Here is a 72,089-nt window from a genome sequence, read left to right as displayed (position 1 = left end):
ATCATCAATAAATGAAACATAATATGTACATTTTGTAATGGAAGGAACTGTTGGTCCTCACAATTAGAATAGTAATTGTGTTCAAAAACCTCAACTTAGGGATTGGACATCCTTACTGATTAACTACCTTCCTTATGGCAAAGATTCATTTAATTTTTTGACCAAGGTCATGAACTTGAAATGGGTCAGCACTATATGTGCACTAAGCTCGAGTTGAAGCCATTCTATCTTATTATGGGAAAAGGAAAGTTTTTGAAAGAAATATGCATAATCATGATGACTTAACAATTTATCAAAACTCACAATTGAAAGAAAATAAAGCAATTGTTATTGATAACAATATTTTGGTTAGTGGACAAGAACTACTTTGTCTTCTTTGGCCGTAGGAACAGACACAGGAACTATTTCTAATGGCTGCAAGAATAGTTGAACACCAAAACAACAACTATAATAAAATGGAAACTAACTAAAAAATGCACATGGATTAATCACCAAGTGGCCCCCCTTGAGTGAGTATATCCAAAACTCATATAATAACTGATAAAGTCAGAATACCATCACCATCATCTTATTCATTTCAAATTAATTTCAATACACATAAGTTTGAGAACCAAAATACTACTAACTCTATGGTTGCACTATCTACCCCCATGAGGAAGTAGAGACCTTTATTTATAATAAAAACTTATAACAAACTTTCAACTAATCAACCCATGTTCCAAAGGAATAGGTGAGCAAGATTTATTACATTAAAATAAGAAGTCAGCGCATAAATGTAGAACAAACAACTGTCCTCCTGCTAAGAAAATATAGTGCAACCTCCTTTCCTAGATTTATGATTCATCGGGAACAATCATGAAAGATCCACTAATTTCTCTACTGAGGAAGCAGTCAATTGGTTATGGACTCCCTCAATGCTGCTCCACTTTGACTGAGTTTTCATCCATCGACATGATGATGTGTCTCCTTAACCGCCAGCTTAGTCATTTTCTCATCTTGGTTGTTCCTGCATCATGGCGTTAATGTGCACAAAAGCATGCGTATCCATTGATGCTAACATAACATAAATTAAACCATATTTTAAGATTAATTTAGATAATTTGAATAGTTTGGTTGTATAAAGATCATTAGTTAACAACCTTAGGTCTAGGATAAATCAAATCTAATAATACCAAAAAGACATCAACTAGGAAAGTTATATGACCCAAACATTGTCCAAACATATGACCAAAGCAAGTGTTTTTATGACAAAATATAACAAAATGGAGCTATTATTTTGGCTCATCAGGAACATTAAAAGATCAAACACATCAAATAAGATCCAACACACCACAAGATTTATTAGAACTTGATAAAATTGAATGCGGTTTTATTTTTCATAAATACAATGATCACAAAAATTAAAATGAATATTACAATCATTTAAACCCTCAGTAAGGTTTTTTATTTTTCAACATCCTTAGACTCTTTTCTCCAATGTGGCCAAGTCTCTAGTGTCATAACACAGTCATGTTTATAGGTAACTTTGATTTAGAAGAAAAATCACCCTTAGGTACCCAAAAGCCTTGACCATCCGTTGAAGGTGAGACCTTCACCTCTTCTAATGAATTTTTCATGGATCTACTTTTCATAGAAGTACTATTACACTCAACAATGTATGGATCTAGCTTTTATAGTGTTCCAAATCTAACACCTCTAGCAATCACCATGGCACCTCTAATCACTTTTTCTCCTACATTAAAACAGACTACTTGCACATTTGCATCTATTAGTTTTCTTAGAAAAAAATAAAATCCATGCTAGTCCAAGGATGCAACACACCATTTATCCTTTATACTCTACCATTAGGAAACATAATTTTAACCTTACCATGACTAATAATATCTAAATGAGAATCATCACCCAAGTGCACCTTACCTCCACTAAATTATGCATATTCAGATTAACCAGTCTCTATTGGAAGTCATATGAAAAGATGCACCCGACTCAATTAGCCATGATCATTACCTGGATGAGTAGCCATGGTTGCAATGAATGCATCACAACCTTACTTCTTAAACTTAGGATTAGAATAAAACTTCTTCTTTTTCTTCTTCTTTTATTCTTTACAATCCTTATAGAAGTGTCTAGATTTAATACAATTCCAATAAATGACATTGGACTTTCCAAGAGATTTGGATCTCCCCATGGACTTGGATTTATCACACTTCTCATTCTTCTTGCCTTTTTCCTTAGGTTTTCCATGAATGAATATGGCTTCCTTCAAATTGATGGATACCTTCCTCCACATATCTTCACTAAACAAGATAACCACCACATCCTTAGGCTTCAAAATAACAAAAGTACTATTGATATCCATAACAAGAGAATCCCATCAATTTGACAAAGAACAAAGCAATATCTGACATTTCTCCTCCTCTACCATACTGACACCAACAAATACCAATTGAGCCAACACCATATTTAATACTTTCAAGTAGTTTGTAATTCATCAAACCTCTTCCACTCTTAAGGAATACAATTTCTTCCTCTTGAAAATCTAATTTAATGAAGATTTGACTTGATACATCTCACCAATTTTCTTCCATATCTTCTTTGTAGAGGTCTATTCATGGACATTGATTATAACAAAGCCTAACAAGCACACTTTGATCAGAACCTTGGCTTTACAATTCATAAAATCATATTGAGCAACCAATATAGGATCTATAGGTTTGGAGACCTCATAAATATCATCCCACGGATCTTGATCTAATAGAAAATCTTCCATCTTTAGCTTCCACGTCTAAAAATTACTTCTAGAAAATTTCTCTATCTCTAGTCTCCTTGATGAACTTGCCATCTGAAAATTTGTGCAACAAGATCACAAAGTATCTTCTGCACAAGTTCTCACTCAAATCTAGATTAGTTCAAAAAACCCTACAACCCAAAACTAAAATTAAAGGTGATCAAGCTCTAACACCACTTGTAAGGAAGTCAAGTAGAAGAATAAATTCCTACACTAACCTTGAGAGGAAGGTAATGTAAAAAAATTTAGATCTTTAGAAAAATTACAAAATCTTAAAAGAAATAAATATAAATAACATGCCTAACATAATACAATGATTTATGTGGAGGAAACCCTTTCAGGAGAAAAAACCCACACTCCAAAATCCACCCAATATACTATTTAGAAATCAACCATAAAATACAATATACTTGCAGAGAAAACTTCTCATAGTGATATCACCAACTAGAGATTTGGTGGTAGCTCAAAAACTATTTGACTCTTACACATAACCTCCATCTCACACACCTAGTATATAGGAGATCTACAATACATGAAACTGTCAAACGGTATTACAAGACCATGGGCTAAAACTACCGAAGAGTGGCACCCATCTTATCTCCAATACAAGATGACCTATGATGTTCTAGTACACACACCAACATGTGTAACTCCCTTTTATAGCTCATTTATGTGTCCAATTTTTTTAATATTTCCTATTTTAGGATAGTCATCTTTTGGAGGCCATAACTTGGGTGTCCAATTGATGAATCATTTGAAGCATTGGAAATATCATGAAGTGATCTATCAAGCCATAATGTACTACATTACTTATGAATAGTTTTGGGCCCATCTAGAACCTGTAAGGCCTTCAAAATTAATTTTGAAGCTTTCATTGGACATCATAAAAAATATATCCTTTAATATCATTAAATCCAATTATGATCTTTCTATAAAAATTTATCGGCATTCGTATTTAGCGAATCTAAAGATTTGGGGAAAATTTTAGACCAATCCATGCTCAAATGAAAACTTACTCAAAATGGTAACCTTATGTATATGTAAGGTTGAGACACCATTTTCCTAACAACATATTCATTAAATTTACTCAAATATTGAATAAATAATATCCATAATCACATTAGGATTAAATTTTTCATTTACATCATAAAATCTACTTCAAGATATCTTCTTGCATTACACACTCTCATAGAACAAATCTCACTATAGTCAACACCTCTTCTCTTCTAGGAATCTTGACCTTCACATCCATCTCGAGCCCTTTTCTTCATTGCCAACCTTTTTGACCCAACTCTTTTCTCCATGAAACTCTTCTTTCTTCATCTCTAATGGATCAATTGATAATTCTCTTTTGAGGCTAACTCTAAAATAAATTAGTTTTTCTGACTCCCTTTGTTTCATACCAAAACTACCAAGATCCCCTCCTTGGCTAGCTGCAAATCCCTTTCAAACCACATTTGCACCTTATATATTTATTAAGGAAGTTTTACCATATAAAGAAAGTGGTTTAACCATTAAAATTTAATGTTCCTCAATTGTTAATGCCCATTTGTGATGTGTGTTGACAATAAATTTGATGTTTGAACAATTAAAACATTAATCAAACTCCATTTCATCTCCATATTATTTCACTAGATGCTTAAGGTATTAATTGGACTTTTGACCTCATTAAGAATGCATGCTATTTTTAATGTTCCAATAACTAGAGCAAGTTCCAATACTTAAAAAAAAAATCTTTGTCAAAGGTCTCAAGGCCCTCAAAAACCTTTCATTCCATTAGGGGTTCCTATCTTGTTATGAACCATGTGAAACAATTGAATCCTTTCCTTTTCTATCATTGTTGAGCGTTCCTACCCTAATTGAAACCATGTTGAGTTATTTTCTATACCTCTTGGTTTCCTATCCTGATTGAAACCATATTACATTGTTTTATTCATCTCTTGGTCAAAGGTTACTACCTTGATTCAAGCCCCCTCTTGGTCATTGGTTTTCCAACCCATCAATAATTCTACACTCATTATGAACTTCACAAATTTTAAGTGTTGAGGCCTTTGTTAGTAACACAGAGTGCAACAAGGGTCATCAATGGTTCTATGTGTTCTAGGAAAACCTTATATCATTAATAATCTTTACAAAACCTACCATTTCAGTTTTTTGCTTCATCATGCAAACACTTGAACAAAATCACTTCATCAAAATTAGAAGAGAAATAAACAAATTGATTCTTGCATGTGAATTTGAAACCTATTTAAACCAAAATAGTAACTAAGAACCTATCAAGGGTAGTACGGGTTCTTAGTGAAGGGAACACAATATATGAGAGGGGGATTGAATTAGTATATGCAATTTTACTTATTCTCTAAAATTAATTACCATAAATAACTTCATCATGCAAATAACAGATCTACCATCTTATGTAACTTAATGAAGCACTATGTAAATGAACACACATACAGTAGACACTAGATTTAAAAAGAAAACCCAAGATGGCAAAAACCACAATAAGAATAGTTGCTTGGATCTATTTTCCAAGTAAAACCTCACAAGTAAAAGATCATTTACATAAGTTTTTAGGCACCAACCTACCAGAGACACCAATCCCCTTGAAGTATAGTGAGCACCAACCTGCTAGAGATGTCAATCTCAAATGCCTATGTCTAAGCAACAAATCAGAGGCTATGACCTCAATCTCAATAATATAAAAGATAAGGTTAGGAATTTTGATATTTTTTACTCAATTTAAACTTCAAACACTTTCTCCTCATAGGATATGTTGACAATTTTTCTTGATACCTCCAACCCTAAGGAAATCTTAATACTCTAGGTCCGAGAACTAAAACCAAAGCATCCAACTTGAGCTATCAATAGGTTGAAGACAAGAAAACACAACATAACAAGACATAATTAAACCTTCTTCACTTTGATCTCTACCTAACTCAGGAGGGTGTTCCTATTTTGGACCTGCAGGCATGATAAACTTCTAAAATTTGTAGTCATGTAGGTATACGGTTGGTAGATATTTATTAGTTGCAAAGGGGATCTTTCATATATATTTTATATGTATTTCTAATACCACAATCTTTAAAATTCATCTGAGAAATTATTATGGAGTGCACAAAAGGTATAGGGGAATACCCTACACATTTAGAAATCAACCCTTTGTAGTTCTATAAGAAATAAAGAAAGGGAGAGGCATTTGTTTAAATGAATGGACTTGAAACATTTCCTAGGAAAAGTACATAGTCCAATGCAAATCTAAGATAACACAATCACACCCACAAAATCAAAGAATGAACCCACATTGCAAAATAACTTAAATTAGGGAATCTTCATAATGCTAATGCCTGATATTAACATAATTCCACTCGTTAATTGCATTCAACTATTCTTGTTAATCCTATGAATAATTCCTAAACCCACTATGATTTTCATACAAAACTTAATTCCCTCCTTGAGGGAGACCCATAAGCGTAATCACACAATAATAGAAAGATATCAATACAAACTAACATATACTTAATGCATTAGCTTATATAAAAATTTAGAAAATATACAAGGAGACACTATTTGCAACATCAAAGCATTCTTTCCATTAATAAATGATATTTACAACATGGAATTAATGTCCTTTGTTCCATGAGACTACTGGAAACCCTAAAGTAGCAATATCCTTCTTCTACTTGCCCAGAATGACAAAATTTCAGTATTATTTTTCATAGTCATAGTGTTCATTTTATAACTATAAGGAATGCTACAAGCTTCACACTTCTTACATGTGTCTCTTTTTTCTTTTGACACGTTTTAGACCAAATATAGAGAAGAGGAAATTCATCACCCATTTAACATAACAAAAAATGAGTCATGCATACAAGAAGATGTTGAGGTGGAGAATAAAATTTCACTGAAGTCGTGGTGCTTTTTGTCATGCCATCATCATGCTAGTGGATAAAATCCATGACAAAATCCGGTGAAGAAACTCATCAGGATAGAGGAAGAGCTCTACAACTCTACAGAAGAAACATCCTAAAAAATAGAGAATAAAAATGAAGAGTTGAGGGAAGCGCTAGCAAAATGGAAGGAGAAGCTTATATATGAATATTGCAAGAAGAGAAAGGGGTGTAACTTCCATACTCAAGATGAATTTTAGATGCTTAGCATCTAAGCCATTCACCCCTTGCCTTCACTTCTCTCATTCTCCTTCCCACTTTCTCCTAGTCATTTTATGATGAAAGGATGAAGATAGGTAGCACATGAAAGGTGTATTCCATTTGAAACCACCTTTCAATGTCCCTTCGACTACCTTATAAGCTTTTTCTATCCCTTCAGCTACAACGTGGCCCACTGAAATATTTTCCAACCCGTGTCATAGGATTTGCACCTTGCAAACTCACAAATCTCTACATATGAATATTCCATCTCTAAGACTACTCTCAAATAAACATAAAGAGCCATTTTTGTAATTGCATTTAGCCAATGAGTTGATTCTCAATCTGTTAAAAAGAAGACCTCAAAGGCTCTAAAAATAGCCTATTTCTATATTATCGCACATGCAAACCATCATTTCTACTTTATACCTCTTAGGAAAATAAAAGTCATTTACTAATTCCTCAACCATTAATTCAATTATTCCTTCTAGAACAAATCCTGTACAAGCAATTTTGCCAATATTTTTTCATCTTTTGATTAGAAAACTTGTGTTTCTACGTTCCATACACTTTAACTTCCCTCGTGCCAATATTTTCAATCCTATCCATTGGTTCAGACAACATATATGGCTACCTATAGAAATTTTCTTGATATTTAATCTAGACATGTGTCATCTCTTTTGTGCCCTTTGAAAATACCTTCATATCCTCAATGCGTCTTTCCTTTAATAGGGAGTCACTAGATTTGTCCCAGGCACTTTGTCGCGGGCTAAACAGGCTTATTGAACCATCTCTCATTTGCTGACAAAGCATCCACTTTCTCTTACTTGGGACTCAAGGAGGTGAAAAAAGAACCCTTAACGAGTATCGAGTGTATTCTCAACCACTCTCCTTAGATACTCACCAAGATGCAAACAAAAAATTAACCGAGTCTCATGCCCTTAATCTTTCATCGACTTACTCGGGATTGGGTAAAATGAGGAAAACTCTTCTACTAAGTGTCGAGTTCTTTTTAAGAACATCAAATAACTACCATATCGAATAACAACACATCATGTTTGAAAAGGGGCCATTGAAACTTGGGGTCCACACCTAACAACTTAAGATCACGTGCTTTGGGTTTAAGGTTCTAGACATTATGCAGATAATGGTAAGAAAATCATATTGTACCAGGCCCTTTGGTTACTGTCTTAAAAGAGAAAACTAGGAACTAGGGGCCAATTTGTAGATGGTGATAACCCCTCTAAGGGAAAACTTAAGTTGCAAGTGATCGGACCAAAAGGTTAATGATCAAAAATCACACCCCCAAAAAGGTTATTCTGAGATCTTACATGGAATCTTGATTTCTTCATTGGATCCCTTTTGGAGGGTACTAACAGGGGCTCTTGTTGGGGATGTATGCTCGTTGCGGGCATAACAAGGATCCAGATCTCTGGTAGAAGCAAACCAAGTATTGTTATTCATTGGAAAGTAGAGTCAAAAAGATTCATCTCTACCCTTTATTATTCTAGTTTGAAAAATCAAACCATGGTTGATGGCCTAAGGCCACCAAAAAATGAAAGCCTCAACTTACCTCTATCATATACAAAATTCTCATCACACTATACTGAGGTCAATTCTATCATATAACCAGACTCATCCGGTTCAATCTGATAGTTGGCTTGCATGTCAAAAATGGGGCTCTCAAAATAGCATTCAAATCAATCATCATGCAAGCTATCTTCAAATGTATGAAAAGAGAAAGGTTCATACACATTCACTTATGGTAACTACAATCTAGGATGTTGATAGAATCTTTTACTTACATATTCGATGTTTCTTTCTTCACCCTTAGCATCCATATCATACAAACAACACAAAATTGTATCATCATCATTTGATAGCTCACTAAAAATTTGTATCTTTGAGTCAAAAAAATACTCAAAATTTTCAATCGAGTCGATGTGCATGTTCATGTAAAAAATTTCAAAATAATTATCATCCATATTAGGGAACACACAGTCATGCAAATCTATAATTGAAACCTCTTGATCTGAAACACTATTGTGGTGACTTAGAATTATTTTTTATCCACACTTGATTAAAATTTGAGTTCACATCAACATGTACATCTTTCTATTCAACATTCAATGCACCATTATATTCACTTAGTGTCTCATCTTCATATGCATTGTATCTTAGCAAATTGACTAGCTTGAGTATGGAAGGAGAATCAATCATATATATGTCATATTTTACATTACTAGGAATACAATCATTATTGGACTTCATGTGAGCTAGCGCAAATGTGCATACCTCTAATATTCCATGGTCAACAAATCTAGAATTTGTTCATTGCTGAGTGAACATGCTTCTTCTCCCATATCTTCCACTTCCCTTCTCTTGGTCTCCATTAGAGCTTCCAACACCATTTAGTTTCAAATTAAAACCCCAAAGGTCATCATCTGCATCATTGAAATCTAAAGATTCAATGGATCCATCATAACAAACACTACCCTCATCACTTGGAGTTGAGTCTTCAACAACCTTGTCAAGAATGTAGTCATAATTTGATATTGCACTTAAGCCTTCTGAACATTCATCTTTGTCATAAATCGGATTTTCATGAGAACCTTTATGACTTTCACATTCTTTTTTTGTGGAATGATCACAAATCCCATACTCACTACTATGAGAAACATTATCATATTTTGACATACCCCCATTACTTTCAAACACAACATCTTCATCACCTACACTATGAACCTTAACATCTAAAGCATTTTAAAATTTGATCTTCTCAATAAGATTAATCCAATCAAGAATTTGACTAATACTAGTTGGTTTCAAAGATCTTGTCCACTGGACTGAATTGGGTTTGTAAGCTTTTAGAAATAAGTCAATGCATATAGATTCCTTAGGTCTAAAATGACTGGGGAATTCCTTAGCTATAATTAAAAACTTTAGAAAAAATTCCCTTGGTGATTCATTTTCCAATCCCCTTAGATTACACAATGTATTTACATGCATCATGGCATCAACATTAACTGCAACTAGCTGAGAATGTATCTAGGGTTGATCATATGCAAGGCATTGAGATAAATTAACTAGGACATCAGAATTTACATTCATTTTAAAAATTAGATTACATACATAATGTATTTTTAGATTTTGGGGTAAATTCAGACTACATACTCTCATTAAAATATCTCAAGAAAAGCATCTTAAGGTTCTCCCAAGAAGATACACTTTACAAGGGCAAGCTACAAAACCATTCACTTGCATCCTCCTCAAGAGACCTCACAAACAACTTCATGTATGCATCCTTTGCACAAATCTAATGATCTTCCATGAAATCATAAAATAATTGCACGTGCTTATTGGCTGACTCATCATCCCCCCCATAAAAATTAGGCAGATACCTCTTTCACTTATGGGGGAAAGGATTTGGATAACCCTGAACATGACTAAAATTTAGAGGGTTATACTTTTCTAAAGTACATCATCTTCTATGTGGACATGACTAAGAATTATAACTTGACGTTACATTACTGACAACCATACATGGAACATTACATTGATGATACATCTCTACTTGTGCTTTCACAAATTTATTACATCAACTTATGCAGTTACTAACTCAGAGAGATAACATTCAACATACTTCTCACAAAATACCTAGCTGAAATTTGCATCAAAGGAGCATGTAAACCAATACTAACAATCATTTGCTTAGTGATATTCTTTACCTAATAAGGAACATGATTTGAGCATGAAACTAGAATACCTGGATATTGTTGCGGCAGTTAGTTTCTTTTTGATTGGAGACTTAAAGATCTTCTTCTCATCTTAGGTTCAATTCTCATAGAGTCGCCACCTCCTTACAGAGGAAAAAAAATCAAACAGTTGGAAGCCATTTGAGATACATTTTCATTTTGGGTTTCTCACAATAGCAGAGCCACATATGCTCTCTTGAATCAGCTGTAATAAAACCTCCTTCCAGATCTGAAACTAATTTCAAATTCTAGGCATTTTGGACTCTTCCTTTCAATGGATTTTGCATGGACTCCCCAATAGAGTCACCATTTTTGTTGAAAATTTTTCTTTCTACCTCCAACCCTAAGGAAATCTTAATACTCCAAGTCCGAGAACTAAACCCACAACATCCAACTTGAGATATCAACAATTTGAAGACAAGAAAACACAACATAACAAGGCATAATTAAACCTTCTTCACTTTGAGCTCTACCTAACTCAGAAGGGTGTTCCTATTTTGGACCTGCAAGCATGATAAACTTCTAAAATTTATAGTCATGCAGGTATATGTTTGGTAGATATTTTTCAGTTGCAAATGGAATCTTTCATATGTGTTTTATATTTATCTCTAATCCCACAATCTTTAAAATTTGACTAAGAAAATTATTTATGCAGTGCATAAAAAGGTATAAGGGAATACCCAGCACACATTCAAAAATCAACCCTTTGTAGTTCTAAAAGAAAGAAAGAAAGGGAGAGCCATTTGTTTAAATGAATGCTCCCGAAACATTTCCTAGGCAAACTGCACAGTCCAATGCACATCCAAGGGAACAAAGTCATGCCCAAAAAATCAAAGGCTTAACCCACATTGCAAAATAAGTCGAATCAAGGAATTTTCATAATACTAATGCTTGACTTTAATACAATTCCACTAGTTAATTGCATTCGACTATTCTTATTAATCCTGTGAATATTTCCCAAACCCATTGTAATTTACATATAGAATTTAATTCCCTCCTTGAGGGAGACCCATAAGCATAACCACACAATAGCAGAAAGATATCAAGACAAACTAACATATCCTTAATGCATTACCTTATATGAATTCAAAAAATACACAAGGGGACAATATTTGCAACATTAAAGCATTCTTTCCATTACTAACTTATATTTACAACATGGAAGTAATGTCATTTTTTTGTGAGACTACTAGAAACCCTAAATTAGCGAAGTATTGCTTCTACCCGCCCAAAATGCCAAATTTTCAGAATTCCTTTTCACAGCCCTGGTATTCCTTTTATAATAGTAAGGAATGCTACAAGCTTCAGGCTACTTACATGTGGCTCTTTTCTCCTTTTGACATGTTTCAGACCAAATACAGAGAAGAATAAATTCATCATCCATTCAACATAAGACAAAATGGGCCATACGTACAAGAAGATGTCAAGGTGGAGAATAAAATTTCTCTAAAGTCATGATGCTTTGAGTTGTTCCATCATCACATCAGTGGAGAACCTTCATGAAAAAAGTTGGGGGAGACACTCATTAGGCTAGAGGAAGTGATTTGCAACTCTACAGAAAAAACATCCTAAAAAATAGAGGATGAAAATACAAAGCTAAGGGAAACACTAGAAAAATGGAAGGAGAAGCTTATAGATGAATATTGTAAGAAGAGAAGGGGGTGCAACTTACATACTCAAGATGAATTTCAGATTCTTAGCATTTGACCCATTCATCCCCTTCCTTCACTGCTCTCATTCCCCTTCCCACTTCCTCCTAGTCATTTGATGATGAAGAGATGAAGATAGGTAGCCCATGAAAGGTGTTTTCCATTTTAAACCAAATTTCGATGTCCCTTTGACTACCTTATAAGCTTTCGATATCCCTTCGGCTACAACATGGTCCACTGAAATATTCTCCAACCCGTGTCACAAATTTGCACATTGCAAACTCACAACTCTCTACATATGAATATTCCATCTCTAAGATTGTTGTCAAATAAATATAGAGAGACATTTTTGTAATTGAATTTAGCCAATGCGTCGATTGTCAATCTTTTAAAAATAAGACCTCGAAGGATCTAAAAATAGCCTATCTCTATATTGTCGCACAAGCAAAAACCATCATTTTTGCTTTATGCCTCTTAGGAAAATAAAAGCCATTTACTAATTCTTCAACTGTCAATTCAATTATTCCTTCTAGAACAAATCCTATACAAGTGATTTTGTTGTGATTATTTCATCCTTTGATCACAAAAGTCGCGCTTCTACGTTCCATACACTTTAACTTCCCTCGTGTCAAATTTTTCAATCCTACCCATTGGTTCAAGAAACACATAAGGCTACTTTTAGAAATTTTAAGAAATTTTCTTGATATTTTATCCAATCACGTGTCATCTCTTTTGCACCCTTTCGAATACCTTCATATCCATAGCACTTATTTCCTTTACTGGGGAGTTGGTGGAGTTGTCCCAGGCGCTTTGCTGTGCGTCGAGAAAACTCATTGGACCATCCCTCATTTTCTTATAGAGCATCCACTTTCTCTTACTCGGGACTTGGTGATGTGAAGAAAACACCCTCAATGAGTACCAAGAGCATTCTCAACCAATCTCCTCAGATACTCGCCGAGATGGAGGCAGAAAATTCACTAAATCTCGATCCCTTAATCCTTCATGGGCAAACTTGGGACTGGGTAAAATAAGGAAAACTCTTCTGTTGAGTGTCGAGTTCTTTTTAGGAACATCAAATGACCGCCATATTGAATAACAACTCATCATATTTGAAATGGGGCCATTGAAACCTAGGGCTCACACCTAGCAACTTAATATCACGTGCTTTGGGTTTAAGGTTCTTAGACATTATGTGGATAATGGTAATAAAATCATATTGTACCATGCCCTTTGGTTGCCGACTAAAAAGAGAAAACTGGGAATTATGGACCAATCTTTAGACAATGACCCTTTTGAGGGAAAACTTAAGTTGCAAGTGACCAGACCAAAAGGTTAATGATAAAAAATATCACCTGCCAAAAGGGTATTTTGAACTCTTATAGGGAAGCTTGATTTCTTCATTCGATGCCTTTTTTAGGGTACTAACAAGATATTTTAATATTGTCACACTTGAATCAAGAACTCCTCCTTTGATTTATTCTTCAACTTGATTGTTATGAACTTGTATCCTCAAAAAGTACACCTCTACACACACTTCTTATAATTCACACACAAACTAGCGACTCTAGGATACTCATATATATGAGTTCCAATTACAATCACAATTATAGGTTAGTTGTATACATAGTTACATGATTTGCAAGTTGGCCATATAATTTAATTCATCAAACACATAGTAGGCTAGATCCTAATTAGCCCATACACAAATCAATGCAAGAGAACACCCCACATGTTTCTCAAAGAATCTTAATCAAGTCCAAAATATTATCTTCACGTAATCATGGGTAGATGCACATGCTATGAGTTCCAATTAAAATTACAAACATAGGTTGGACACATACATAGTTACATAATTTATAAGTTGGTCATATAGTTTAATTCATCAAACATGTAGTAGGATAGTTCCTAATTAGACCATATACAACTCAATGCAATAGAACACCCCACACCCTTCTCAAATAAGATTAATCAAGTCTAAAATGATATCCTCATGTAATCACCAATAAATGCACATGCTTCAATGCTTCCGTAAGCTGACCATATCAAATATGCAAATCTGGCCCAAAAACTTTCACTCAACTCCACACAAAGGAACTTGTCTTGTAGAGCAAGCTAAGGATCAGAAAGGTCATTAAGAGAATTCACCGTTAATTTCCAACAACCCACACTCAAATCAACTCTTACAACATCCTGGAACCCAAACTAGGTGTATTGCCAATATAGTAGCAAACTAGTGAGCCAAATATGTCTTTCGCCATGCCAAGGATCCAAAAACACAAGATACTAATAACACTTGTGTAGACATACTCACCATTCAAACCACATGCCATTATGCTTAATCATTAGAAGATACACACCTTTTGCAAGTTTCCAAAACAAGCTCACTATTTGGATAACAATGTCAAAAAATTTGGAACAAACTTTCGAAGAACTTCCATCAACCTATGTTTCAACCAATTTCATAGTCATATCAATCAATAAGACTTCATAAGTTCAACCACTACTTAAAATGCTCTGACATGACATGTCATTACCATAACTCTTCACTCTTCCATATACAATAGGAACAATCAACATGAACTACTTCATCAAAGATAATGTGTTCCTAATAGTTTAACATCAATGACAACTTTTGTTCAACAATACCCCCGTTTGTCATTGATGGCAAACAACAAACTATTGTTGGTGCATAAACTCATATATTAGAGATCTAATATATCAGGACGAAGTGACTCCTCCTATCTATTGTAACTTATCTCCATTCTATTTATGATATTTAGTCCATTTCTCCCCTTTTAACATCAATGGTAAATGTCAACACTTGTAACTCCCAAAACCTTTGATTGACTATAACTTAGCTATTTTTGGCCCAATAGTCACTAAATTTGAACCATGTATACCCATTAAGCCATTTAATAATGCAACATCATTAATTGGTCAAAATTTCAAATGACAATACATTTAAAAATACACAAAAATTGAACAACAATTGAAAATAAAAACCTAAAATATTTTTGGGTGATGTAGGATTGCTTATGGAACTAAATACTTCTACATCAATATATATGAATTATGAGAGACCATATAAAAAAAATTATGCTTTTGATCGAATCCTTTATTTAGTAACCCATCAACATGTAGATCAAAGCACATCATATTGAGTAGGAAGATGAAAACCATGCACTCAAAATCATCTTGCATGCTTAGGTCATATTCGATATTATAATAGAAAACCTAATTTTTTAAAAAATCATACACTTCTAAAGTGCCCACTTCTCTTGATGGAAAATCATAACATATATCCATGTAGTACTCATAATAATTATCCCATACTATATTTTATTATCTTTTTAACAAGATAACACCTCATTTTCTAAATCTACACCTGGGTCTTAACTAAAAATATCATACTTTGGTCTAGTTTCGAAATCACTATGTGTGTATCTCCTACCCTCATCAAAATAGAAGACTTAATTATAGGAACATTAGTACATTATAATGGAGAGAGTGTGAATAGGTTCTACAAGAGTAGGCATAGTAACAAAGAGTGAAACCTAGGAGGATTATGGTGATGGTAGAGGGGATGGGATCAATGATTTCTTTGTTGTTGTTGATGGCTATGGTGCGTCTTTGGCTTTGGTTCCCACATGGGCACAATATTTCATGGATTTGTTTCTATTGGAAGAGGCTTGTTTGTGGTGAATGATGGTGTTGGTGTTGACTGTTATGCGGTGAATGATGGGGTTGTTGGTGCTACTATTTCTTATCAAGTTCTACTTGTTGTTGATGTGGTTGCAGGTGATCATGGGGTTTTGTTGGAAGAGGAAAAATATTTCCCTCCTTCCCTATCTTCATTTGATTTCTCATTTCTTGATGGGGATGTACCAAGTGAAGAGGATGAGATCCTCTTGAATATCCTCTTTGAGGTAAATTTGAAGGAAAATGAGATGGTTGAGGCCATGGATGGTGATCAATTTTGGGTATGTGAAAAGGGTTTCTATCCCCTTCTTTAGGTATTTTATCTTCCTTGATGGAAAAAAATGTTCAAGATCTGCCAAAACTCTTTTATATTGCTTAGGATGAAAAGGGATTCCAATATGAGGTTGTTGAGGATGTTGTTTTACCTTTTTATAAGTTAAAAGACTATGTTGGGAAGGATATTAAGGATGTTGTTTCTCCTTTGGAGTGTGTGGATGGATATGATTTTTGTTGTTTATACAAATGTTGCTTCTTCCCCTTTGGTTTCTATTCTTGACCAAACCCATACTATGAGTTATTTTGTCCATGTGGTTGTTACTTCTTTTCAAATGGTTGTTGCTCTTGATCGAACCCCTGATGTCAACTTTGTTGTTTTGTGGTTGCTACTTATTTGAAGGTAGTTGATCTTGACCTTAATCCTAAGGAAGTGGAGGAAGTCTATTTTACTAGGAGTTATATTTGGGCATTTGTCTTATGGATATGGAGCATACGTAGATTTATATTGGTGTTCCTAACTCTATTTTTGTTGAATCATTTGATTGGATTAGAATCTCACTTGTTGGGAGATTCTATGGGAATCAACCCAATATTAATATTATTAAAAGATGGATCCTTCGGGTTTGGAAACTTCACAACAAGTTTGAGGTATCAACTATATTGAATGGTTTTTTTCTTTTTTCCTTTTATTTCCAAGAGGATGGATCCCTGACAATGTTACCCTTGGAATGATTATTACTAACACTTTTGGAGAATAGTGTCTTATTGATAAGATCACTAGATGTATAAGGAGGTTTTTATTCGCTAGATTTTTTGTGTTTGTCGATAAAAACCAAAAGATCCCCACTCAAATTACTTTTTCTTCAAAATTTGGTACTTGGGTGCAATAGATAGAGTATGAAGATTCCCCAATGATCTATCATTCTTGTGGTAAAGTGGGTCATGCACTTGAAGAATAAAAACCAACACTTTATTTCAAAGTGTGTGGGGGAAAAAGCGAGACTAGGTTAATCATGCCCTAATCCTACCTTTTAACACACATTACGGAATACGAAAGAGCCTAGAGATATCGCACAATTGGCTACTTCTTTTGGTGAAAGAGAGAGCCATGGGATATCTATTAGGATTTCTATTCCCTTGTTGAAATTGTAAGATCAAGTAATGCAGGTTCAAACCCTAATCCCAAAATGCAAGTATGAACTAATAACAAGATTGCAGAATTGAGATTAAACAATGCACAACTGTAAGTACAAGGATGAAATAAGAATGCAGATATGTACCTGGAGTCAAAATAGGACTGAAAATGTTCGGGACGGGGGCGCGGGCACCACTGTCCTAAAAACTGCACCGGAAACCACTGTTCTGCACTCTGAAACACTGTCTGTAAACTGTCTGTTCGGAGGACCAGGGCGCCCAGCGCCTCTGTCCCAGGGACCAGGGCACCCAGCGCCCTTGTCCCGATCTCCTGCTCTGCAATTTCACACAGAGTGCTGTTCCAACCTTCTCTCTTCGGATCTGTATCCCACGGCGTCGTCCGAATCTCGAAACCTGCAATAATATCTGAAAAGGGGGAGGGGCGGCTATATAGGGTTTTGCCTTAGTCAAACCCCCACTTCGGTGATTTCCACCTCCATGAATAGCCAAGTTGTTTTGTAAAATGTATTGTGTGTGCAGACCTAGTGTGTGTGCAAGGTCCAAAATGCAAGAAAGCAAACTAGAGCAACCTAGAAAGTAAACCCTAATTGCTTGCAAATGATAATGTAAATGCTCTAAATCAAGATGCAATGTGATCTAAAGCATGAATAAATGATGTATCAAAGCTTATGCAAAGACATGAAAACAATACGAAATCATACCCAACCCTCAAGGGAGGAGTACAAGCCAATCTTCAGTCGGTAATCTCCTATTGTTCTTCAATGTCTTCCAAGCCCTAAGTGGATGAATGAATTTGATAGATGCTTGATAAAAAGATGTTATAAGATGTTGAAGTCCTCAAAGATCTACTCTTTCGCTGCATATGAAGTTCCTGGAAACAAAAATCCGATCCCTTCCAATGAAGAAAGAGAGCTCTTATGTATGAAACCCTAGGTCGTAAATTCATATTTTGGCCGACCTAGAGATTGAATATCCCGCCAATTTCTTGGGGTTAAGTTTATTTTATGATTGGATCGTGCTCCCAAAATTTCAGGAAAAATGTCCGGGACCATGTGCACCGGGCGCCACGGTCCTGGAAACTTTTCACCAAATTTTCAGGGCCGTCGGATATGATGATTTTAGAGAGAATCCCGAAGTTACAGGTGATTTCGAGATGTTTTGACCCCGAAACCAAGTCCCCAAGTTCGGAATAGGACCTAATTAGGGTTTTTGACTGAGTGATGTATTGAAGGAATAAAATGCGAAGGGCGTGCTTTAGTGAAAAGGGCCCAACCTTATGATGTAGAGAATGATGAAATAGGACCTTAGACCTAATTAATTTGATTAATTAAGTGCTTAAGGAGAAATGCAATGCAGAATGTAAAATGCACTAAGGCGGGTGCTAAACTAGGTGTGGAATTGTACCACCCTAGCGAGTGCGTACAATTTACGACGCTACATTTAGCCCCCACTTTAGCGGTCATATGAGTACTACGTGCATATGCAAGCTAAAGTACAGAAAAGTAAACATTATTTGAAAAAAGATATATCCATAAGTTGTCGAACGAAGCCCCCAACGGTATCTGCAGTACACAGTTAGGAACCACACCCTACAAAACAAACGTTAGATCACAAAATCACCTAATGCTTACTAGGGAAAGTGATGAAATCTGTGAGTAGCTATATGCCCCCCCCTGTTTCGACTTGCTTATTAGGGAGGTGAAACAGGGTAGCATGTTTACTTGCAACAAATTGTGTAAGAGAGTATTGATGAGGGGTGTTCACTAAATAGGCTTCATCAGAGAACTTTTTGGAACATCCCGAGAGTAGGGGAAGGAAAGTACAATTCCAACGCAACAAACGGCTCGAAAATCGCATCTCCCAAACTCAAGTTATGATAAGATGAATGACAGAGGAAAAATTAGGGTTTCAAAAAGTAAGAACAAGCAAACGAGAGTATATACCTCGAAAGTGACACTTGTATTCGTCACTTTGTCAATTTTAGAATACTATTCAGTGAAGCAGAGCCCACCTAGCCATCACCATGCCTTCACGACGACCGGAGCATCCCACGAGGATCGAGATCCTACGCCAGGCCGTGATCGACGACAAGCCACTGGACGAGGTGAGTTACTGAACGTTTGACTTTTTCGTGATCGTATGCGGGCCTCGAAGGCCGACCGGGGCCCACCCAGGGCGCCATGGTCCCTAAGGGGTGCCCTGGTCCCCCCAGGATGCCATGGTCCCTGACAGGGGCGCCATGGTCCCTGACAGAGCGCCATGGTCCCCTCAGGGCACCATGGTCCCTGACAGGGGCGCCATGGTCCCTGCAGGGCACCATGGTCCCCAATCAGGGCCTAGCGAGAGGTTCCGGGGCTAGCATACGATGTGCGACGGTTTGCATTTGCGATTTCGATGATCGAGTACTGATTACGGTCATGTTTTCGTGTTGCAGGGTCTCCCGTACATGAGAGAGCACACAGCGGGACATATTCTTCGCACTTTGCGAGATCAAATTCCATGGCTGACCCAGTCAGAGAGAGACACTCTATCGATTGTAGGATTGTGGTACGTGATTTTGATGCCGGCCATTCGATTTCATCCTGCGATGCTGATGGCCTTGATGGAGCGGTGGGATCCTGACACATGCACTTTTCACCTTCCAGTAGGAGAGCTGAAAGTCACACTTGAGGATGTGTACCGTATACTTCGTCTTCCTATCAGAGGAGCAACAGTTATATACGTGACTGATCGGTCAGCGGAGGATCATCAGAGAGAGCAGGTGTATTGCATAGGGAGAGTCATGTCGAGCGAGACGAGAGGTCGCATCATGGTCAGCTGGCTCTTACATCCTACAGGGGAGGTACCACTTCTGAGACGCCTTATGATAGCCATCATAGCACTAGTCGTCTGCCCTAATGGGCGAGGGACACACATGCATGGGGGTCTCACATGGTGTATCAGAGCGATGGAGAGACACAGGAGAGTGTATGCGTGGGGTCGAAGTATGCTTGCGCATCTCTATCACGACCTTGGGGAGTATGTATTCAGACAGGGTTATAGTTTGATGACATGCACACTTCTACAGGTGTGGATTTTAGAGCACTTCACATGCACCAGGCCCGTCGGCTTTCCACTAAGTACAGCGAGCGAGCGACCTAGGGTGTTCGCTTATCCACTTACCAGAGAGTGGAGATTTGGCGATTTGTTGTATTGGAGAGTGATTGTTGACAGACTGACATCCGAGGTGATAGTGTGGAGACCTTACCTACTGATGCACAGATGGGATGGTATGGAGAGACAGTTAGCATGTCTACAGAGGAACCGCCTACTGCGAGGACGATATGCACACATCATAGTCCCTTTCTACTTTGACCGAGTACGGAGGCAGTTTGGACTAGAGCAGTGTGTTCCAGCCGATGTGCCCGTCTATACTCGACACTCACGGGTCCTTCCCAGACCTGGAGCAGTAGCGAGACCGACGGTAGATGATATTGAGACGACAGACTTAGAGGGATCTGATCAGGATGTAGTCACTGACTATTCTGCAGAGCCTGGAGCATAGCGTAGATATGTTTCATGGTTCATGAGATCATATCCAAGTCCTATCTTTCCACCAGATCATCCGACAGGCTATCCAGGCCCATGGAGACATGGAGATCGAGACGAGGATGAGGGATCCAGGTCAGAGGAGCCAGAAGAGGGAGAGGGTCATGAGGAGGTGGGGGATCCTGATCCACCTACAGGTGATCAGCCCAGTGACGAGGAGGAGGAGGATGAGGATGCATATAGAGAGGAGGACGAGGAGGATGCAGGTGATGATGCGGATGAGGATGACGATGATGATGATGAGGAGGACGAGGAGGAGGAGGATAGAGATGATGAGGAGGAGTCAGATGTAGCTCCCCACCATTCAGGAGACGATACCATAGCTCTGGATCCACCCCCTATTCTCCAATAGGGGGAACAGGAGGCAATACGGAGACCTGTCACCAGTACCGTCCAGCCTACACCCATCGTGGATAGAGTATACGAGCGAGGGGAGCCTAGCAGTTCTCAGTCACAGATACTACCATATCACGATCCCTACTGGCGCAAGGGAGATCCAGGTATAGTAGGTTTATATTGATTGATTAATGTTTTGATGATATATAGAATGGTACTAACAAAAATCTATTCTACTACCACAGCTAATGTGCAGGAATGGCGTTCCTTGATTCAGCAGGCAATGACAGACATTTCCATGATAGCACAGATCCCCAGTTCCTCACAGATTGCCTATAGGCCTCAGGGGAATGCGGGTCGGCATGAGGATTTGTTTTTCCCTTTCCGAGTACAGGTAGATATACGGAGGGAGAGAGAGAGAGTCCTATCAGAGGACCTCCAGCAGGCGCGGCAGAGAGAGAGAGTCCTATCAGAGGACCTCCAGCAGGCACGGCGAGATCTAGCAGCGGCTCAGACCGAGGCTACCACCTACCGTGCGATCCTTATGGATAGGGATCGTAGGAGTTCCTCTCGGAGTCACTCATGATCTGTATCGCGCTACACACCCATGGGTCCACCTTCATGGCCAGATCAGAAGGGAGCGTCCAATCGACACTCTCCAGCCACTAGCCCTAGGGATAGGAGATGATTTTATGATGTAAAAGAGAGGTCATATTTTGGATGTACAGTGACCTAGATTTGTATACGATCCACACATATATATGTATATATACATGCTTCCCTTTTGTCTCAAATGTGTTATCTTTAATGCTTAAAACGATGTATATTTTGTTTTGATTAAATCTAATACATTTGGTAAATGTACATGTATGTTCAGAATTTAATTTCCATGTGATTGACTTCTCAATGCTCCATGATTAAATTGATACATGTGTGACTTAATTAAAATGTTTAATCAAGTACTACATTGATGATAAGGAAGAAATATGCATTAAGCCTAAGAATCATATAACTAATGTGATTTAATTTTGAACTTAAACACAACATGATACAATTCTACTTAATACATAAAGACTTTGTATAATATGCTAGCATAATGAGAAATGTAAACCTTTTACAATTTACATTAATGAATTCAAGACAAACTATAAAGTAAGAAGACATGCTTGTCAGGAACGAAGCAATATAGATTAAACGACATAACATTTAATTCTATTTTGCTTTAATTAAGAAATACTAACATATTATCCAATGTTGAGGAATTTGAAAAGAAGATAGATAAGAAATGAAGAATTAAGCATAATATCTACGCAAGTGCATAGCATTGATAGGTTCTTTAAGAGGCGTACCGTCTACATCCGCTATTTTGTAAGCACCTGATCCATAATCCTCAATAACAATATATGGTCCAAGCCAATTAGGACTAAATTTTCCCTTTTCAGCAGGCAAGGCATTCACATTGCGCTGATTCTCATAAAGGACTAAGTCACCTACTAAGAAGGAATGTTGAATAACCTTGTCATTATAGCTTCGTTGTAGAGTTTTGTGATACGCTTGAATATGATCAAGAGCGTTTATGCGCTGTTCGTCAAGCATCTCAAGTTGTTGAAGTCGTTGTTCCCTATAAGAGTCATCATCTACTATACCTTTGAGAGAAACCCTAAGTGATGGAATTTCTAACTCTAAGGGCATAATAGCATCAGCACCATAAACAAGATTATAAGGAGTAGTTCCCGTAGCAATTCGTACACTCGTTCGGTAAGCCCAAAGACCATAGATTAGCTGGTTACTCCAATCCTTACCATGCTTATTTATGGTTTTACGAAGGATTTGTTCAATTATCTTATTAGATGATTCGGCTTGACCATTTGACTGAGGATAATATGGTGTAGAAAATCGATGTTTGATATGATACTTCTCGAGGAATTTCTTCACATCCTTGTTTTTAAACGATGTCCCATTATCTGAGATAATAGTAGAAGGTATCCCGAATCGAGAAATGATGTTTTCTAAGAGAAATTGACAAATCACTTCAGCAGTAGTAGAGCGAAGAGGAATAGCTTCTACCCATTTCGTAAAGTAATCTGTTGCAGTTATAATGAAGGTGTGTCCTTGAGATGAAGGAGGAGAAATTTTTCCAATAAGATCCAAATCCCATGCGGAGAAAGGCCAAGAAGCTACTTGAGAATGAAGTTCTTGGGCAGGAGCATGAATCAGATTATTGTGTTGTTGACATTGATGACATTTTTTAACAAATGAAAAGGAATCCTTCTGCATAGTTTGCCAATAGTATCCCATACGAAGCAATCTATGTACCAGGGATTTGCCCCCAAAATGCCCCCCACAGGCACCTGAATGTGCCTCTTCAAGAGCAACAAGGATTTCCGACTTGTTAAGACAACGAAGGAGAAGACCATCATAACCCCTTCGGTATAGGACATTAGAAAGAATGATATACCTAGCAGACAGCTTGCGGATTCTAGCCCTAGCGTTCCTATTAGCGGAATCGGGAAAGGTACCATCAGTCAAATATCTTACGATATGCGAGTACCATTTGTCTGAGTCTACAAAGTCACAACATGTTATCAAGCTAGAATCATCTTCGATAGCCGGAGAAATAAGATTGTGAATAATGAAATTAAGATCGATCATAGGGTCCTCTAAAGATACTAGAGAAGCCACACATGCCATTGCCTCCGCATGTCGATTATCTTTTCGAGGAACGGGTTCCATGGTATAAGAATCAAAATTTTGTAATAAAGAGATAGCAAGATCTTTATATTGTGATAATTTGTCTTGTTTTGCTTGATACACTCCTGTTACCTGTCTTATAATCAATTGCGAATCTCCATAGATATGTATGTGTTTTATATTCAGAGCTAAGGCTGCTTTTATTCCCGCTATAAGAGCCTCATACTCAGCAATGTTATTGGTACTCAGGAAATTTAGACGATATGATAAAGGAATGGACTTCTTTGTAGGAGAAATCAGAACAACCCCTGCCCCCAATCTCGTATGACACTTAGAGCCATCAAAGTATAACTCCCAAGTTTCATCTTTCTCTATAGAAAGAATGAAGTCGTCAGGAAAGGACTCAGGGTTAGGGAAGGAGAAAGGTGAAGGGGCCTCAACTAAGTGATCGGTCAACGCTTGTCCTTTAATTGCTCTTTGTGAAACAAATTTAAGGTCAAATTCAGTTAACATCATAACCCACTTAGCTAGACGTCCTGATAAATCAGTTTTAGAGAAAAGATGCTTCAAAGGATCAAACTTAACCATGACATGGACTTCTGAATTTAAAAGATAATGTCTCAATTTCTGAGTTGCAAATACCAAGGCCAAGCATTGTCTTTCTATCGCAGAATATCGGGTCTCATAATCGAGTAAGGTACGACTTATGTAATAAACCGGACATTCCTTACCATCTTTATCATGTTGTGCCAACAATGCTGCCAGAGCATGAGAGGAAGCAGCTGTATACAGAAGGAAGGGTTTAGAAGGTTCGACAGGTTGAAGAATAGGAGGACTAGCCAAATACACTTTTAAATCTTCGAATGCTTGCTAACAATCCTCATTCCATTGAAAAGTGATATCCTTTTTAAGAAGTTGAGTAAAAGGAAAGGTACGATCCGCAAGCTGAGACACGAACCTACGAATAGCTTGAATCTTTCCTTGTAAGCTTTTAAGTTGAGACACATTTCTAGGAGGTGGCATGTTGACAATAGCATCTATTTTCTTAGTGTCCACCTCAATCCCATGATGCGAAACTATGAATCCTAATAGTTTTCCACTATCCACACCAAAAACACATTTTCGGGGATTCAAGCGCATGTGATATTTACGAATTCTTTCAAAAATTTGTCGAAGGATTTTAACATGATCCATGCGAAGAAAGGATTTGGCCAAAATATCATCAACATAATCCTCTAAAATCTTATGCATATAATCATGAAAGATAAGGGTCATTGCTCGTTGATAGGTTGCACCGGCGTTTTTAAGTCCAAAAGGCATCATTATCCAACAAAACGTACCCCAAGGAGTGGTGAAAGCAGTTTTGAATTGATCTTGAGGGTTTATGAAAATTTGATTATAGCCTGAAAAACCATCCATGAAGGATAACAAGGCATGTCCTGCCGTAGAATCAACTATCATGTCAATGTTTGGAAGAGGGAAATCATCTTTCAAGGAAGCTTTATTCAAATCTCGAAAGTCAGTACACATTCTTATTTTGTTATCTGGTTTAGCCACAACGACAATATTTGAAATCCATGGGGAATAGTCAATAGGGCGGATAAATCCAGCCTCCAATAATTTTTCAATCTCAGCCTTAACAAGCAGAGCCACCTTAGGATTCATTTTTTGAATCTTTTGTTTCACGGGCTTAGCGTTAGGAACTAAGACAATATTATGAGTAACGATCTTAGGATCTATACCAGGCATGTCAGAATATGCCCAAGCAAAGATCTCAGGGAATTCATGCAATAGCTCTTCATATTGTTTCTGTTCTTCTTCATCCAAACATTTCCCAATTTTAATGACTTTCTCTTTATTGCAAGGATCCATCTTAACATCAGTGGTGTCACTTATGAGAAGATTACTTTGTTGAGGAGTATCCTTTAACTGAGGAAATTCTTTCACAATCTTATCGTTATCAATCTCTTTTCCAAAATAGGCTTCGGTGTTCAAACAATAAGGGAGTCCCCTATTGTGATGATAATGAGGAAGAGTGTCATAGGCTCCCAAGAACTCAGCTAAAGCATCGTCGGTAGGAAAGATATCCAAAGCACAATCACCCGAAGAATCCTCGTCAATATACTCAGGGTGTTGTATTGATAGAGATGTAGAAATAGCATTAACACTAATGCATGGTCTTTTAGAAGCTTTAGTACGTCTGCAGGGATTATAGCCAAGTCCAAAGGCATAATTGTGAAAATTAGTCTCTAGAGGAACTCTTATCCCTTGTTCATTAGCACCACAACCTTTTCCATGATACCCATGCTTAGCGAAAATGCGAAAACCACGACCATAATGATCAGCCATTTCAGGAAGAGAAGGTGGTTTTTCATAAGACAAAGAATCAAACTCTTCATAATTATAGATGTGAGGAGAAGAAGTTTGAGAAGCGGCCACAAAATTATTACTCATAGATTCAGGTAAGGTTGATTGATTTTTAGCTTCTTCTTTCTTTTAAACTTTATGATTTTCAGCTTCTTCCTTCTTTCCAACTTTAATTTCTCTAGAAGGAACCTTATATTCACCTACAAAGGTAGGGTTAAAATCAAGAGATCCCCAATCATCCTCTGCGAGAACCTTCTCAGGATCAAAATCCTTTTCATGTGTATTTTCAAGTCGAGAAGGATCTTCTCCAGGAGTTCCAGACTCATCCGAAGGATTTTGATCATCAGAGAGCGAAGACTCATCGATAGGTTTCTTGTTTAAAGAGTCACCACTAGACGAGGATGGCTTAGAAGAATCTCCTTTGGAATTAGATGTTTGTAGACAAGCTTGAAAATTAGTATCACCCATCAAGGTGTATGTCTTATTGTTATAAACGAATTTAACTTGTCTATGCAATGTAGAGGGGACAGCTTGCATGCTGTGAATCCAAGGCCTCCCTAATAACAAGTTATATGTTAAATTTCCAGGCATAACATGGATAGGAGTAGGCAAAGTAACAGGTCCCACTATGAGAGGTAAGGTGATGATACCTAATGAAGTCTTAGCCACATTGTCAAAGCCACGAATGGGATGAGAGTCAGGCTCCATAAGAGATGTATCCACATTCATCTTATGCAATAAATTAATGCTACACACATTAAGGCCAGAGCCATTATCTACTAGTGTTCGTCTTATAGCAGTGTCTTTCATGACAACCACAATCATCAAGGGATCATATTGTTGTTGAATTTCACTAGTAGGCAACTCATCTTGGGTAAACACAATTTGAGCTTTAGGATTCATCACAGAGTTAACAAAAGATGCTATATTACTAGATGTATTCGGTGGAGGAACATTCAAATCTTTCAAGGCATCTTGTAACATTCCATGATAAGCGGAAGAAGTTTGAATCAAATCCCAAAGGGATATCTTAGCAGGGGTAGCTTTAAGCTGTTCTATGAGATCATATTCCTTACCCATAACTTGCGAAATACGGGGAGCTTGAGGAAGAATTGGTTGAGGATTAGGAAGAGAGACTGGAATAACAGGAGGAGGATTAGGTTGCCTATTATTTCTGGTATGATAGGTATGGGCAACCGCATGATAACTCTCTCTAGTTATTTGCTTAGCATAATTGTAAGGACTTATAGGTTTTCTTCCTTGCACGGTGATGATTGGTTTATTCGGAGTACGAAAGGAATCATGATCATACCTTCCTTGGATAGTAAGGAGAGGAGTTTTAGGAATTTGAAAGGTGGGAGAAGGATAAGCACCTTGGACTTCAAAGAGAGGCTTGTTATATTCATTCAAATTTATCATGTTAACCAATTTAGAGGTCTTGTTTTTGTTTAAAGGTTTCGACAAAGCCACAAAGTCATCAAGAGCATCATCCAACAAAGCATGATCATATCGGTTAAAAGGTTTGTCTTTTGATTCAAAAGGAGACATCTCCTCATAGAGGGGATTATTGAAAACAACCATGTTACTAGATTCAGGGGAAGAGTGGATAGGAATGTATCCTTGAGAGGAACCATTCGACTTATCTTTCTCATCACACCTAAATGGCATAGTAACAAGGTTTATGAGTTTTTGGTAAAATGAAGGTTTAGCATCCTTAGGGTTCAAAAACTCATCTAAAGCTTCATCTAATTCATCTTGGCTATACTCATAATAATCATCAAAAGTATGAACATTTTGCAAATAAAAATCTGACATTTTGAAAAGATTGCATAAAATTTAAACACACAATGCAAAGAAACACACTCCTCTTCTTTTTTTTTTTTTCTCTTTTAATGAAATGAAATGAAAACACACTAAATCTAGATCTAGATCTAATAAATGCAATGCAAGAGGAAGCAATGATAGATTCACGTCGGGTTCACCAAAATGTGTGGGGGAAAAAGCGAGACTAGGTTAATCATGCCCTAATCCTACCTTTTAACACACATTACGGAATACGAAAGAGCCTAGAGATATCGCACAATTGGCTACTTCTTTTGGTGAAAGAGAGAGCCACGGGATATCTATTAGGATTTCTATTCCCTTGTTGAAATTGTAAGATCAAGTAATGCAGGTTCAAACCCTAATCCCAAAATGCAAGTATGAACTAATAACAAGATTGCAGAATTGAGATTAAACAATGAACAACTGTAAGTACAAGGATGAAATAAGAATGCAGATATGTACCCGGAGTCAAAATAGGACTGAAAATGTTCGGGACGGGGGCGTGGGTGCCACTGTCCTGAAAACTGCACTGGAAACCACTATTCTACACTCTGAAACACTGTCTATAAACTGTCTGTCCGGAGGACCAGGGCGCCCAGCGCCTCTGTCCCAGGGACCAGGGCACCCAGCGCCCCTGTCCCGGTCTCCTGCTCTGCAATTTCACACAGAGTGCTGTTCCAACCTTCTCTCTCCGGATCTGTATCTCGCGGCGTCGTCCGAATCTCGAAACCTACAATAATATCTGAAAAGGGGGAGGGGCGGCTATATAGGGTTTTGTCTTAGTCAAACCCCCGCTTCGGTGATTTCCACCTCCACGAATAGCCAAGTTGTTTTGTAAAATGTATTGTGTGTGCAGACCTAGTGTGTGTGCAAGGTCCAAAATGCAAGAAAGCAAACTAGAGCAACCTAGAAAGTAAACCCTAATTGCTTGCAAATGATAATGTAAATGCTCTAAATCAAGATGCAATGTGATCTAAAGCATGAATAAATGATGTATCAAAGCTTATGCAAAGACATGAAAACAATACGAAATCATACCCAACCCTCAAGGGAGGAGTACAAGCCAATCTTCAGTCGGTAATCTCCTATTGTTCTTCAATGTCTTCCAAGCCCTAAGTGGATGAATGAATTTGATAGATGCTTGATAAAAAGATGTTATAAGATGTTGAAGTCCTCAAAGATCTGCTCTTTCGCTGCATATGAAGTTCCTGGAAACAAAAATCCGATCCCTTCCAATGAAGAAAAAGAGCTCTTATGTATGAAACCCTAGGTCGTAAATTCGTATTTTGGCCGACCTAGAGATTGAATATCCCGCCAATTTCTTGGGGTTAAGCTTTATTTTATGATTGGATCGTGCTCCCAAAATTTTAGGAAAAATGTCCGGGGTCATGTGCACCGGGCACCACGGTCCCGGCAACTTTTCACCAAATTTTCAGGGCCGCCGAATATGATGATTTTAGAGAGAATCCCGAAGTTACAGGTGATTTTGAGATGTTTTGACCCCGAAACCAAGCCCCCAAGTTCAGAATAGGACCTAATTAGGGTTTTTGACTAAGTGATGTATTGAAGGAATAAAATGCGAAGGGCGCGCTTTAGTGAAAAGGGCCCAACCTTATGATGTAGAGAATGATGAAATAGGACCTTAGACCTAATTAATTTGATTAATTAAGTGCTTAAGGAGAAATGTAATGCAGAATGTAAAATGCACTAAGGCGGGTGCTAAACTAGGTGTGAAATTGTACCACCCTAGCGAGTGCGTACAATTTACGACACTACACAAAGAAGAAGGAATTATCTGATCTTAAGATGGATTCCCTTATTCCTCTTCAGGAGGTTCAAAAAGTAGATATTAAAGGCAAGTCTCAAATGGACTATTTGAGAATGGACTCCTTGATTAATGATTTGGGACTAGTAGATGGTTTTTCAATAATTCAATGACTTCTTGTCTTAAAAAAGTTAGATTTTGGGAGAAGGCTCCTCCTTTTTAGATTAAGAAAATTTATTTGGATCATTTTGTTAAACCACCTTGACTTAGGGTGAGTTGTTTGATTTTCGTAAGTTTGTCTCTTGTAGTTTTTTTAATCATTTCTCTTGTTGTTTGTTGGTGTCTAGTTGTGCTTCAACCTTTATCATTGGCTCTGTACAAGGTTTGAGGCCCTTCCAAATCCTTATTATCTTAATATAAAACATCAGTATATTATAATTATAAAAAATGGGAGACCTAGATGTATTATTGTGACAAAATCTAAAATGATTATTGTATACGGTGAAAATGGATAACAATAATAACAATATTGAAAGGCTAAATGAATTCAACCACCAAACCCTAGCCTAACAATCAAAAAGATCCACCATAACATATGAAGATTACCTAAGACAATGCAAATCACATGAAATCACAAAGATTATACCATCACATGTCCAATAGGGTTTTGATCTCCATTCTTCCTATCTCCATTGATCTTGCTTGATATATTTGCTCTCAGATTTTATGTGCACAAGAGCTCAACAAAGAATGGAATGTGGTTGCAAGTAGGAACGTAGTATAGTCAAGTCCTTAAGATCAGTGATTAGGATGATTGATTAGCATGCATAGAACGATTAGGATTTGATAATGAAGGAAGGCATCTCCTTAAATAGAAGACACTATATGAAATGGAGGGATAAGATTGAGAGGTGTAAAAGGAGGTCGGCTAGGATTAGAGGGTAGGTAAAAGAAATAATAAAATAATGAAAGGGGTAGGTAGTGTATGAATTAAGAGATGAATGACATGTGTCATGGGTAGAAAAGGTTAATGAATTAATTAAATAAATAAAGATTTATTTAATTAATAGAAGAAGTAGGATAATTAAATAAATAAGAACATTTATTTAATTTAGGAAAAGGATAATTTAAATAAATAAATGTATTTATTTAAATGAGAAATAAGGATAGAAGAGGATAAATGAATTAATTAAATAAATAAGGATTTATTTAATTAATAGAAGAATTAGGCTTAGATAATTAAATAAATAAAATATTTATTTAATTAGACATGACAATTTTAGGTGTCTACATTTTGCCCCTCTTTGAGACAATGCGGCTTGTCGCGTTGTTTCAAAGAAGATAAGATGAACTGATACATAGTTGCCCCAGAATGGGAATGATATGCCCCCTCAAGAGATTGGATGAAAATGTCTGAAAAGATTGCAGACAATCTCTCGATAAGAAAGAGAGGCTAGAATGGACTGACTGGATAAAGTGACAAAGTCATGGGATAACGAAGACTGACTTGAGAAATGAAGGCGAGGGCTAGGGTAGGCTATAAGATAGACCACGGGGGGAAAATACATCCTCATTGTCATCTATACATCCACGAGAGCATATTGCAAAGTGAAAATTGAGTAGCAGCAGTCAGTAGCGATGGCAATGGCTCACAGATTCGACCGCGTTCATCGATTCCAGAGGCCAGCAGAGGCAGGAGAGCCAATAAGTACCACAAAACCTCCTTGTACTTTGATGCATTTATTGTTGTCATTAATGCATACTAGGTAATGTAATAAATGCACATTTATGTCAGGAAAGTGCGTTTGCATTTGAAAAGAATGAATTTGCATCTTCTAGGTCAAATCGGCAGTTTTGTGATGAACATATGTTGTCGATTGGATAAGCTACTGAGGGGATACACTCAAGCAGGTCCTCTAGGAAGACTAGGATAGATCAAGGCACTTTGTGATGAACAGTGAGTACCAAGATAGAGTACTTTGTGATGAACAGGGAGTACTGAAATATGAGCAACACTTTGTGATGAACAGGGAGTGCAAATGTGAGTAACACTTTGTGATGAACAGTGAGTCTCACACACGTAGTACTTTGTGATGAACAGGGAGTACCACTAGGATAAATAGCAACACTTTGTGATGAACAGTGAGTGCAAATGTGAGTAACACTTTGTGATGAACAGTGAGTGTCACACACATAGTACTTTGTGATGAATAGGGAGTACCACTAGGATAAATAGCAACACTTTGTGATGAACAGTGAGTGTCACTAGGATAGATAGCAATATGCATTTAGATAAAAAGTAGCATTTTGTGATAAACAGTGAATGCCACTATAACTGACATGATTGAGTTGCTTGACTACAGGAGTATTTGCCGATGCTAGAGTCACGAGAGAGATTCCCGTCGACGCAGAGGTTGCGACCTGAGTTGTCACTCAAGGATAGAGCTACCATCGAGGAGATGGGTTTGAGACATGTGTTGTACGTGCGTGAGTTTCGGGCAAACATGGGTTTGCTAACTGCGCTGGCTGAGAGATGGCACTCTGAGACGTGCACGTTTCATCTGCCGATGGGTGAGATGACAGTCACCCTGGAGGATGTATATAGGATTATACGGATACCGATTGATGGGGAGCTGATTCCGTACGATCGAGACGGAGACAGGGATGCCCTTAGACGAGTGTTCTAGGATCCAAGACTGGAGATGAGAGTGGGACACGTGGCATGGGATATCATGACATGGATAGGATTAGCACTACCAATAGTGTTGGCAGGAGTGATCAGTGAGTTCCTCTGTATCAGTTTTGTACCATTTTGTATGATGATGTAGACACCTGCGGGTGATTGTAGCCATATGATTTTGACATCATTGTATCATGACACTTTATATATATATATGAGATGATGCATCTTTGCGGTAGCTATATGCATGTGTACCTATGTGATGAGATGTTCTCATGTGATGCTTATGATATGGATGCAAATATGTATATGATGCAATGCAATATTTTTTTATTTTTTTTGTTTGTTTATGTTTTATATTTGTATGCATGATGCAAATGTGAATGTAAGTAATGCAGATGAATATGATAATGCAAATGTAAATTGTGCTAACAGGTGTTGTGTGCAGGATGTGATGCAGTTGTGATATCTATATGTATGTATGAAATACTTATATGTGGTAATGTAGGTGCAGCTACATGAAATGCAAATATTTTTGGTGTGTCATTATACTCAGTCATGTGATAGCAGGCTACGCGGACTCGAGAAGGACGATGGAAGTCAATCAAGAAAGGGGGATGGAAGACAGAAGATATGAAAGTGAAAGAGCTTCTTGTGCGTTATCATCATTGAGCTTTATTATGGCAAGTAGGTTATGACAATCGAGGCATATGTTCGACCCAGAAAGTCATTGTACCTGTTTGCATGGAGATAAGACAGTCACAAACAAGGAATGCCCCAGTTCACACTAGACTTACAGTGTCCTCATATCCTTCGACAATTCATAGCATTACTAAGAGACAATCCACAGACAACAAATACAAATAGGTGACGATACCCCATCCTCGCCTTTCTCATCAAAGACATCTTGGAGATAGAATCTCTAGTCAGAGACATCCCGGAAAAGCTAAAAGACATGTCACCAAAAAAAGATGAAATCAAAAGAAAACCAAGACTCGACACCAACATCCACTGTAGTCCTCAAGTTTAGTGTCTCTTGTCACCTGTATAAGTCTTATTTGATTGTGGTCACAATGTTTACTTTCACAGAAAGGATAGATAGCACTGAACCATAATGTTGTCTGAGTCTGTTGAAATATTTGATTTGTTGAAGCCCATTGTTGCTGTTGTGTCTCATCTAAAACTGACTGAATCCATGAAACTGATACTTTATTGTGGAGAAGATGAAACTTTATTGCGGATCTGTGATGCAGATGTTGCTTTATTGCGGATTGTGCGTGGATAGACTGAAGGAAGCTGGAAGAAACTGTACTCCTTGAAACATGTGATGTTCTCAGTTCCACACCCATTACTAGACGTAGGATTTTGCCTTAGCCACAGATAGGATCTGATTTATTATGGACGGAAAGGGATGAAAAGGAATGGTTTATTATGAATGGCTAACCAATCTTGGGTAGATCAATAACAAGCCATGATGGGAATGGGTAAGTTTATTATGAACGAATAGGTTGTGAGTGTGTGCAAAGTGAAAGGATGAAAGTGAATCCTGAAGGAGGGAGGAGCAATGTCTCTACGCATGGCGCTGGTAACCCAGTTTTCACCATGGTACTTGCCCAGGGCACCACCGAAGTGGTTTTCACCGTTGGACGAAATTATTTCTCTTTACTTTTTTCGATTTTTCAATGTTTTTTGTGTCACAAGGCGCCTGTTTGCCAGTTTTCACCAAGTAATGATTTTTTTGTTTTATAAATTTTTTTTTTTTGTATTTTTGAAATTTTTGATTTTTTTGTATTTTTGAAATTTTTTATTTTTTTGTATTTTTGAATTTTTTGGATATTCTGAAGAGCTATGTGTAGAACCTGCGAAGGTGCATGCTATTGATAGGATCCTCCAAAGGTTCACCTTCTGTAGTTGAGAGCTGATATGCCCCAGAGCCATATACTGCTGTGATGATGTAAGGACCAAGCTAGTTTGGTTCAAACTTGCCCTTCTTCTCTCTGTCTTGCTGATTTTTGGGGTTTTCTCGGAGAACCAAGTCACCTACCTCAAATGTGTGAGGCTTGACTTTGTGATTGTAGTTGCATTGTTCCTTGATTGAATGATGTGTAGCTTGAGTGACTGTCTTCCTTGATAAAGAATCTGAGATAGAATTACTAGTGTGTGGACTACATAGGCCTATATGCGTGTCACCTGAAGAAGTTTGGGCATCCCTGATAACAAAGTCCTTCAAGGAAGCTCCATTAAAGGTCCATGATGTATCGCCAGAAGGGAAAGGATGTGTGGAACAAGTGGATGAGTTATGAAGGCTTATGATTGTGAAAAGAAGTGAAAGTATCATGACATGATGGAGACTTAGGATCAACAAGTATGCTTTTTGACTTGAAATTTCAGAACTTTTGCCCCCAGTTATTTTGATATTAGGGGAGATCAACTCTTTCTCTTTTTGCTTCATAGGATTTTTATCCTTGACTTTGATTTTTGCAGAGTCCAATAGCTTTTGATTTTGATTTGGACTAAAGGACTTTTCTTTATTAGTGACTTTTAGATTTTTCTTTTCAACGCTTGATTTTCGATCCCCAATGAGTGAGGGCTTTTGTAATTCTTGTTGATCCAAGTCTGGAAGTGGAGTGGAAATGGAATGAGTGGATGATATGGTAAGGCTATGTGAGTTCTCAAGAGGGTTGGCGATACACTCAATAGATTCTTTGTTGGAACCACTCTTAGGATTGTTGATATCAAGAGATGCTTGCACCACTAGAGGAGATTTGCATTTAGACTTAGTAGCCACAACACTAGGTGGTTCACACCCAATTCCTTGCAAATTGTTTATAGATTGTTCTTGTAGACTGAATGTCTTAGGAGATAGTGGGAGTTGATCAACATGAAAGATATACTCACCACATCCCATGTCTTTAATCTTGAACTTGTCTTTGAGCTCTGCTTGTTTGGATGTAGAAGCTTTTAAGGATTCAGGATCCACATATGCTGATGAAGGAACAGCTTCGCGATTGACTGGGATTGTTATTTCTGATTAAGGTTGCAGATTGTTGCAATATATGAATGGATTTGGATCTGCTTTGATGGTCACTTCAACTCCATTGTGTGGAAACTTGATACATCGATGATATGTAGAAGGGACTGCACTCATCTCATGAATCCATGGACGTCCCAAGAGTATGTTGTATGTGAGATCTAGATCAAGGACCTGAAAAACCACATCCTTTGTAACTGGCCCAACTCTGAGAGGTAGGGTGACTATGCCCTTGGATGAAGGCTCTTCCTCATCATATGCCTTAATGGTGATCTTGTTTGTAGAATTCACAGCTTTATCAGAATATCCCAATTGTGTGATAGTGTTTAATGTGCAAATGTTTAGACCTGTTCCTCCATCTATCAGGACTCGTTTTATTCGATGTTTGTGTATGAAGGCTTCAATGTGTAGTGGTGCATTATGTGGCTGACTTACGGAGGTGTCATCGGCTTCTGTGAATGTAAGTGAATGTGGAACGGAAAGGTATCCCACCATGGCTTGAAATTGGTCTGCGTTTAGATCAGTAGGAACAGAAGTATCTCTCAAGATTTTATCAAGAATGGCTTTATGTGCGGGAGATATGCGTAATAATTCAAGGATTGAAATGAGCGCGGGTGTCTTCCCTAACTGTTCTACAAGGTCATACTTAGGTTTGGTTGATGAAGAGGCAGTGTTTTTAGCTGGAGCACCTTGCAAAGTAATTTTACCTCAACGCGTTGTAACATGACATTCAGAGGTAGGTTCGGAAGAAGATCCAACACCTTTTAGGACAATCTTGGGTCTCTGAGTAGAATTCTCAGATGCTTTGTCCTTGATGATAATAGTAGAGACGTAATTGTCCATCTAGATATTATTGATAGTTGAATCATAGTTGTAAGGTGCTCTAGTATAGTTGGCTTGGTCATCTATGGCTTTAGCTTTTCCCTTGTCATGTTTTGGGAATGGTTCCTTAAACATCTCATGTTCTTGATTAGACGAATGTCCCTCAATCTCAATGTCACCTCTATCAATGAGATCTTGTATGATGTTCTTCAGTCTATGACAATTTCCTGTCTTATGACCCTTGCTCTTATGAAATTCACAATATTCATCATCATTCCACCAATTCGGCTTAACCTTTGGTTCATATGGAGGAAAATCTGGAACTGTGATTACCTTGTTTGCCACAAGCTTCTTGAAAACTGACTCAAGTGGTTCTCCCAATGGAGTGTACTTCCTTCGTGATCTGGAAGTTGTTTGAGTATTTACTTGATTGTTTGTAGAACTTGATCCTGAAAGGATGAATTTGGGTCGCACTGTGTTGGCATCAACAACACCATCATTGACTGTGTTCTTGTTTTTATTCCAAAATCTTGGCTTGTCTTTTCCTTTAAAGTCATCTTTATTTTCCTTAAATATCTTAATGACTCCTTGTTCAATTAGGACCTTTTCTGTTGCTAAGCCTTTTTCAATAACATCCCTGAAGGTAGACAAACAAGCTTTCCTTAAGTCATAACCAATCTCTTTGTTAACATTTTGGGTGAACATCTCTACCATTTGTTTTTGTGGAATCTCACAAGAGCATCTGCTGGCTAGATTTCTCCATCTTTGTAAAAATGATGCAAAAGATTCTCCCTCTTTTTGCTTAGTATTGCACAAAGTAGTGACTGATATGTCTGTCTCTATATTGTAGGAGAAATGTTGAATAAATGCTTCTGCTAGGTCACCCCATGACTTAATACCAGGTGGAAGTTGGGAGAACCATTCCATAGCTTGATCACCTAAGCTTTGTGGGAATAATCTCATCAAATATGTCTCTTCTGCTGCTACCTCAATGCAAGCTGTGAAAAATTGTCTTATGTGTGCCTTAGGATCCCCTTTTCCTCTATACTTATCAAATTTAGGCGTCACAAAGTGTGTAGGAAAAGGAGGCATTGGAATGCTCTTGTCAAATGGATAAGGACATATGTCTCTCATTGTGTATGTTGGCTTCGGTGTATTTATGTCCTCCATTTTCTTTTGTAAGTCCCTGATTTGTTGCTCCAAATTGCTCTTAGGTGGAGATCGACTTCTTGGACCATATCCTATGTTTGAGGTACCCATTGGAGGAGGTGCATGTTGCATATATGGATGATATTGATCATACACATGTTCATATGGAGGAGGTCTATAATGATGTTGCATATATGGACCACTTGGTATAGATTCATGTTGAGGAACACCATATCTATTTTGTGCATGTATACCATACTCTACAGGCATGTCATGTTCTATTGTATTGCCCTCAAATTTGACATGAAGTTTCCTTGTGTCCAAATTTTGAGCATGCCTTGGAATATCCCATTGCTTTGGTGGTTGATCCTTAGCATTGATATGTGATTGAGCATATTTTTCTCCATAAGACTTCCATAATGGTCTGCAAAGGTGAGTATCATATGTTTGACCACGTGTATGTGGGACCTCTGGTTTTTGAAGCAAAGCTGATGGTGATTCAGGTACCATGTGTGGTCCTCTATTTCCTCCACTATTAGGTCTCCTTTGATCCATATTGGAGTGAGGTTGTTGCAAAGGTCTATGTTCCATTATTTGAGACATGTCAAAATCATGAGGTATCTTGGCTCCACTTTGTGCCATCATGTGTAAGAAGTATTGTCTATCTCTCCTCATTATTTCCTCAACCAATCGATTGAAATGGGGATTCATAATGGATTCTTCTACATCTACTGAATGTACTGAAAAGTTGTCCACATTGTCATTTTGTGTAGCATTGTTGTTTATAGTGTCCATGTTCTCAACATTTGGAATGTTTCTATAGACATCCATGTCAGGTAATGTAGTATGATCAGAATTGAAAAAGATCTCATTGTCATACTCATAAGAACTCATGTTTGCAGACTCTTGAGCCTCTTTAGTTTCTCTCCTAGATTTTTGAAGACGGGTTTCAACCATGAACTAGGTATTGACCAAGATGTGTGAGACTAGATGAAAAATGGAAAGAGTATGGAAGACCAAGAGTTGGATGAAATGTAAATGAGTCTGAAGTGTACTTGTAATGTCCAAAGTGTAAGACCAAGTATGTATGTAGTAGAGTAGGTGTGACTTCCAAAGAGAGGATAGTTTCTCTTGATGAGGTAAGTTGACCTTGACTCTAAGTAAAACCAAATGAGACCCAAAGGTAAGAAACCTTGATGAGGGACCACTTAGCAAAGTGTTGTTGTATGTAGTGTGTTGACAAAGTATGATGAGGACAAGCAAGTGACCTTTTGACTCAAGTTTAGACAAATGTGAATGTAATGTAAGGTGTAAAACAATGATGGATTTTGTGAGACCCAAAGACAAGTTGAATGCTATATGAAACCCTGGAGAAACAACCTAGGAAGCTCAAGAATTCCGAAACTGATTGTTCTTGTTTGCTTGACTGTAAAATTTTTTCAATTTGTGAAGTTGTGACCAAATCTGAATGTTTGACTGTTTTCCATGACAAGAGGACACAATGTTGATGAGGACTCAATGTTTGCAAGTGTTTAGACTCAAAATGACTCCAAGAAAAGTGTGTTGTTTGATGTAAAAATGTTTTGCATACACTTGAAGACACAAAAGACACAATGTTTTGCTGTTTGGTTTTGAATGTTTTGAATGTTTAAAATAAGTCAAGCACAATTCTTATGGCTGGCCAAGACAATAGTTGTTGATCCCACATGAGGTTTTACCCCTGAGGCTACGCTATTCAGAGCGGATACTTAGATGCTTGACCTCACTGGCTCCACCCTCGGCACTCACTTCTCGGGTCAGCCAAGCATTAGTCCCCACGAAAACTCCCCGTGGTGAACTTTGTATCTCTACTAAGAACCGTATGTGTGTGGGCCGCTACCAGAGGTCCGACCTCCTGCCCCAACAACTAGAAGGATTTGGGATTCTAAAACAAAAAGGTGCTAGTAAGGGCATCCGCTCGTGTGGCCACACATGCGGCACTTTCAGCTCTGTAAATACAGAAGGCTCCCAGCCGGTAGGGGTTACGCCCTACAAATGATCAAATAAATTTGATCAAACGGGTTTATGGGGAGACATAGTGTCGGTATGAACTAATCAGCACACGTTATCCATAGTTTTCACCATGAATACAGTTGTTTATAGTGGTTCGGAAGAGGTGGGTTTTCCTCGCTACCACTTGGGTCGTTCTCTTCTCACTAGTAGTCCTAATGACCACACGGGAAGACAGGCCCTCTAAAGATTAAACAAAAAGAGCCTATTGCTCAAGACACAAAAGACAATGATTCAATTTTAGTGCACCAATTGAAGTGTTTGCTAGTCTATGAAAACAAGGCACACAATAAAAATCCAAAAACCCTTGCCAAGGATCTGCAACAAAGATTTGTTAGTAGTTTGGATTGTTTGAAATAATCACCCCTTCCTGTAAGCACACAAGTTAGGTAAATTTTAGATCCAAAAGACTTTGTGAAATAGGGGCCTTCAATAATGCATTTTGTTGACCAATTCAAAGATCTGATTCATCATAAAAAAAGACCACCTGTAAAATTTCAAGAGATTTCCAGAAATGTAAGAAAATCCAAAAAATTTGCTAATTTGCTCCAAAAATTAATTTTTTATGAAAAATCATAAAAAATTCATATAAAATGCAAAATCGATCCAAAAAATCTAAATTTTTTACTGGAGAGTCTTAATGGTCTTCCAAACTTGCACAAAAAAATTTCTGCAACAAATCCAAGAAGTTTTTGAGATATGAGTAAAATATGTAAAACCCTAATTTTCAAAGATCTAATTTTTGAGGAATGATTTTGCATCAAATTAAAAATCACAAAGAACAGATCCTGTGTATAATTCTGAGAGATTTCAAAAAATGTAAGAAAATCCAAAAAATTCACTAATTTTCTCTCAAAATTAATTTTTTATGAAAAATCATAAAAAATTCATACAAAATGAAAAATAGATCCAAAAAATCTGAAATTTTTACCGAATCTTTCGGATACTTTTCCTGACCTACAAAAAAATTTTGTGTCAAAATTCAAATCGGTTTGTGAGATCTGATCACAATAAGGAAAAACCCTAATTTTTAAAGATCCGATTTTTAGGGAAATATTTTGCATCAAAATTAAAATCACAAAGAACAGATCCTATGTATAATTATGAGAGATTTCCGAAAATGTAAGAAAATCAAAAAAGTTCTCTCATTTTCTCTCAAAATTAATTTTTTATGAAAAATCATAAAAAATTCATAGAAAATGAAAATGTGCTCCAAAAATTCTGAATTTTGGCTTGAGAGCTCCTGATACTTTCTTCAATCTGCAAAAAACATTTGGTGCAAAATTTCATAGCTTTTTGTGATATATGATCGAATCTCTCCAAGATCTTGATTTTGTGTCTAAAACCCTAGCTGCACAAAGTTATTCTCCAAATTGTTTTACAAAATAGCAATATAGGGTTAGAAAAATCTGCAAAAAACATAGATCTAAGAAAAATCCATGTCCCACGGGGCGTGCCAAAATGTATATGGTGAAAATGGATAACAATAATAACAATATTGAAAGGCTAAATGAATTCAACCACCAAACCCTAGCCTAACAATCAACAAAGATCCACCATAACATATGAAGATTACCTAAGACAATGCAAATCACATGAAATCACAAAGATTATACCATCACATGTCCAATAGGGTTTTGATCTTCATTCTTCCTATCTCCATTGATCTTGCTTGATATATTTGCTCTCAGATTTTATGTGCACAAGAGCTCAACAAAGAACGAAATGTGGTTGCAAGTAGGATCGTAGTATAGTCAAGTCCTTAAGATTAGTGATTAGGATGATTGATTAGAATGCATAGAACGATTAGGATTTGATAATGAAGGAAGGCATCTCCTTAAATAGAAGACACTATATGAAATGGAGGGATAAGATTGAGAGGTGTAAAAGGAGGTCGGCTAGGATTAGAGGGTAGGTAAAAGAAATAATAAAATAATGAAAGGGGTAGGTAGTGTATGAATTAAGAGATGAATGACATGTGTCATGGGTAGAAAAGGTTAATGAATTAATTAAATAAATAAAGATTTATTTAATTAATAGAAGAAGTAGGATAATTAAATAAATAAGAATATTTATTTAATTTAGGAAAAGGATAATTTAAATAAATAAATGTATTTATTTAAATGAGAAATAAGGATAGAAGAGGATAAATAAATTAATTAAATAAATAAGGATTTATTTAATTAATAGAAGAATTAGGCTTAGATAATTAAATAAATAAAATATTTATTTAATTAGACATGACAATTTTAGGTGTCTACAATTATAGTTACTCAAATTATAAGAGTGGTCATCTTGACCAAAAAAAAATCATTCCAACATTATTATGGTGCATCATGTCTAATGCAAACAACAATTTATGAAACTTATCAAAAAATATAAACACAAACTAGTTAATGTCCATGTTCAATCTTATATATTGGTTCATTTTGTGTTCCCATAAGGGAACTACATATCCTGAGGGATCATAAGGTATATAAAAAATACCACACCATGACATACAATCATTATACAATAAAGCTCAATCACCAATATCATTTTCATTTTTAATTACTCAGCTACTAGAGCATATTAGAAACAGGTATATGTCGCATATTTCTTATAATAGGACTCTTGGGCATAGAAGTTAAATTTCATTAGCATGAATATGGATAGACAATAATATTAGATTAGCATTCAGACCCCTATATTGATCATCATACTTATGGTAGTGATGAATGCACCTAGAGAGAAAAGAAAATTAATCTTGGATCATCCAATGAGTATTAAAAGCATGGGAAAAAATCATACACCATACAATGCCTCCTTTCTTTATACTAAAATGTTAGGAGATGACATCCTAAATATTTTTCCTTTTGTATGAAGTTTCATAATATTGTATTAAGAGGAAATGTTGTTCTCCACAAAGCTTAGTATAATAGTGTGATCAATAAAAATGGGGGTTTTCAAGGAAATGGGGAGTAATATGAATCATAAAACACTAGAAGTATGGAGATTACAAGTAGAAACTAAGGGAAAAAATCAATTAGATCTAGTAGCCAAACCAAGTGCAGCGGCTAAAGGAATTCTTATAGCGATTGGATAAACATGTAACCAAGAGTGAAGAGAAAGAGGTTGTTGGAAAAAAGGCTAATGATCAATTTATATATAATTGAGGGAATAATTAGTTGTAGTGTGCTAGATAGAGTGGTAATAAGTGATAGTGATAGTGAATAGTATCATGGGAATTAGAGATGTACTGCTAGTTATTAGATGTTTGTTGATACCAAGTCAACCTTAAAGTAGAAGAAGCATACTCTGAGGCTAGAGAATGAGATAGGAATTTAAAATATGATATTAATTATATTATGAATCTAAGAAAATGAGAAAACACTTTGTGTTTGTGGTGAAGGTTTAAGTGAGAAAGTATGAGAAATACTTGCAAACCACCATAAAATCTATACTACTCAAACTAGGAACAAAATAAAACACTACTAGGAAGAGAGACATGTTATCCCAAGGTATAATGCAAACCCCAACTAGACAAACATGGAGCCATGGTGGAAGCTATCTCTAATTTATTATTAACTAGAGTACATTTGATATGAATAATGACAAAATTTATAGTTTCAAGACATACAAGAATGATTACTGGATAAGTACCTCAAGAATTATATTGTAATGCCCGCCAAAATACCCAAGAGAAATAATCTAAAATCTACTAACAAATGAACATAAATTTTTTTTCTTAAACATTCGATACTCTATGTTAACATTAACATGCATCAATGCAACATTAACCATTTAAAAGATCACATAAACCAACATCTACATAATCATAAAACTATATTATGCAAGTGGATTAAATATTTCTAAATATCAACATATCTTCAAATATACTCTTGCAAACACATCCATTCCCTAGTGTATCTTAACGTCACTACTTTAAATCATAACACATAACACCTTTTCACCTAGAACATAATCACCTCTTATTATTCAACTATTATTTACATTCCATGCAACTAGGATAACATTAATTCATATGTATAACTCATCAAATTTCATTTCCTTAAGCACAACCATTACATTACTCATCAAGAATATTTTCCATATTCATATGTAAGATTAAAATAGCCAATAATTATCAGCTTCCAATTAGGATACCATGCTACTAACAATTCCAAGAATCATATTTAATACTATAAACATATCCCAAACGTTCCATTAACATAGTATCTCAATTCCAACATAATGAACATTTTTTAACATGAACCAAATATTAATGCATCATTTTATTGCAAGACCATTGTTTCCATTTCATCTTGACCTAATACATAGGGTTACATAGAATAAGCACATAGTCTCTATTTCTACATCTCATCCTAAATGCTTAATATTATTAATTACATACACACATAATATTACTTCCTTTATCATAATGCATCTTAGATTACTTAACCATTTCACTTAGGATTCAAGCAACCACCACTATCCTTTCCAATATTCATTTCATAGGATAACATAGCAAGATATCAACTCTCAATGCAACACAAATGTATACAAGCTACTCCAATTTATTTTCACATATAACTCATACATCTATATCACATAATAAACTCTAATAGAAACATCTCACCATACATTTATCCAGTTAATATCAATAATCCCCTAGTTACTCAAGTAAAGATCATAATATTATACTAAGCCATCTCATAAATACAATGCAACTCAAAACCATTTTGTTTATCATAGATTCCATATCTTATATTACATAATGAACAACCGATACATCGAGGAATAATCCAGGTACTTTCTCTAGTCTCAACATCAAGTCCTATTACAAATTCTTTTCAAATACATGGTAAAGCTTATACATGAATCCATCATATGCAATTCATTTATAATACAGTGTCTTCTCTTCCAAGAACATAGGAATCAACTTTGAAGTACAATCACATGAAGAATCCAATCCACACATGCTACACCAAGAAAAGTATCACAATGGAAGTAGGCATTCAACCACCCAACCATGTGGAACCAATCAAGGAACCACCCCCATGCTAGGAGATGACAAAGTTTACAACTCACACTCATGACCTATGCTGACACCTATCAATCAAAGGATACATCAAGACTCAACAAGAATCCAGCAAGAGATCACAACACAAAATGCATCACAAGGCTGAAATCAACAATAGACCCTCCAGAGGCAAAATCATTAAAGCAAGGAATATTGACAATGGACACATGTAGGGAAAGAGTGTCATCACATGCTATCCTCACAATAGAAGGAGCCAATCCTCACCCTGATAGACATGTGGAACCATCTCAACCTTGGAGCCATTTAAGGGAGATCGGTTTACGGCAACAACGGTCTTCCCAAGCTCATCTCGAGTGGGCTCGCTTCTAGGGCTATGAGGAGGGGCACACAATCAATTATTATCTTGTTTAGTGAATCCCTAAATACCCAAATCCACAAATCAATTGTTTAAGTTATCACTTTCAATTACAATAAAACTCTTCATGTGGTTCCATCAAGTCTAGACCCCCTCCCAAAGGCCTAGTGCTCAAGACCCTGGTCCACACATGCAAGAGCCCACTCTCCCTACCATGGACCAAAACCATAGGGTTAAAATACATAACCAAAGAACATATAACATCATAATGAAGGCCCAAAGATGATACAAGAATAGTCACAACAAACTGAGCACAAACTGAGTAAAGAGGACCCATAAACCAAAGTCATTGAGAGAGGCCTTCACCAAAGCAACATCAAGGATAAGCCAATCATGAATGAAAACCATAAAATAGATCTAATTAAAATCAAATCCTCAACAATGAGGCATAACATATCCCACTGGAGCCATAAAACCAATCATTCAACAATGAGGCATTCTCTTTCTCCTCGGAGCCACAAATCGCATATGAAACACCTCAACGGTAAGGCATGAACCCTCTTACTAGAGCACAAGAAACATCATGGAGGATAAAAATACATAAAATTCAACTCAAAGAATCTTAACACAAATCACCCATGCCTCTGGAGAATGCACAAACCTCAACAAGATTCTCACATTGCCAAAAATTGACTTTTTAGGACCTCCGGAGCAGTCTGGGGCTCCTAGAACATAAATCAACACACTTGGAATGTAAAGTGGTGCCCTTGGTATGTAACATGGCATTTTTGGTAGGTATGGTGGCATTTTTGGTCCACATGGTAGCGTTTTTTGGTCATTTTACTTGCATTTGCAGTTTTAGGACCCTAGCACCCACAACATGTCTCTCAGCGCCCCTGGTATGAACACTGGCATTCCTGGTATGTATAGTGGTACCCTTGGTTTGTCCCATAGCACTCCTGGTCCAAACAACAATGTTTCTGGGTGTTCTTATAGAGTTTTTGGGAGAAATGCAGAAAATAATTCAAAACAGAGACCTAAGGCTAGGGAAAGGACTTATGAAGACTTAGGGATTAGAAACGAACCTCATATTACATACAGAGGGTTTGAGACATCCAATTACTAACTGAGAAATCAAAAACATCAAGAACATAAACACGGCAGAGAGTTGCATTAAGGAAATCTTCTCCCACAGAGCCAAAAGTGAGGTTTAGGGAGCTAAATTGATCAAAGGAGAGTAAGAACAAGTTGCAAATATCAAAAGGAGACTCAATAAAGTCTAATAAGGACAAAATGCAACCAATGCAAGTAGTTGGAAGCATCTGCACATTTAGGAGTGCAGTCTCAAAGAGTTCTCAGCCATTGATCAAGAACAAGACACCAAAATAGGTTCAATCAAGGGGGAGATTTGAAATCAATACTCAAGAACACACAAATGCAATCTTTGATTAAGATCCAACTAAAGACATGATCAGACACAGAAATCACAAAGAGCTTCTGACACTGCAATATCTTGAAAATAGAATCAATGAAATGCAAATTTTCCCCAAATCAATACTCTATCATATGGCAATTAAACTACTGCAAATCATGAATCCTTTTCCCCCAAACAATCTTTCCGAGATCAAAATGCAGAGAGTTGGCAAATGAAACCAACCTGGAAATAGATGAAACAAGTTGAAATCTGAAAGCACAATCCAAAATCTAGCAAAGAACCTTCAACAATCCAATCCAAATCTTCAAACTCCCGAAATTTTTTCCAACCCCCATGAATGCATAGGAAGCCAGATAAATACACAAATTAAACACCAAAACTATATTGCAAGCCGACCAATGAAAATATTCTAAAAACTATATTATTTACCTAACTTGTATATTTTCGAGGCATATATTATTTCCTCAATATAATTTACCTAGCGATTAAAATTCCACCAATCATATGCGAGGGCAGGTAAGTATAAATACAATTGCAAATACCGACAATATAAACTTGTAAAAACACATTAAATGATGCTACATTATTCAATATAATCAATTAATAAAATAAAAGAATAAAGCCTTAGAAATAGGAACTCCAATTAAAAATATTAAATCAAATCACAAATAATAATAAATAAATCAAAAATCAATTATGATTAATAATTAAATAAAGCTCAACAACAATAAATAAATAAATAATAAATAGATTGCTCAACAATGAATCAAAATAATAAATAATACCAAATAATTGATAATCCTCAAATAAATAAAAAATAAATCTTCATCACAAATAAATAATAAATCAATAATAGACTAACCATCAAATAATTAATAATCAAATCATTAAAATAATTAAATCTCATCTATCATCAGTGAAATAAATAACCACCAATAAATAGATAATTGATTAAAAATACACCATGATAAATCAACAAGCCAATTAACTAAATCCTAATTGGATAGATACAATCTCACAATAAACTCATGACACAAAGTAATCAAATAAATATCTAGAATCTAACAATTAAACAATTACATATTAATCACATAAACATATACTCTAATCCACTTATGCCAAGGGGACATACTCAATACAAAACCCTAACCACAACTTGCACTATGGTGCAACCGACAAGGTACACATCTTAGACCTAGAGTGTGTGAGGGAAACTATGTCATCTCCGACAACTTGCCATTGGGATAAAGACATGCTCAGACCTATGAAGCCAGGTGAAGTCGATGTCTGGTACCTGCAATCTTGCATCAAAAACCAACACAACATATACGATACATATTCATAAATAGACAAGTGATAGAGAATCGCGACGACATATCCTACTCGCAATGAGTGATATGGCATCGTCTCTATTCATGAACACAATCACACAATATAATATCAAAGCATCACATAGAACCATCATCATGAAATAGGGTTAGTATCATCATAAGTCACATAATCCATGTAAACAATGATCATATGTAGTCATATAAATCCATCCATCAAGGTGATACTATGTATCAACATCCATAAGATCCATCAAATATCATATGCCATATAATAAGTCTCGCATCATCAATCATAAAAGTCTCCAATCATAAAGAGTCATAACAAATAACATGAATCCACATAAAGTCCTAGTATCAATGATACCATCTAATATAGCAGACGAGTCATAAATAACCCTCCAAGTAACCATCATATGTCTAAATAAGTCTATCAGGATGCAAATCAAAATGCAACTCTAGGAGGGGCACTACAAATATCTCTTAGCATCCTTTACATAAATTCATCTATGACAAACATATTGATTAAAATTATAAAAAAATATGATAATTATATAATTTAAATAAAAACATATAATTACATATTTTAATCTTATTTTTCCATTATATGTACTTAAGAATAATATCTCTTAATATCTTTTACATAAATTCATCTATGATTAATATATCAATCAAAATAAAAAAATAATAATTATATAATTTTTTTTTTTTTGATCGATAAAAGGCCGTAGCCAACATTTTATTATTATTTTTTTTAAAATATTACATCTCCATTCAGTGTGGGCACCGGTAGGAAAGAATGGAGATAAGAAAACCTCCGGTCTAGCCCAGATCCCTTCTGGAATCAGAAATTATACATAACTGTACATTTTTACAATTCCTCATCTGAGGATGTAGGCAGACATAATAAGACCTTTAAGATTCTGTCCGTACATAATATCATTCAGCACAATCCGGCTGGATCCAACTTCTCATATGTGGCAAATCCACATATTCTTTGAGCATAAACTTTGTCCTGTTTTCCGAATCTGCAAAATCTTAGCAACATACTTTGCCAAATTGTTAGTAGCATAGTAAACTTAATAAATTGTATCGATCATTCAGAGAATAATAACATCTTTCAAATAATGTTAGAGGATTGTAGCCTGGATATCCCTTAGCTTGGAACCCTCCTAACCCGTTGGGTTTCAAATTAAGAGATTATCCAGGCTACAATTCTGCCTACATCTGGAAAGAATCAATTTCTATCAGATACTTAAATACATTAAATTCTTCAAAAATCAGTTCACCAAAACCTGAACATAAAAAATCAATATTTTCTTATGCATATGTCTATGTCTTTAAAAGCCAATATGCACAATAATCTATCATTGAAACTGCCATGATCCTGAGAGTATATAGGTGCACATAGAAAAAAAAAATAGGCCTGGGAAAAGAAGTGAAACCACAGAAGAACCGAAAAATGGTCCAGAGCTTTATTGTAAATAGAACCAGCTAAAATCTGAATCCATATCAAAATCTTGGATTACCTTTACTGCCCTCCTCAAAACCACCCCATAAATCAGTCACCCATACCTCAAACAATTGGAAGAAACCCGAAAGAAAACCACACAAAGGATCCAGGGTACCTCAAAAACAAACTATGTGGGATGCTAAGCAATTCTGATACAACCTCTACTAACATGCAAACATCGATACAGAAACCAGCATAAACTGTCCCATTTTAAAAACAAGGCTGATGACCATAGTTAGAGTTGATACCAGCTCTAACCGAAATGTAGGAACTAGAGAACCAAGTGTTAAAAAACCAGTCACCATGGCTCCAGGACATAACGCCTGGCAGTCCCAGCTAATCCTTACAAGAAGAGATTTAAATTGCATTGAATTCTATCCCTTCGCTGTCCAGGGCAGACTTATCACCGTTTACATATATTGCATTCATGCATTGGAGGACTAGCCTGCTGCTGTCAGAAAAGTGAAATCAGACATTTACCAGTCACCTCTTACCACGACTGAAACACCCCTGGCACCTCCTACCTAATGGTAGTTAAGGACTCGGAAAATAGAAATCAATCATATATTCAGGTTCAGATATAGATATATATAAATATATATATATATTTATATATATACATACTCTAATATATATAGATTCTGAATATATATATATATGTATATGTGCGTGTGTGTGATTGAGAAGTTTTCTAATTACACCCACACATACACACACATATACATATATATATGAGGAAATATATATATGTATATATATACTATTGTATATATATACACATATCTATATATATGGACATATATATATGTGCATATATTTATAATGGGACTGTCTATGAATATGTACACATATATATATATATATATCCAAGTGAGAGCATATATATATATATGTATATATATATGTGTATATATATATATCTGAAACTAAGTATACCAAAATGCTGTAGTAAGGATACTATGGCCACCCTTCTAGAGTTTATAAATGAGGGACCAGGAGAGGATTTGGAGAGGAGTGATATGAAGGGGAATTACGTACATCACCTAAAATATCCATGGGGCAAACCATTCTAAAGACATACGAATTCCCATCTGCCCCTAAATTGGCTAACTTGTCTGCAATAGTGTTTCCTTCCCTATAAATATGATTGACCGAAGTTTCCTCAAAATATTTGATCAAGTCCAAAATACTTTTTAGTTCCGCTTGCAATTTCCAGTTTGACACTACCCTAGTCCTGACTGCATTTATAGTTAACGATGAATCCCCCTCAATTTCCAGATATTTTATCCCAAGTGATTTGGCTAAAATCAATCCCTCCCGTAACGCTGAGAACTCAGCCAAGTTATTCGAGGCCCAGCCAATAGGCTTATTAATGCTAGCCATTAGTACACCGTTGTCCTGGTGAATTGCACACCCTATACCTGCTATACCAGGATTTCCACGAGAGGAACCATCGAAATTAAGCTTAGCCCAGCCCATTCGGGGGGGAGTCCACTTTGTTAGCTTCCTTTCTATCACAGACTGTTCACCTCCACTTCCCATGAACGGGGGAATAATCAAACCCATCCATTTAGATCGAAGAACCTCATCCCATCTGGTTAAATTATTAGTCTTTCCCTGGGTATGTCTTAGTTTGTTATTGATTTTTTCCACAATTGAAGCCTCGATCTTATTAAGAAGGGATACTACCCTCAATTTTGAATCTTTAAAGATCCGCCTGTTTCTCTCCTTCCATATTTCCCATATGAGGATTGTCGGTGCTATTTGCCATACTAAGTGGTAAACATCCTTTGTAAAGGGAGGTTGCCAGCTAATCAGCCATTCTGAAATATCCCTCGGTCTCGGAGTCGGCCAACCGAGGCTTGAGCAAAGCCAATCCCAACACCTCTGGCTGAAACTACAACTAAGAAGCAGATGGTCCACGTTTTCTTCCTCGGATTCGCATAGAGGGCATCTCGATGGTCCCATGAATCCTAATTTCAAGAACCAATCTGCAGTAAGAATCCTCTTCTGGGAAGCTGCCCATGAGAAAATGCCAGCTTTGGGAAGACCCACGTTATTCCAGCAAAGGCTAATCGGAATATTAGGATTGGTTACAGCTCTTCTGAGTTTTAAAAGTGAGTAACCATCTTTGGCTTTATAAATGCCCGAAGAACTACCAGCCCAAATTATCTTGTCTTTCCCGTTATGTAATGAGAAATGCCTATTCCTCAAATTATTCCAGAGGATTTCCTTGTCTGCATTTGTCAAATTCATCTCATCAAGGGGTTTCCACTCCCAACCCAATGCGGGGTCATTGGCAACCAGCTTGATATAATCCTTGACATACCTGCCGCTATTTGATTTACAATGTTCAATACCTTCTACGCTTATTCCAGATTTGTCAAGGGCAGAATAACCCCCCCATGAGTCTTCCCAGAACAATGCCTCAGAACCATCCGCAATATCCCAAGACAAATAGTCTCTGATCACCTTTCTACATTCTAACATAAAATTCCAGACTTTGGATCCCTTCGGAAGTAACTCCGTCCTCAGAATACTATCAAGGTTGGAATTAGTGAGATATTTAGCTTTGAGGATCCTTACCCATTTAAGATCCGGGTCCGTGTACATTTTCCAGACTAATTTCGCCCCCAAAGCCAAGTTTTGAACTCCCAAGTCTTTGATGCCAACACCCCCTATACTGATAGGCTGGCTAATTTTATCCCAAGATATTAAAGCATATTTCTTTTTTTCAGAGTTCATATTCCAAAAGAACTTCCTCATCTTTTTAATCATTTCTAAACGTGCACCTTTAGGTAATTGCTGGCAGGACATCTGGAATATCGGAATAGCCGCCATTACAGCTTTTAGTAATGTTAATCTCCCAGCCGAAGATAGGCATTTGTTCTTCCAAGAATTCAACCTGAGATCCATCTTTTCAAGGATTCCTTTCCATAATGAATTTATATTGTTTCCCTTATCCATCGAAATCCCTAGATATTTACAAGGGAGTTTCCCTTTATCAAACCCTAAGATATTACAAATATCTGACTCTATGTTTTGCGGAGTGTTAAAGAAGAAGATCTCCGATTTATTCCTGTTCACTTCCTGACCAGAGGCTAATGCATAGATGTCAAGAATCCTTTTGAAAGCCATGGCTTCAGACCTATTCGCACTTCCCATCAGCATTGTGTCATCAGCAAACTGCTAGTGGGAAATGGCCTCCATTCCATTAGTGATTTTAAAACCTTTGATAATCTGATTCATTCGAGCACAAGAAATGATTCTCCCAAGGCCCTCTGCCATTATGATAAATAAAAAAGGGGATAAAGGATCTCCTTGTCTAATCCCTCTAGATATCTGGAAGAAGCCTGCTGGGGAACCATTTATAAGCAATGATATCCTGGGCGATGAAATGCATTCGAAGATTAAATTGATCCATTGTTTAGAAAAGCCAAAGGATTCTAAACATTTACACAGAAATCTCCAATCAACCTTGTCATAAGCCTTCTTGATGTCAAGCTTGATCATCATCGCAGCTGATCGATTCTGTTGTATCGAGTGTATGACTTCTTGAGCTATAATAATGCCATCAAAGATAGATCTACCTGGTACGAAACCGGTCTGTTCCTCAGAAATAATGCACGGAAGGATGCTTTTCAATCTGTTTGCTAAAATTTTAGTAAAAAGTTTGTAAATTGTGTTACATAAAGAAATAGGGCGAAAGTCTTCAAAATTTCTTGATTCCTCCTTTTTTGGGATCAAAGTAATGAAAGTGTTGTTGATTTCCCTTAAGATACTCCCCGAGTTTCTAACAGCTTCCAAAGCTTCCACAACCTCTTTACCAATAATGTGCCAACATTTTTGGAAAAAGCAAGCAGGAAAACCATCCGAGCCGGGAGCTTTATCAGGGTTAAGCTGCCCCAATGCAACTTTTACTTCTGATTCTGTAAATTTGTTGCAAAGTGCTTTATTTTGATTTTCAGTTATGATCTTAGGAATATTCCTAAGAATAGTAAGATTGGCATCTTTAAGAGAATATTCAGAGCTGAACAGGGTTTTAAAATGGTTAACCGCTTCTGTAGTTATGTCAGTTTGATCTTCCAGTAGAATACCATTATTACTCATGATCTTGTGAATACCGTTAGTGTTCCTCCTTAATTTTGTACTATTGTGGAAGAACTTAGTATTCCTATCCCCATTTTGAAGCCAATTCTCTCTAGACTTCTGTTTCCAAAATATTTCTTCTTTTGATAACGCATCCTCGTATTTCCCGAGGAGCTCCTTTTCTTTGAGGAAGCTATCCTGATCCATTCCAAGTCTAAACACTTTTTCATTAAGGTCTGCGATTTCTTTTTCTAATGACATTTTGGTTTCAAAAATGTTGCCGAAGACTTCACTATTCCATTTCAGTAACTTGCACTTGATATGTTTTAATTTATTTACAAGGCAAAACATCTTTGATCCCTGGAAACTTACCTCAGACCACCACCTGGAGATCAGGTCATAGCAGTCTGGATTTTGCATCCACATTTTTTCAAATTTAAAGGGACAACACCGCGGTGTAGCCTCTCCCTCAATATTGAGGATGACAGGGTAATGATCAGATCCTAAAGATGGGAGTAGTGAGGCAGAGAGGTTAACCGCTAGATCGCTCAAGTTCCCTCTAAAAAGGAATCTATCTAGTCTCTCCGCGATTTGTGTAAAGCCTGCTCTTCTATTATACCAGGTATACACACCATTATTGGTTTCTATATCTATAAGATTGTTATAAGCTACCCACTCTTTAAAGTCTTTTAAGGATTGCGGTTCCCTACGAATACCACCCTTTTTTTCTAATAAATTTAGGATAGCATTGAAGTCCCCTCCGAGAATAACAGGGGAAGAGGTATCTAGCCCCATCATAGCTGAGAGTTCTGACCAAACTCTGCGCTTGCCGGCATCCGGGATCGGGCCATAAATGTTTATAAGGGTGAAAGTAAATTTGCTGTGTTTGCTTATAACTTTTCCCAATAGCCAATTTCTATTACCTGCTATAGGATAAAAATTAATACTACGCGGATTCCAAATAATTCCAATACCACCAGAGGCGCCCCTGGCTTCCACAAATTCCCCGCAAAGAAGACCTAATTTCCTTTTAAAAGCCTCAGCTTCTACCTGGGCTAATTTAGTTTCTTGTATGAGAACGATATCATGTTTCCATTTAATAATGTTGCATCTAATTAGACGCTGTTTGTTAGGGGCGTTCATGCCCCTAACATTCCATGAAGAGATTTTCATGGGGCCGTGGGAAGGCCCTTCCCCTTCCCAGCATCAAAGAAGGCTGTCAATTTGCCTTGGTCTTTAGCGTTTCCATCCTGCAATCTTAACTCGCTCAAAGATTTTCTGCCTCTACTTTTGGCTTCTCTAGCGCAGTCAGGACAGTTTTTCCCGTCATATATGTTTTTTATTCCTAAGGTTTGCTGGGGCACAATCACTCCCTCACCATTATCCTCTCCCAGTTGGGGCTGAGCTACTGAAAAGTCATTGACAGGAATAGTTATTCTATCTCCAGACCTATTCTCATTATTTTCTTCCTCATCCATAGATGCCAAGAGTTCCTGAATTAGGAACCTCTTCTCAGTTTCCTCTTCCGGAGAAAGATTTTCAACTACCTTATTATCGAATACCTCAAGAACAACAGCCATTCTAGAAGATATTTCTTCTAGATCTGCCTCATTTTCTTGTTCCAATTTTTCGTCTGATTTTGTGTTAGATGGAAGTTTCAATGAGTCCACCGAATTTGAGACTCTTTTTGTCATCTCCACTAAGGCATCTTCTTTTATAGAGTTTGCCTCATCTATAATTTTATCAAGATCATTAATGTTGCTGTAGGTGTAGTTTCTATTTTCATCAGGGTAAGCCACAGTCAGACTATTGTCGTGACCAGGGGATGTATTTATTGGAGTTTTTTTATGCTGATCTAAGAAAGAGTTATCCATTTGTTCGATACTCTTAACCAGCGCTGGGCATGTTTTCAATCTAACATCAGATTCATTTATAGCCCCATAATAGAAAGTGGGTTGGATGTTCCACTCCCCGCTGTTCGATACTAGCGAGATGGGTTCTAAGTCCAGTGAATTAATATCAGATTCAACTAAGATTTTGATATTCATTTTTACAACCCCATTTTCTAGACCTTCACATCCCAAAAAAGAACCGAATTGATCCCCAATATACTCTAGGATTTCAAAATTCAGATATTCAACTGGTAATGTACCCAGACTAATCCATCTAGGGTACTTGTTTAAATTCCGGGATTGAGGATCAAAGTTCGGTTTCCAATCACAACGAAAAAAACCATAACCTTTATATAATTTAACCGAACCATAGAGAATATCATTTTTTGTATTTTGATTATCACACAAAATTGCCAGAAAATTATTATCCAGGATAGATATACTTACCTGTCCCGGGTATAGGGCCATCCACCACTCAATAATTTTACCAGTATCTTCTCCAATTCCCGTCCACTTTGCAAAAACCCCACATTTGCTAAATAAATTGAATTGGGGTTCCGTTAATTTTGCCGGAATTTTACAAATTCGCCTCGGTTTTATTCTGGATTTTGGCTCAAAATTCCTCACTTTCCCGAGCGGCACCGTGTTTGCCCCGGTGGCCGGATAAAGGTTTGAGGCTGTGGACTTATGCCAATCGAAGTTGAAAGATCTGTTTTTACTTACGCCCATCTTCTTCCTGGCCTTTTTCGAGCGAACGATATGCCAGTTTCCGTCGGAGGGTAGTGACAAGGCATCATCCATTTTTGCCCTAATTACTGCATTTTCCCCAAACTTGCCCGCTTTGCCAACCGAAAACCGAACTTCATTTGTTACAGGGTTTTTCTTGCTTTGCGGACTGTAGATTGAAATGCTCTGCGGACATGAGGCGAAGACTTGTCTGCACCCCCCCGCCGCAAACCTTGGCAATTTCGAAGGACAGAGATTTCGCATTTCGCCAGATTACTTCAGTTTTTTGTAGTGACTCAATTAGTATCAGAAACATTATCATCCATATCAAAAATAATAATAATTATATAATTAAAATAAAATATATAATTACATTTTTTCCCATTTTATCTTAAAAAAACATGTCTTTCATATTACCAAACAAAAAAGATTTCTTATTTAACAAAAAAAACCTTAACCCTAAAAATATATAATTAATATATTCAATAGAATTCAAATTTATGCCCCATTATATTGCACAAACTATATAACTTTGAAATATCAAACATTGGTATCATAAATAGTATTTTATTAAAAAAAACTAACTAAGAATTTGGATTATCAAATAAATAAAATTAAAACAATATCACATAATAAAAATTTGGAAAATTGCATTTTTTACATAATAAAAATTTAGAAAATTGCATTTTTTATATAATTTATATTGAAGGGTAATAGATTAATTGATAAGGATGATGGTACATTTTTTTATTGTGTCATTAATCAAGATTCAAATTCTTTGAAATATGATTGAATTATATTCAATTTTTAAATATTTTGATAAATTGATTTCCCAATGCATAACAACATAACTAAAAATTATAGACTAGACTACTATTAATGTGTTGTTAATGTATTATTAATGGTTCGTTGAAGCTGCTTACAGACTATTTGTCTACGAGGTCAACACCCTAATTTTACTGCTTATTAATTAAAAAATAAAATAAAAAATTAATTTTTAATTTAACTATAAACATACTCAACATATTATAATTCACTCAATATAATTTAAAATAACAACCTAAACCTCCACACACACACAGATATATATACATATACATATATGTATATACATATACATATATGTATATACATATACATATATGTATATACATATATGTATATGTATATGTATATGTATATACATATATGTATACATATATGTATATGTATATCTATATACATATACATATACATATACATATACATATATGTATATGTATATCTATATACATATACATATACATATACATATACATATATGTATATGTATATGTATATACATATACATATATATATATATATATATATATACATATACACATACACACACATATATATATATATATATATATATATATATATATATATATATATATATATATATATATATATATATATATCCTTTTTCCACAGACAAATTAAGCAAGTGTGAAAAGGGTCCCAGTACTAGGATGAATGAAGATAATGGCACAGACCCATTTGCCTCGGGGTCCTCCCCAAAGTGATCATTTGGCATGGCCCTCTTGCCCCCACTTTACTCTAACTACTTACCCCATATGTTTTATTATTACATCCACTTTGTCTCACCTCTCAAACATTATTTTTTAGCCTTTTCTTACCTTTATTCTTACATGCCTTCTTTTGGTTTGTGTTCATTCACCATCTTTTGGTTTGTATTCATTCACCATATGTGGATTAAAAAAATTAAAATTGAGTTGTAAATTTGCGGACTTTTCTACTTTAAAGATGGACATTATCATTTGGTATGACATTTATGTCAAATTTTTCAATGTTCGTATTGACACAATATTTCATATAAGGTCAAGCAAGGCATCATAAGACAGACATAGTGGAGGATGAAAGTCATGATATCCTAAGCTTGTGCACACCCAACAAATTTAAATGATAACAAGGTGGAAATTTATGGGAAATAAAACAAGGGTGTATTATAGCAATCATGAAAAATATTTTAGGGTGAGAAGGAATATAAAGCAAATTGCATATGTACAAGGGAGTTTGTATAAAAGAAGCATAGAATACCCTTAACCTGTGTTAGCTTATAGGTTTGATTATGGTTAGGTTTGGGGGTGTAAATGAGTGCTTTAGTTTAAGTGGGTTGTTTGTACTTTGTGGTATCCAATGTGCATTTGACATCTTCATTAATGTTTTATATTATTTTATAAATTTAATATATAATTTAATATTAAAAAAATAAATATATTGAATTACGATTAATTTTATAAAAGTTTTTATGAATAGTTATATGGTATGAGTTTATTTTGATCGTATGAATTTTCATAAGATTTGGTTTTCAATTTTTTTGTTTAAGGTATTCATTTGGAACATTCGATGTAAGTGGGAAAGAAATGTAGAGTGTGTTGAGAATATAGGAGATTATTTGTAGGATTTATATTATATTGCCTTTGGTTAGAGATGTCACTTTTTATATTGAATCAATGTAAATATAAGAATGAAGCTACTAGAAGGTAGCTTAAGGAAAAATACAACCAAAGAATGACTGAGAGAAAGATACAAATCATTATATGATATGATTAAGTGTTTGAAGATTTTTTTTTAAAGAGAAGTTGTCATTTTCTTTGTTAAACTTTTTAGTTTACCCTTGAGTTTCTTATTTCATCATTCAATTGATTCCTCTTATTTTAAAATTAACCAAAATATTAACAATATGAGGTTTTTGTCACCTTTAAAATGAAAAGTTCAACACGTAGGGAGATGTGAGTTGGAGAAGCTAAGGAAACTCTTTAGTATTGGGTCCCTATTATACAAATCATTATATGATATGATTAAGTGTTTGAAGATTTTTTTAAAGAGAAGTTGTCATTTTCTTTGTTAAACTTTGTTGTTTAGCCTCGAGTTTCTTATTTCAACATTCAATTGATTCTTCATATTTAAAATTAACCAAAATATTAACTATATGGGACTTTTGTCACCTTTGAAATGAAAAGTTCAACACGTAGGGAGATGTGAGTTGGAGAAGCTAAGGAAACTCTTTAGTATTGGATCTCTATTAGTAGATACTCCAATTTCAAAAGTAGTAGGTCAAGATATGAAATCTAGTTCCCGTACTATAATCTATATTGTAGACTGCATATTTATTTTTTATCAAAGGTGATGAATTTCCTTTGGAATGCATATACGATGAAATTTCTTATGTAGACCCTTATCCCAAAGGAGAAGCTAGATTATACTTTAGCTAAATATGACTATGAATTTGGATCATAGGATATAGGTGGTGTCTTCCCTTTAAATGTACCGGCTAAGTTAGAAGCAATCAATTGTTTGTGATTAAAGGCTAGGGGTAGGCTTCTGAATGGATCCATCTAAGAATTGTAATTATCTTTAGTCTCTCATGAGAAGGATGTGTGTGGTTTCATCCTTGCAAAGGTGCACTCAAGCACTAATGCCATCTTCTTCTTAATTAAAAGTATAATGGTCAAGGGTGTGTTAGGGAGATTATTAAGGATTAGTAGGATGTGGTTGTTTTTAATAGTTTCAGTTATATAAATTAACCTTTTTTTTTTATCGTGGTGTCATCTTTTTCATGTTCATTTGTGGATGACTATATTATAATATATGATTTTGGTTGTAGAGTTAGTAATTCGGATCTTAGGTTCAGTTCTATTTCGAATCAATAATCATTTGTGGTTTTCTGGTCATGCCTACATATGTATTTAGAATTGAATTTTTTGGTATTTTTATGTAACATATTTCTTGAGATTCATGAATGAGCATCTCAAGTTTATGTACAAATATTTTTTGGTTAATATATATGAATGTGATACGTTCTTTATTTTTCATCACCATGTATTTCCTTGTTCAAACTTCCCGAGAGAAGCCATATTACCCTCATAATTCTCATTGGGTGTCTCAATAGATTTTATGACCTTGGACACCCAATAGATTTTATGACCTTGGCTACTATAGAAACTTTGTATAAAACATGAAAATAATTCTTTGCAAACAAATTAAACAAAGAACCATTAAAGCACTGTCAAATAGATAAGAACACTCAAAAACTTGTAGAAAAGCACTGTCAATAGATAAGAACATACAATCACTCCTGAACAGTATTGACAGCTAAAGAATAGACAGTCACTGCTGAACAGTATTGACAGTTAAAGAATAGACAGTCACTGCTGAACAGTATTGACAGTCATAACATAACATGAAATAGAAAGATAAAAACACAGTCAGGCAATCCTCTCAATTCCACAGACTATTACTTTATACCATTCTACAGTTTCCCAATGATTATAAAAGAAACATTTCAAAGGTGGGTCATAATGAAAACTGTAATACATTTCAATATTGGGCATGTATATATATATATATAGCATTAGAGGGAAAATATTTAGTTCATGATGGGCAAGGTAATGATCATTGTTGGGTTTTTTCAGAGCATTATATTAATGCCTTTGTGTTGTTCTCACCATTGCCATGGGGCCAACAAAAGTGACAGTAAGGAATGGTGATTAGTAAGGAGACAATTTTGTGCATGGGGTCTGGTAACAATATGATGACACCATTGAATTATTAGGGTTTCATAAGTATTTCAAATTCCGTGGGAAAAAAAATCATGAAAAGTTTGAAGAGAGGAATATGCATTCAATGGCAAGTAACAGTCACTTCAAAAGCAACTTGGGAATCTTACAAGCACGCTATTGAATGAGTAGTTTTTTGATAAAGTATGAGAGAGATGAAAAGTGCTTCTACATTCATTTCTTTCAGACTAAAAGTGTTTTCCTGTTCTTTTCTTCACATTCTATGCTACACAAACACTTGTGAACTGGCTTGTCATTTTTTCAATGCACGGAGAGCTTTATTATTCTCATTGTAGAAGGAATGATAAGACATGTATTGGCCCAAGTTTAGCTACAAGTTGAAAATAATGCTAGCTAGAAGCCAAACACAAAATGAATGGAAGAATTTATGCTAAGGGATAAAGATAAAGATAAAGAATGATGGAAATCAAGGAATTTTTGATGTTGAAAGGTATTTAGTAGTATCGTTTAGTTTATTATAAATATGAAAATACAAAATGATATTGATAAATGATGGAAATCAAGAATTTTTTTATGTTGAGAGATATTTAGTAGAATATTCTAGTAGAATCTAGTTTATTATAAATATAAGGATACAAAATGACATCGATGAAAGATGGAACTCAATGAATTTTTGACATTGAAAAGTATTAGTAGAATGGTCTAGTATCGTCTAGTTTATTATAATTACGAAGATAAAGAATGACATCAATGAACGATGGAAATGAAGGGATTTTTTATGTTGAAAGGTATTAGTAGAATGGTCTAGTATCTTCTAGTTTATTATAACTACGAAGATAAAGAATGACATCAATGAATGATGGAAATCAAGGAATTTTCGATGTTGAAAGGTATTTAGTAGAATGGTCTAGCATCATCTAATTTATTATTAATATGAATATATGTCAAATTTGAATCTATAATTTAAAAAACGTTAAAATTGATTAAAAAATATTTTTCAAATATATAAGACAAGCCAACAGAACTACTTGTTGGAACATGTTTTAAACCCATATCTAAATTGGGGATGTCAAGTCGAATAAAAGATGAATAAATAGTAATATTTAACTGTTGAACAACATCATAAATATCAAGGACAATAATAAATTATTATAACATATCTTTCATGTCACATTGTGCCATTACTTTATAATTAATAATATAGATATCTAGAGATTTTTGAAAAATGAAATGATAGAGACCAATTAACATGCTTTAAGCCATGATTTTTTAAGGGGTTGTGTGTCTCTCTCTTGGCCCACAACATACATATACCAAATTGTTGATTGAACCCAATAGTACAATAGCATAGTGATATGTATCTAGGATTCTAGGTGTAATTGAAAACCTTGGTGGTATTACATATTTAATTGAATTGAAATTGTCCATTGGATGCACCCTCATATCACTTTGCCTTCTATATACTAGTTTATAAATTATATTATCTATTGGCTTTCGACCAAATGTATATGACTTTCTTTGTAATGAATAAAATTTAAAATAGATTATTATTTACATTTAAAATTGTATGGTTTTTTGTTTTTTGTTTTATAATTTATGTAGATTTGTTTTATATATATAAGGGAATAGTTATAGTTTGTAAAGTTTTAATTGGGATATTGTGCTTCACCACAAGAAATTCTAGTCAATTGAACTAGTCACCACCTCTAGAGATTAATTCTATTTTTTAGTTTCTATTTTTCACTTTAAGCTCAATTAATAATTCATGGGATTAAATTAGATTGATCTCATGATTTGTGAAAAAGACCCACCATTTTTTATTTTCGAAATTTAATTTACATTCAATTTAACCCTTTCAATTAGCTAGCTTTCCAACACATAAAATATTTCACTTGTCATCTTTGGAATTGTATTTAATGACCAACCTTAGATAATTTCTAGACACCTAGACGTATCCATTCACACCTACAATTCATAAGAAAATATTATAACTACAAGTATTAATTTTATCATTTTATCATTATAGTTATTACTTACACCATTATTTTAAGTATATCTCTTGCATGCTTGTCCATTATTCTCTCATTTTCAAAATCCATTGACTCATCTTCTTAAGGGTTTTATCAAAGGGATGCATAACTCTTCCATCAAATAAATATTTGTTTATGCAGGTAATAGATACTTATAGATACTTATATCAAGACATTAAAAATGAACATTGTCATACTTACATAGATTATATATGCATGCATAATCAAATCCATAATAATAGTTTAAAAATTTATACAAGGATAAACAATTTTCTAAATTTCTTATCTAATTACTTTTTTTTTTCAATTGACAAATCATTTACCACATACTACCTACATTGGATTCCAAATAAGTGTCATCATCATTATTTATTTCTCTACATTTGTTTTAAATAATTACTTGTACCTACTCATTTATCTAAGTAGATTTTGAGTGCTTATATAGTTTATTTATTTACCCTAAATATTTAAGAATGAAAGAATTATTTTTTTATTTTTCAATTCAAATACACTATAAATATAATTATGTGAATAATGTTTTGAAAATTCAATTATTATTATTATTTATTTAATTTATTATATTTGATATTGAATTGAAGCATGATTTAAAATGTTAAAATATTTTTTTATAATTTAATAATTTTAATAATAATAAATACATTTTAAATACTATTTTTATGAAGAAATAAGATTAATTATTATAAAAAATTCATAATTATTATAAAAATTCACATTTCATTTTTTTTCAAAATATAAAAAATATAATTAAAATTTGAAATAAATTCTTTTTTCAAATTAATTATTCTATTTAAAAAAATTATTTTAAATTTTATAAACTAAATAAATAAACCATATATGTCATTACTTGAAATATTCAAAACACATTAAAAATCCTTTAAAAGAAAACTAAATTACCATATATTAATCCCATATGAATATAAAATAAAGAATATTTATTTATAAAATTTATTTTAATCATTAGTGACTCGGTAAAATGTTCTACCTAATCTATAAAGTGAAAAAATAAAAGTTGTAAGGATATATGCCTTATTTTTAAGGCATTTATGATATGATTAGCCATTGGATGATGATTAAAATCACAAACTTTCCATACATATTAAGAAAAGTCCACATACTTTTAGCTCTAGTGTTCATTATTTACTAATCAACTTTCCACTAAAGATCTATTATGCTATATCTAATCTCATCATTATCAATATATCTAGATTTTCCATATGTACCACGGCTTTGTTAATGATAAAAAAAGATTTAGTGGTTGAGGAAGAATGCAATAAAATTCCACTTATTTTAATTAATTAAAAAAAAATCTTATAGAACAACAAGTTGCTTGGAAAATAGCTAGTGTGTCTCAACATTCATAAGTTTGACAGAAGATACCTTAAACATGTGAGGAGGTTTTATCTTTTGAAAGGATTCATAATATGTTTTTTAATGTTTATAAGTTTAATATTGGATATAGGGTTTTTAAAGGAGGTTTATTATTTGATGTAGTGTCCTTTGATTCATCTTTCCTTTTGTGCATCGATAGACTATATTGATATAGGTTAGACTATTTGATGATGCTTTTGATAGATGTGTATGGATTTATCTATGATGTGGATACTTTATTATTGATGATAGACATATCATATTGTAGTTGACATTATGGTTTCATATGAATGTTGATATTCATGGACTATTATGATGATGGATTCACATTTGATGATTTATTTGCACTTTTCTTATATGCGAGGTTTATATTTGCTTATAGTGATTTGATGAAATCATTCTATGAGCTAACTCCACTTCATGATTGTATTGGACGAGTTGATGCTATTATTGTTGACTGTTTTATTATTGTATTCGTGATATAGACAATCTCATATCACTCATTGCAAGCATGATATGATGTTGTGATTCTCTTCAATTGCCTGATCATTTATGATATATGTTATTATATATGTTGTTGTGCGAGTATTGGTGGTGATAGGTTTGCAGGTACCAGACATTGACTTCACCTGGCTTTACAAGTTTGAGCGTATTTTCATCCCCATGGGCATGAAATCTCATTCTACACTCTAAGTTTAAGTTGGTACCCTTGTCAGTTAGTGTCTTGAGTTGAGCTGTCATTTAACGTTGTGTGGTGTCCTATGTTATCCTATGTTGGATCGCCTTGAGGAGTTGTGATTATTGGTTGATTTAATTATTAATTAATTAATTGATTTATATAGTTTAATAATTGATATTAATATTTAATATTAAAGTGTGATTTATATTATTTGGGATTTATTATTATTTGTGTTTAGTTTATAGATTTATATTTAATTGGTAATTATATATTATTTATTGATTATTTGATTTAATAATTATTATTTGAACCTTTTGGGATTTATTACTTATTTATATAGTTATGGTTCTAATACTTATTTGGGTCCTATGGTTTAATTATCTAATTGGGCCTTTATATTTTATTGTGCCTTGGTTTATTTATTTAAATTGGTTGATTATATTATTATTTCCCTTTTTACCCTCTTTGGGTTTTTAATTATTTATTTATTCTAACTACCCCATTTTATTATTGGTTGTGAGATTAAATGATACTATTTCAATATATTTTGCCTCGAATTGAGGAAGGGCGTTAGTATGAAATATATTTAAATAGATTATTTTCATTGGCTGACATATTTTTTCATGGTTTTGGTTTAATCTTCTATATGTTAAGCTTCCTAAGATTTCACGGGGGTCGGCCTATGGGAGATTTTCTGGAAAATTATTGTTGATAAATATTTATGTGAATTGGATTGTGGAGATTGGCTAGGTGTGGATTTTGGATTTTGGATTTTGGATTGTTGCACTTCATCACATTCATTTACCATCACTTCTATAATTCCAGGTTGGAGTTTTATTCCTCTTGCATTTTATTTCGGAAAAGTTTGTCTGCTCCATGTCTAAGAGAAAGATTGTATGTAGGAGATTTTTGGGTTGCAATTAAAATAACTATATAGTTTAAGGAATAATATTATTTGGGTCTATTATATTCCTTTATGGATTTTGCATTCTGGGATGTTGTGTTGAGACCTGTAATTGATTTCCATGCATTGTCGTGAGCCTATTTGTTTGTTGGAGCTATTTTTGGGGCTATACTATTACAATGGTTTTTTTTTTTGGTTTTATTATTTTTTTTGGGGATATTTTCATGATGGTCTTCTATATTTGTTTCCTATGTGTCGTCGGGAGCTTTCTATGGGAAGTGTTTGCAAGCTTTGAGACTTTGGCTTACTCTTGCTAGGGATCCTCAATTGTGTTTTATGTTGATGGTTTTGCCTTGATCATTGTTGTGGTATTTTAAAGTTGTGCATTGTTGGGAGTGCTTTCCCGGAGGTTCTATATTATGCTTTGGGATGGATTGTCCTCCTTAGTATTGAATTCTTGGTCTTATAGTCATGGAACACCCAATCTGGGTTGATAATTCTGCATCAAGTCAATACTCATGTAATTTTCTAGGTCTCGTATTTTTTTCCACTTCCATTTTTTTACATTTAGTCAAATGTACTAAAACTATTGTCATAAGCATTGTTTCAATAAAAACGCTATTGTTTTAGGTAAATGCACTATTTCCTAATGCATATGCGATGTTCTGAGAGATAAAAGCGCTATTTTATCTGTCATATGTGCTAATTTTGTTATCAAAAGCACTGCACTCTTAATTATATGTGCTAAGACATTAAACAAAGGCGCTTCACTGGTTTACAAATGCACTACTCTATGGAACAAAGGCGCTAATATGTTGTTTTGATCTTCTATGATGATTTTTGCTTCTGAGTTGGTTCTGAGTTTTCTAATTTGATATTTTGTCAATCCAAAGGCTGAGTCTATGTACTCTAAGTGTCCTGAGATGCTCTGAGACTGTATTATTGATTATGATTGATTATATGCATTGTTACATGATGTGCAAGAGGAGTAATACCTTGTTGATTATTATCAGGGCTCCTGATGGTCATATTCTTGATATTGTGGATTTGATTTTATGTTGCTTATGAGGTTGTGGCTATTGGTACTTGATATGCATTTGAATACCTTGGATAACCAGATTAAATGTTGTTGAGATCCCTTGGTTGTGTATGTATGTGTTGTTACCTAAGGTCTAGGTGCATGTTGGGGGAGTGGGCTTAAGTGAGTGACTGGGGTCATGAGGATTAGACATCCAAGTTACCTGGGGTCTAGGCCATCATGATAGCTCAATGGAAGTTTTCCTTGTAACCAAGTGATAATTTATTTAATTAATTCTAGGTGGTTTGGGTAGTAGTAATTCACCTTAATAAGATAAGTAACGGACTTTGTGGCCCCAATACCTTGCCCATGGATGAAAATGTAGATCCAGGGGGTTTGGGAAGGCCTTGGTAATCTAGGTAAGCTAATCTCCCATTCTTCCTCAAGGTTGAGATGGCTTCACATGAGTATCACGATATTTAGGATAGGAGCCTAGGTTGCCATTGTTGTTTTATGGTGATAGCATGCTATGACACTCCTTCCCTACATGTAGGTCCTAGCACCTTAAATCTTGATTTTTTGTGAAGCCTCTGGAGGTCTTATGTTTTATGTTGAGTTTCGTGATGTGTGGAGTATTATCCTTTGGTTGTTAGGTGTCGGCCTAGATCTAGAGTGTGTGTGGGACCTTGTGTCATCTACTAGCACGAGGGGTGGTTCCACATGGTTCCACATGGTCAGGTGGTTTGATGCCTTCTTCCATTGGGATGTTCTTCAATGGATGCTCTTGTGTGTGGATGTGGATTCATTACCTCTTCAACTATGGACTCTCGGCCAAAAGATTGATATATTATGATTCATGTGGCATTACATTAGTAGGATTAATGAGATAGAAGTATTTGTACATTGAGACTATGTAACATAATGTAAAAGGATATTTTATTCATATGTAATAGGAAATGTTGCAATAGGTTGTAATCATGATTCTTGTAATAGAATGTGTTGATATTCCCTTAATAGATCTACATTGTATCTTGGATAGTGTTCGTTATGGTAATAAAGGAATTGGAATTATGATTATGTTAGGGTGATATGAAATATTCATAATGGAACTAGAATATACAATCTTAATTAGAAAAGGGAACATTGCCTTAATGTGCTTATCTTGGACATGATTATGCAATTAGTACTAAGTTGGAATGAATGGTTAATCTTAATGAAGGAAAAGGTTTAAATTGAGATGCCTTAGTAATGAAGGAATGATAATGTGTAGAAGTATTGGAATTAGGAATATTTGGATTGGTACTTTAAAATGAATCTAAGGGGATTAATAGCATTTGGTTTATATTAGAATGTGTTCAATAATGTGTTTAAGGAATGGAAGTTCTTTTATGTTGATTTCATTGGTAATTATTGGGAGTAAATGTTAGAATAAGTAATGGCGTTGAGATACCCTAGGGAATGTAATTGATGAGCTATGAGATGATGTTTTTTTTCGCTTGCGTAATGCGATCATATGATTATGCTTCTTGAGTTGAATATGTGCATATTGGGATATGAGTGTTATTTGAGTATTCTAGTTTCTTATGTTGCATTAGATAATGATGTTTTAAAAGAAAAAAAAATTAATCTCTATTAGCACATTAGTTAATCATATTTCTCTAGGGTATTTTGGCAGGCATTACATTTGAAAGGATTCATAATATGTTTTTTATATTAATAGGAGCAAAACAAGCGTGTTGATCTTATAACAAAACTATCTATAGATAGTTTAAGTAGAACAATAAACCATTAAAAATACATTATTGACATATTAACAATATTAACCAGTCTTAATATTAGAAACAATTTATAGGCAAAGAGACCACCCTAGTCTTTAGTGATAAACATGAACAATTTGTTTTAATTTCCGTCCTTGTCACCATATTTAACGAGCTCATAATATATTATTTATGTTTATAAGTTAAGTTTAATTCTGGATATTAGGTTTTTTAAAGGAGATCTATTATTTGAAAGGATTCATAATATGCTATTCATGTATATAAAGTTATAATTATAAAAGATGTGTTATGGAGAGGATTGGAAGATGCCTTTCCAATAGAAATTTACTATTAAATTATAATTGGTGAATTGATTAAATCTATTATCTATGTTGATAAATTAGTTTGGTATATGATTAATGTGTAATAATGTAGTTAATAATTAAATTTTCATACATAATAAGGTGGAAATTATATATTTTGTAATTTTTATCTTGTGTTTTAATTATTTTATAGTCTAATTTTTAGCATTTTTTAAGTTGTATTTTCAATCTTTTTTATTTCTTCTAGATTGTTAAATTTTTAAAAAAAATCTAATCAAATTATGTATATTTTTAAAATTGTGTTTACTTGGATAAATCCACAATCGTAGAATGTTTTAAGAATTCATATAAACATTCTATTTACCTTATCTTTATATTTTCCAACAACTAAAACCCTAATAGCCATGTTTTCTCCCCAATTATTTTCTTAATTTACTATAAGTAAACTCTTGTAAAACTAAAATCTCTTGACTATTCTTTTTTATATTTTGATAACTCCTATTTCTCTTCTTTATTATTTAAACCTCTCTTATTTTTCTCTTGGATTTTTTCTATTTTCTCTTGCATAGCTATAAAATTGGATCTTAGATTTCTTTTTTTCTCTTTGATCCTCTAATATAGTATTTATTTATTTTAACAATTTATTTAAATTTGGGTTTTTATTACTAATAATAATTTATTTAGGTTCCCCTTGGCTATAAGGAAGCCCTTCTCCTCTTGGATTTTGGGTTTTAATTACTAATAATAATGTATTTAGGATCCCTTTCGCTAAAGGAAGCTCTTCTCCTCTTGGATCCCTTCAATCACTTGGATTTCTCTATTATTATTCCTCTCCTCTTCTTGGAGGCAACAATATTAAAATCCATTTGAGTGGGTGGAAGCCCTTATTCTCATGGCCTCGTACAATAATTTGGGATGTATCTATTTTTTTTACACTTTTATTCTTAGAGGAAATAATATTTCACTTCTCAATCTCTTATTATTAACTTATAATTTATTGCCTATAGCTACTATATTATTGGCTCTCCCTTTTTTCAGGAGCCATAGTTTTATGTTCGTATCTTTAAAAAAAAAACTATCTTCTATATTGGTTTTACAATGTGTATTTTAGATTAGTGTTGCTCTCCTTGTGGTCAGTCGCAGAGATATTTATTTCTCTCTCTTTTCTCTATTTTTAGAAACCATTATTGTCATTTCTTGCTTTGACAATATTGGTGATTTCAATCTATTTTCTTCCTCTATGCACAAAACATTTTTAATTATTGTTAATGTTTATTTGCTAGTATTGATATTTTTTATGTGTTTATTTAGCTCTTAATACTAAGAATATTAGTCTAAGAACACACACATACAAAACTCTATTTGACTACTCATGGAGTTTGAAAGACCAAAATAGGTGCTTGATTGCTTTGGTTGGATCCTATGCTATCACCCCCTTTCCTCTGTCCTGGGTGTAGGTTCATCTTGAATTTCTCTTTTGGTTTCATAATACTTTGTGGTTTTATATTTCTAAGCCCTTGTGATTTTAGCGATTTATTTGATTGCATTATTCTTTTTATATCCAATTATTCTATTTTTTTTCATTATGTAACAATGTCTTGTAGATTTTTTATTTCTATGTGAGAAATTCCATGATGTAGCATATAAGATAGACCTATTCAAAATCAAATAGACTTCTCCATGATCACATAAATTCTTTGGATGTTGTTTTTCACTAGTCTAGCTCAAGTTCCAAATTTTATATAGTCTTTGTTGTATTTTAAGCATATTTCCTTTTAAGTAATCTAGTTCAATTACCAAAACATTTTTATTTCTACAAAGAAAGAAAATCATTAATTAGAATACTCTTTACTTTATTTATTACATTATAAACTTTCAATCTTTAGTGTAAATAATTTTGATGTTATAATAATTCATGCACATGTTAGATAATTTAATCCTCCTTTCAATAAGGTAGTTAATTGTCATTCACAAGAAAATTCCTTAAACCAAGACAAGAGACTTAAAACATAGCTATCAACATAAGACATATGTGCATTGTAACCAAAAGGGACAAACAAATATTAGCAAGACTTAAGAATAAATTTCTTCCAACATAGGCCACACTATACTATACCACACCAAGTAAACAAGAAAGTCAAAAATGGGTTGCAAGTTGTGAAGCAAGTGGTAATAAAAAATATTTATTCACCCTTTGTTGTGTAGAGTGTGGTTGTAACACCCCACCAAGGAACCCTACATGATATGATAAAAAGCACAAGATATACATGGAATATTTATTTAAAGTCATTAAGTGAGAACATACATGTGAACTAATCTTGCACCTCAATATTAGGTTAACAAACTATGCATCACAGAAGACTAAATATTAAATGCTGACAAACTCCTTTAAGGGTTCCCTAACATTGTTACCTTTGTAACACATCTAAGCATGGTTCATGGTCTAATAGCCGATTAGGAGATAACTCAATAAATTGTATACTCATAGCATTACTTATCTACGTTGATTTTAAAGCACCAATTGAAGTTTTCCTATGATAACAACATAATTTAGGATCAAATGAAAAGCATGCACAATCATTTGTGGTGTTCGATTCCAACACTAGTCGACTAACATCTACTCTATTGATATCAATATGTTTCCATTACATCATTATCCACTTGGAGTATTTATAATATACAACTCTCAACGATTACAATGCTTGAATCAAACTACAATTACTTTGCATCATGTGGTGAAGAAGGAAGAAGAAGATAAAGATAAGAAGAAAGTTAACAAGCTCTCCATGGTGCTCACTAACAAATCCACCAATTGTGCTATGCCACCCAACCATGCTCATTTAGATAGACACAAGGCCTAGACACTCAAGAAAGGTAGCAATAATACAATAGGCTTGCACTCACATCATACATGGAGCATACACACCACAACATAGCATACAAGTAATATAGAGATGCAACACAATAACAATAATGCAAGTGGAACCAAGTCATGAGTCCACATAGGTTCACTACTCAATATAAAAAGGGTTGAATACTAGAGACCAAGACGTAGGAGTGTCGTTTCATAGCTCAAAGGGATGGATCATGCAGAACCAAGTAGTCTTTTCATGGTGACAAGGAGACTTGACCATGTCAGATCAATACCCCATGAATGATCAAGCCTTCTCAATATGTCCTTATCATGTACAAGCACTCAAGGCATGCAAGGGGCATCCTCAATTATCTTATTAATGTGTTTCTACCACATTATTTTATTATGTTGTCACTTGCATTAATCAATTCTCCAACGAA

The sequence above is a fragment of the Cryptomeria japonica genome, chromosome 11, assembly GCF_030272615.1.
Source record: "Cryptomeria japonica chromosome 11, Sugi_1.0, whole genome shotgun sequence".
In the NCBI taxonomy this organism is placed as follows: domain Eukaryota; kingdom Viridiplantae; phylum Streptophyta; class Pinopsida; order Cupressales; family Cupressaceae; genus Cryptomeria; species Cryptomeria japonica.
The sequence above is the reverse complement of the archived record's forward strand: the minus strand, read 5'-3'. Positions refer to the sequence as shown.